The 72,089-nt window shown below is 41.7% G+C and overlaps 1 protein-coding gene across 8 annotated transcripts; it reads right to left on the bottom strand.

Moving 5' to 3' along the window:
- Positions 1–19,276: 19,276 nt before the first annotated feature.
- Positions 19,277–26,918, bottom strand: LOC145788694 (leucine-rich repeat receptor protein kinase HPCA1-like). 8 transcript variants are annotated; one of them, XM_082922125.1, is made up of 11 exons: positions 26,792–26,918; positions 25,821–25,862; positions 24,113–24,167; positions 21,448–21,519; positions 21,071–21,145; positions 20,912–20,983; positions 20,649–20,822; positions 19,975–20,046; positions 19,821–19,889; positions 19,653–19,727; positions 19,277–19,521 (listed from the first exon to the last, which is right to left on the bottom strand). In XM_082922125.1, exons 4-11 carry the CDS (start codon positions 21,504–21,506, stop codon positions 19,443–19,445), a joined length of 675 nt encoding a protein of 224 aa, XP_082778251.1. In that variant the 5' UTR covers positions 21,507–21,519; positions 24,113–24,167; positions 25,821–25,862; positions 26,792–26,918; the 3' UTR covers positions 19,277–19,442. The 8 variants fall into 8 exon arrangements, 7 of the variants coding, with proteins under 7 accessions (XP_082778251.1, XP_082778248.1, XP_082778249.1 ...); XR_014365186.1 differs by lacking the exon at positions 25,821–25,862 and having other exon boundaries at positions 19,821–19,842; positions 26,792–26,913; XM_082922122.1 differs by lacking the exon at positions 25,821–25,862 and having other exon boundaries at positions 26,792–26,913.
- Positions 26,919–72,089: the final 45,171 nt, after the last annotated feature.

The following is a 72,089-nucleotide window of genomic DNA, read 5'->3' as shown; positions in this document are numbered from 1 at the left end:
AATAAGAACGCATAATGTTTCCAAAAATAGATATCATGGTTAGTAGAGGCCGATCTTTGATCGGGCGAGCGGGGGTGCTCACAAAGTGACCTTCCCCAATCGTACCCAAGTTCCCGAGCCGAGGCAACTTTGGTGATGACGGACACGTGGCCTTAGGCAACGAGTCAGGGTTTCCTAAATTTTCCAAAAATAAAATATTTAGGTGGCAACTCTGTATCTGGCAAAGTAATCCATGTTTGGCACTTCTTTCAAAAAAATCTATTTTCTCAAAACGATTTGTCGGATTTGGACTCTTTGGTGGAGATTAAGAACCGTGACAATTTCAGAGTCCGAACTGTAGTAAGCCCAAATGAACAGAACAGGACTCATTCCTCCTCCCGGGGCGTTCGGGGACGTCTACAGTTTCTGGCGACTCTGCTGGAGAGCTTAGAGAACTTGACTCGAACTCATGATATCTGTTTTTGACTACACTTATGTGTTTCTTTGCATTGCATGTGCATTAGTGCGCCTAGGACACCGTGTTTGCCATCTGCTATTCCTGAACGGTTTGTCGGAGGCTTGTCTTGTCAAGGCATGACCATAAGGCTGACCGGTTATGGGCTCTGCCAGTATGGGAACACAAACCCCGGTTTTACCGGGGCACCCTCTTTGACCATTCGACCTAGTGCATATTCGGAATCCATAGTGACCATTCCAAACTAGGACAGGTTGCTTACCCGATCATAGGTTGTTTGAAACCGCTGCGTGCGTAGTGAAGCCCTAGCTCCTAACAAAATAGGACAGGGAAACCCTACCCCAACATAGGGGTGTTTTGGCTCTCACTTACTTGCTATGTGCTTTTAGAGTGCGTCTCTACAGGAATGCGTGTATCAGTTTGCAAGTTTGGGTATCAGGCCTGAGGGCATAAGTATTTGGGAATCACTTTTACCTGAGGGTATCAGTTTACAGGCGGACTTTTGGGCAGAATTCTGTAGGGGCACAGTCATTCAGCTCTACTCATATGGGTTATCATGAAATCGGGCTGAGATGCTGTCTGTTTTGTCTTTTGCTAGGGTAGTCTTGGAACCATAACTTCAGAAGGCTCCGATATCCCCCGGGTACATTGGACTAGTGCTGATAGACTTTGTTAGGTTAGAGATTCAATTCAAGGGCAACCAGTGTTCTTTCGCTGAGGCAAGGCAAAGAAAGGCCAGTCAGGGCTCATCGGTTCATCTGATTCGTTAGTCACCAGTCACATCACCTTTGTTCGGACTTAGCAGACCGTGATGGCACAGGGTTCGAAAGAATTTGTAGCCGTGATAGCAGCATTAAATCAGGGAACTGCCATGCAGACCGAGACCAATATTGAAACGCAGCGCCCATCTGGGGCATCTGCCTCACATCTAGCTTTGGGACCCCAGCCGAACTTTGACCCGCTTCCGCCAGCTGAAGATTTGCAGGGTCCAGATCCTCGAGAAGGGTTGGCTCAAGCCCAAGTTTTCAGACCCCTGGTGCAGCCTAATGAGAGGCTTTATCCCCTTGATGTTACTGAGCTCGATCTGACCGCAGTGAAAATTGAAAACCTTGAGAAGCAATTCAAAAAGGTGCATGGCCTTAACTCCATTCCCGACATTGAGGATGGGTACACCGAGGTTGCCGTACGGCTCCTAGACAGATTCAAAATGCCACATATTGACCGTTTCGACGGGTCTGGAGATCCTATGGTACATATCCAGCTTTTCTTGGATATCTTGAAGCCGATGGGTCTGACTAAGCCACAGAAACTCTCTCTGTATAGAAGAACCCTGTTGGGTGTAGCAGCCACTTGGTATGCCAAATTGGAGGATACAGTGAAGCAAAACTGGAAAGAACTGGCTGAGGCCTTTGTCAATCAGTATTCCTACAATACCCAAGTTGAAATGACCATCCAAGAGCTTGAAGCAACTCGCCAGAACCCAACAGAGCCTTTTGTGGAATTCGTTGCGAGGTGGAGAGCAAAGGCAGGACAAATGACAAATCGTCGCCCTTCTCAGAGGGATCAGGTGCAGATGATGGTGCGAAACCTCGAGCATGATATGTTGCAAAAGTTGATAGTCGCTCCGCTATTCACTTTCAAAAGTTTGCATGAACTGGGGGTTCAGGTCGAGAATGCATTCAACAGTGGGATCATTCCCAGAACAAGGGAACCGACAAGGAGGGTGATTTCAAGGAGTACCAATGCTGGAAGTAGCACTATTCCCGAACCCACTGAAATCAATACAGTCACCACAGCCAACCCTTTTGCCAAACCAAGCCTACAAACAACCGGCCCAGCCCGAGCTCAGGGTAGAACTTTCACCCCTCTCTATATGAGCCTGACTAGCGCACTAAAAGTCTTGATGGAAAGAGGGTATCTCAAACCCCTCGATCCTCAACCTCTACCTGACCCACTCCCAGCTAGACATAACCCCTCCAAGTACTGTGTGTACCATCAGCAGCGCGATCATGGCACCGACCGTTGCTACCGCCTTCGTCATGAGGTCCAAAATCTCATCGACAATCGGACGATAGCTCCACCTTCAGACCCCAATGACCAAACATCTCCTGCCTACCTCATTCTTATCCATATACTGCCATTCACCTATGACCCCAGCATATACATCACCCCAGCCCATCTACCCAAGCCTGAGGTGTTTATCCCAGAAAGCATGGACTTATGCATGATGGGTGCACCTGAACCTCAATCATCTCAAACCCGTGAACCCACTACTTCTGAGCTGAAGAGAATGATCGAAGATCTTCAGAGAACTGTGACAGATTTGGCCTCTGGGACATTGGCTCCGTCATCAACCACATCACATACCAGGGAGTTCGTGTCAAAAGACTCCCCAGTCTTGGAACGGGCTGTATTTGAGGAATGCCAATCCCTTGGCAAAGTGGAGGCGAGTGGAAAGAACAAGATAGGGGCGGACATGGATCCCCATGAACATCGTCTGTTGGCTGTTGAGGCTTTGAAAGTCGAGGGACTGAACAAAAAACAAGTGCTCGCAGTGGTTGCAAAAACTGTGGACGACATTTTCGCCACTCAAGTTGGGGGCAGTTTGAATCAAGGGGCAAGCCGGGAGAAGGGTCGTTGTATCAGAAATGTTCCTTTCAGCTATAATCCTGCACTCAGAAGAGATCAACAAACCAGGTCAGCACCTGCCAATCCCTTTACTCACAAAAATCCACAAACCTTGAAGTACCAACCCCGAGGTCAGAGGGTCTTCCATGCCCTCTATATACCTTTGTCCAAAGCTCTCCAAGTCCTTGTTGGACAAGGCCATCTCAAACCCCTTGAGCCTCGGCCTCTCCCAAATCCTCTTCCGGCTACGCATGATGCCGCCCAGTACTGTGCCTTCCATCAGCAAACTGGCCATACTACCAACAACTGCTTCCGTCTTCGCCATGAAGTACAGGATTTATTTGACAACGGGGTCATTGCCGTGCCAAGCTCTGCAAAGTCTATCGGTACTGGATCGGTGAACTTAGGGGATAATGTGATCATGTGATCGGGGATGAACCAGCTGCGGGTGGCACTCGATTAAACTCCAGACGTGGGAATGGCACGCACTATTCTGAGCAATACGCAAACACCAGTTTTTGTGCTTTCTAACTTGGGCATTAAGTCCGTCTTGTTGTTTTGTATAGAGGCAGTCTTTTCTTATTGAGTCAGTTGGGCCTGTCTTGTTGTACTGAGTCAGTCCTATTTTGTTGGAGTCGGGTGATTTCGGGGGTGTTACCTCGGACATCACTTACTTGTTTTGTGTTTAACTTTTCGTTTTCTTTTGAGTCTGTTTTTGCCTTGGAGCCAGTAATGCCAACAGATTTGAATGAACAACAGTGATTTTCACATTCTTGTGTTCCCTTCTGCCTTGTGCTAGTTGTGCCAGATGTTCTGAATGAAATGGCAGTGCTTTCCACCTGCTCTTCTGTGCCTCGAACTCATTGCATTGACCTAAGTTTTTCAAAACCTTTTGAACAATGTGATGAAAACAAAGAGGAAAGAATTTCTCAGGATTTGCAAAAATTTGATCAATTGAGGGAAAGAGAGGCATGCTAAGCCCTTAATGAATGAAATCATGTTTGTTAACGTGAGTACTGAGAAGGATCCTAGCTTGATCCAGATTGGTTCTACATTGTCTTCCGTGCGAGCGATTAGTCGCTTTCTTAAAAGATTTCAAAAAAAAAAAATGTTTTGCGCAGTCCTGCGAAGACCTGTGTGGAATCGCTCTTGAGATTGTGTAGCTTAGAATCGCTCTCAGCCTTGAGACTCGACCCCCCTTCGCTTTCCGACCTTGAACCTTAACTCAGAATGTTCAACGGTCAACCGCAATGTGAGGCCTGTTTGGCCAGATTTGAAGTAGCCCTCGACCTAGAGGCAGAAAAATGTCAGATGTGCTCGGAGAGCCGAAGATGGATCATCCTGCAAATCAATGAAGACTGGCAAGAATGCCAAATCCCAAAAGAGAAGAAAGAAGAAAGTATTGCTGAAGAACAACTGAGTTCCTATCCACAACACTAGGGGCAAATTTAGCCCCCATGGGATGGATTCCTGCATCGTGAGCGAACAGCAATCACTCTCCTGGATTTAGACGGATTCGAGATCTCGGAACCATTTGACATGGACCAAGCTACACTTTTACCCTTGAGAGGCTCACTGGGCCGAAAACCCGGAAGGGCGACCCAGGCAAAAGTTAGAGCGAGAAAAAGAGAAAAGAAAAGAACAAAAGAGAAAAATGCAAAAAAAAAAAAAAATGAAGAAAATGCAAAAAATGAAAAGAAAAAAAAAAGAAGAAAAAGATGGAAAAAAGAAGAAAAGAAATGAAAAAAAATTGAAGAATATAGCTCGCAAGGTTGAAAACCCGCAAAGGGCGGCCTTGGCAAAAGTTAGAGCGCAAAAGGAGAGGTTAATACCCGAGCGTACCTTAACCCCGAACTACGTGAGGCTTGATTCCCATCTTTGGGATACGTAGGCAACTTCATTCTGAAGTCCAGCCATAAAACATTGTGTCCATGTAATGGTTTTGATCATCTTTGCTTTCTTTGAATCCAAAAATTTGGTTGAGTTCGTCACTCTGAGGACTGACTACAATGCGCCGCGGTGCTATCCAAACAAGGGGCAACTTTCCGTTGCCAGGAAGCTCTCTCCAAGCATGGGTCAATTTTCCTCCAGATCTGAAGTTGTGCATCTCAAGAGCGGGTTCCGTGCTCGTTGAGCAGTGGCCGTTTGCAAAAATAGTTTTTTGAGAATTTTTAATGAGGTTGACTAATTTTCTCTAAAAAATTATTCCATTTTTCCAAAGCTGGACCATTTCTTGGACCCAAAAAAGGAAAATTTTCAGTGCTCATAACCTGACTTGCATGATTTTAAATCAGAAAATTGAACAAGCATGTTAATCGAACTCTCATTTTGGTCAAAATTGTCTTAGTAGAAAGCCAAAAACAAAAAAATGGTCGAAATGATGAACTAGGGGCACAGTTGAGTCAGGTGTTCTGTCTTTTCCCCATTGCCACAATACTTGCCAAGAAGGGCACTCTACCTGCCAGAAAAGGGCACAACTGAAGTTAACAGCAAAAGGGCTGAAAGCTCTCTCACTCTCCGACCAACGAGGTATCAAGCCAAGTGCGAAGCACGAACTGGAATGGATCAAGATATTCCACTCCCTCATTTGGATAGATCTGATCACGTCCAAACTCCCCAGCAGAGCATCGTCAACCGATGTCAATTGCAGATTTGCTACACACCCAGTTGTAGCACAGCCCCTCTGTGGGAGAAACTTACTAGCCGCGTGCAGAAGAAGAAGAATCTAGTGGAATGCTAGGGGCAAGAGCCTACAACTTTTTGTTTATCCATCAACCACCTAGGGGAGGGATTTAAAATGAGAGATTGAAGAATAGAGAGGTGTGCGTTGAGAGAAAAAGTGAGGAAAGGGCTTTTTCAGAAAAACAGAGCTTGAGGGCCGAGTGATGTGAGAATCACAAATGAGAAAGGGTGGGAAACAATACCCGGAGAAACTGGCTCCTCATGCACCGAGAGGTCTCTCACCTTTGTAACACAGCTGAGTGTTGTGTTTGTGCGTTTTGTTTGTCTCGTTTCTTGTTTTAAGTCGTTTGAGTGTCAACAAATGTGTTTAGGTCATTTTACCTTGTTTTTCCTTTGTTAAGTTGTGTTTAGGTCGTTCTACCTTTGTTTTCCATTGTTGAGTCGTTTTGGCTATGGTCAGTTGTAGGCTCAATACCCGGTTGAGAACCCTTTTTCTCATTTCAATTTCAAAAATCGTTTTGTGCTCAGAGTACCGTGTCGTTCTCCACATTTGTGGAAAAAAGGATCAGTTCTTTCATAAAGCCGCAAGGTTCAACCCAGGTCATGTCAGAATAGTAAAACAAGGACCTATCTGAAGCTACTTAGGTTCCAGACTACAAAGCAAAAGAAAAGAGGGAAAATTTGAAGCATCTTAGCATGTTTCAACTTTAGCAAAATCTGAGACTGTATTCCAGGTGCACCTTCTCAGGCCTCGCTGTTTCTCTGGAGTTTGAGTATATCTCGACCCCAAGTGTAAGCCTGCTTCAAGTTAGAATGTTAGTCCAAGCAGCACCCGAGGGTTTCACATGCAGATGTTATCTCTCGCCAATATGAACATGGTGTGCCCTTTTTGAGCTGAGTGAGTTGCGAAGCCCTCTAAGAGGCAACTCAGAGGCACCAGAGTACATATTTGATGCTCCTCTATTGCGTAGAATGTGAACTTTCATATACACTGTTGTTGTATGCGTGCTGCGCATCGTTATGATTCATGCATAGAATATGCTTGCTTTCGATTCCGCAAAGAATATGCTTTGCTTGTTTCATGCATAGAATATGCTTGCTTTCAATATTGCATAGAATGTGCTTCCATACTTGCATAGAAAATGCTCGTATCTTTTGCATGGAAAATGCCCCCATACTTGCATAGAAGATGCATTTTATCGCACTTTCTTGTGCATTTTATCTCGCTCGCACTGTCTTGTGCACTTACACTTTGTATCTCACTAGCACTGTCTTGTGCATCTTGTGGTCGTATCTCACTCGCACTATCTTGTGCATTTCAAATCACTCACGTTGTTTAGCGTATCGCGCTGTTTAGCGTATCACACTGTTTTGTGCATTTCTAATCACTCGCGCTGTTTAGCGTATCGCACTGTTTTGTGCATTTCTAATCATTCGCGCTATTTTTCGCACCTCAATTGCACTATTTTGTGCAGTTTATCATTCGCGCTATTTTGCGCACCTACGTCGCACTGTTCTGTGCAGTTTATCACTCGCGCTATTTTGCGCACCACAATCACACTGTTTTGTGCAGTTTATCATTCACGCTATTTTGCGCACCTCCATCGCACTGTCTTGTGCATTGCATTCATCGTGCTATTTTGTGTTTTGCATATCACATCGCACTATCTTGTGCATTTCAAATCAATCGCGCTGTTTAGCATATCGCACTATTTTGTGCATTGTATCATTCGCGCTATCTTGCGCACCTCACCTGCACTTGTTAGTGTATTGCATCGCGCTATCTTGCGCTGTGACCATTACTTGCATTGTGCATGCATTTTATCACGCTATCTTGCGCACCTCACCTTTAGCATCGCACTATTTTGTGCATTGACTCTACTCGCACTGTTTTGTGCACCTTTAGCTCGCACTGTCTTGTGCACTCACCTGGTCCAGGAGACCTTAAATCCTCCGGTCTAAGGAGACCTTAAATCCTACATCATCACTCGTACTGTTTTGCGCATCACACTTGCATTTATTCGCACTGTCTTGTACACTCACCTGGTCCAGGAGACCTTAAATCCTCCGGTCTAAGGAGACCTTAAATCCTGCATCATCATTCGCGCTGTTTTGCGCATCATACTTGCATTTTACTTGCATTTCATCGCATTATCTTGGGTACCTTCGCTGGTCTAGGAGACCTTAAATCCTCTAAAGGTGCAATTCCTTTGGTGTTTGTTGTGCCCGAACGACTTCCAGTGGTCTGGTATAGCCACCTGCCTGTGTTAGCAGTGAGTTCCTAGGAGATCAACTGAGACTGTAGAAACTAGAGTTCGAATGGCTCTTGCCTAGAACGCAAAGGTTCAGGATTTCCGAGACTAAAGTCTGGCTTAAATACCCAGGGGTATATCCTCGGCTTGAAATCTGTATGGCAGCCCCATAGATTGAGATAGCATATGTATGCGCCTTAATTCTGGATACCGAATCAACCTAGTCTGTCACCCTGTTGGAGAATAGGGAAAGCTGCGACCATAGTCAGGGAGAAAAGTAGTACCTGCAGTTCAACCAAGAAGAAGCGAAAGATCCCCAGCGGCATGAGGTAAGTCATTGCTAATTGCCCCTATAAAGTACCTTCACCTCTTAACTATTACATTGCATTTTAGCCACTACATTACAGTGCATTGCATAAATCCTCAATTTTTTTAAACCGGCTTCGCGTAGCGTATAAGTCCAATCATCAAAATCTTCCCGCATATCATTTTATCCTGCCCCTGAACTACGCTGGTTTGATTCCTTGCAAAGGGATACGTAAGCAACCTGCGGGCGCAACCATTTATTTGTCTGTACTTTGTCTGTTTGTCCAAGTCTTCGGCCTTGTCAAAAATGGGTCGTCTCTGGGCTTTGACATTCACTCCCGTCACTTCTTGACTTCCGAGTTCGGTCAAAGAGGGGCAACTGTAGACACCCCATTTTTGACCGCCCTTAAGACTTGGACGCGACTGATGGTTTACATGGTGGAGAAAGGTGTGCAGGGGAAAGGTTCAGTTTCTTCGGCAAGGAGAGAGTCAAAACCCAACTTCATACCCCTTTTTTGACCAAAACAATCTTGATCAAAAGATTTTAGACCTTAAAACCTTCTCTTTCAAAACGTTTTTGAAATAAAGTTTCTACGATGTTCCAACGGTCGCATTTTGTTAAATGCGCTTTTCGGTAAACCAAGCAAGGACAAAGCAAAAATGAATGAAAGAGAGATGAAATCTTTGAAAAATCTTTCAAAACACCTTACTTAGGGGTCTGAAGTTGAAGAAAAGAAGAGAAGAGGGAAGAAACCCAGTTGAGGGAGAAAATGGGCATGAACTGTTAAGAAAGAGTCGAGCAACCCTCACCGAATCGGGACTATTCATTTTCATACTTGGAATCAAGCTATGAGGCCACCACCGTTGGAAAGAAGACTTCCGGGGCTTCATTTTGCACTCAAGAATCTCCTAAACCCAATTCTGGACGAGGGAGATATGGTTGATTAAAGTAGGGCATCACTCCGGTTGGACCGAATCTGCGCGGCTTCACCAAAATAGGCATAAGTTTTTGCACATGAGGAATTTTAATGCAAGGTTTGCGCCATTGGAAAGATAACTTCCGGGGATTCAATTTGGACACCTGGCCGGCCACCATTGGACTTCCCAATCACTGGCCGGCCACCTTTCTTTCCGGCAGATCCATTTTTGTCCTGAAAAGTGGCAGGCCGACCATAAAAGGTGGTAGGACGGCCACTTATGCCCAGAAAGCCCAAAATTGACAGATGTCTTCCCTCCAGCTGTCTTCCACAACCTCCAGTTGTCCCTAGCTCAGATATTTTCGACCTTTAGTGTTGCTTTTTCTATATATGATGATATATCTCCCATTTTCCAAGAGAGACAAGTTTTGGCTCCATTTTTGAATTTGTTTTTTCCCCCCCTTTTCTTAGCCTCTCTCCCTCTATATAATACACACTCCACCACCATTGTTAAGGGTTAGACACTTTTGGCTTAGGCTCATAACCCTCCTCCTCCATTATTCTCCATTTTCAAGCTCCAAACACCCATTTTCTTGCACCACTTGTACTACAACCCCTAGCCTACCCCCTCCATCACTCATTCCAGCACCTTGGAGGACATTTGAAGAGGTTGAAAGTCCAGAATTTTGGTCCAAAAGTTGCTGATTTGCTGCTCTTCAAGGGTAAGTGTCTATTTCTCTCAAACTTGCATTTTTTTGTTTCATTTATAAGCTACACTTGCAAGCATTTCTGGACTTTTTCGTGAACTGAAAAAGGTCATATTTTCAGCTCCTCTTCATGTTTGATCAAGGACTTTTTACTGTTTGAGGTCTTCTCCTCACCCTTTGTGTTTAATCTCCCTTTTAGGCCTATTTTTGCATGGTATTTTAGTCTTATTTGTGAGCTGTTTTGGACTTGGTTATAAACTATAAAATGTCTTTTTTTGAGCCTCTATTCAACTTTGTTGAAGGGCTCTCCTCTGTTTGAGGCCAGCTGCTACCACTTGTCTCTTTATCCCTCTTTTTGGCCTTTTTCTTGCATGTTGTTTTACCCCCACTTGTGTTTATTTTCGAGACTTGATATAAACTGTAAAGTGCCTTGTTTTGAGCCCCTCTTTAACTTTGTTGAAGGACTCTTCGCTATTTGGGGCCAGCTGCTGTCCCTTGTCTCTAATCTCTCTTTTAGGGCCATTTTTCCATGATAGATTGGCCCTATTTGTGTTCACTTTTGAGATTTGTTATAAACTGAAAAAAGTCTCCTTTTGATATCATATTCATGTTTTATTAAGGGCATTTTCTTATTTGAGGTCACATGCTTCCTTGTATGCTTGATTCCCTTTTATTTTGAGACTTACACCTAAGCTCTTGTTGCATGCTATGTTTGGCCTTCTAGCCACTGAAATCCAGTGGATTTTCAGTGGCTAGCACACTATTTTGAGCCTCCAAATCAGAGGGGGGTGACCCCCCTCTCACCTTGACTTGTTTGGTGGCCTTTTAGGCCTTCCAAAGAGACCCTATCTTGCATGCTTTGAAGTCACATTTCAGTGTCAATTTGGTGAGTTTTCGGAATACCATATTTGATTTCCAGAGTTTTTTTGGTCATGCTTCATGTCTATCTTGTATGTGCCTAATAACTCCTTGCATGGCCCTCTAAAGGAGCTCCTCATTTTTGCACATGTTGGCTGCATTTCAATGATTATTTGGTCATTTTTTGGCATGTTTTATTCACTGATTTTTTTTGGTTTGGTGAGATTCCATATGCTTCATACACTTGCCATGTAAACCATGTTTGCTAGTCAAAATTGCATGCTCTTTTGCCCATCTTGCTAGCACCTTTTGGCCATGCTTTGAACTAAGAAAGTTCATGTTTTGGGACTGCCTTGACTCTGTCTTCATGCTTCATGATCAAATAATGCATGCTTTGTATAGCTATAGGTCATTGCGTATGCCTAGTTTTGAGTTTCGAGGTTCATCTCGTGCATCGGGTGCCATATTGCCATGTTTCGGGGCTGTTTAGCATCATATTTTAGTGCTGGAATTTGCATGTTTGTATGACATATTTTGTGCCTTGCCATGCTTTGTTAGAGTGGCATTTGTGCCTTAGAATCGGTCTTCGGTTTGCGTGCATGTGTGCACGCATCTCGAGTGTCTCATTTTTCATCTTATGGCCACTAATGTGAGTGTGGCTGAGGTCCATTCATGTTGGTGTAAGTCCATTATGCATTGTGTATGCCATTTCAATTCATAGCATTGCATATGCTAGGTTGTATGTTAGAGCATCGTGTATGCCATGTTATATCGTGCATTGTGTATGCCATTTCATAGTATTGTGTATGCTAGGTTGCATGTTAGAATTGTATTCATGCATGTCATGCATATTGCATTGTGTTTGGGATAGGAGTTAGCCCGAGTACGGGAAACGAGGGACGTTTCGTACTTCGAGTGATGGAACGTGTCTCAATTCCCAGTCACCGACACTCCGGATTATCCATGATGGAGTCTCGGTCTTGTTGTGTTTATGTGTGCATTCATTTCATATTAAGTCGTGCAAATCGACTCCTCGGTAATCATGCATCGATATGCGTGATTGGTGGCACGAGAATCGAGGACTACACTCCCTGAAGAGTAGTCAAGCATACATATGTGAAAATACATTGCCATGCCCCTTTCCTGCTCTCTGTTGCAGCAAATCAGAAATCAGCAGCTTTCAAAAGCCTTGCACAGCATTCCGGCATCAATTGCAAACAGAGGCGAATTGGGGCATCGCGATGGATTTCCGTGCCAAGCAACCCGAACATGCATCATTCATCATCCAGAGCAGAGTCGAGGCAGTCCCTAGCTTGCATGCTAGTTTACTATTTTCCTAGTTTAATTTGTTAATTAATTAGGATTCAGTATTATTTATTCATTTGGGACTGTATTATTTATTCGGACCCTCTGCGCGAGGGCACAACTGTAATAAGTGTGCGTGTGTGTGATGTATGTCTTCCAACCCCACGTCTTTCTCCTTTTTATTTACCCGCTTATGATGGTTAGATTAGGGCATGTTTCAATTAGCATACAGTATGATAGCATGTTTGCATTCATTCATCTGTCTTGCATGCACCGGGCTCAGCGCATCATACTAACTGCATTGTATTTCAATTCCAAGTTGAATACTTGTTAGTTGTAGCATTTCGCATGCCATCTTTAGAATAGTCGAGCCTTCTATAGTTGCATTTTTGCATGTGTTGCATTAAGCATGTCTGTATAGTTAGGATCATGCATGGATTTCTAATTAGCTTCTGTTTTGGCTTGGAGTACTCGGTAAGTGTTTATGCTTTAGCATCCTTGCATGTGTGTGAGTGACAGCCATGATAGCATGCTTACCATGAGGCTATATGCTTATGTGATATAACTACCTTAATGCCTGTGGGTGAAGGTTGGATTATTTGAATTGGAATAAATGCATTGACTGTGAGTTTTAAGCCCACTAGATAGTGGCAAAATCATGTTTTTCTAAGCCCACCCGAGGGTGGCAAATCCACGTCTTAGCCTACTTGCGGGTAGCACCATCAAACCATTTTCAAAAATAAACATGAAATGTTTTGTTCCAATTCAGACGATCCAGTCTATACTTGTATGCTGTATGCATCACATAGTAAATCTAAGCTAATAACCGGAATAAGAGCGCATAATGTTTCCAAAAATAGATATCATGGTTAGTAAAGGCCGATCTTTGATCGGGCGAGCGGGGGTGCTCACGAAGTGACCTTCCCCAATCGTACCCAACTTCCCGAGCTGAGGCAACTTTGGTGATGACGGACACGTGGCCTTAGGCAACGAGTCAGGGTTTCCTAAATTTCCCAAAAATAAAATATTTAGGTGGCGACTCTGTATCTGGCAAAGCAGTCCATGTTTGGCACTTCTTTCAAAAAAATCTATTTTCTCAAAACGATTTGCCAGATTTGGACTATTTGGTTCAAATTAAGAACCGTGACAATTTGAGAGTCCGAACTGTAGTGAGCCCAAATGAACAGAACGGGACTCATTCCTCCCGGGGTGTTCGGGGACGTCTACAACAAGTCACGTTGATAAACAAAACATATATACATATCAGACATATACATAACATCCAAGTTAGGGACCAAGTCCCTTCAACATAACCATACAGTCAAAACTTATTCATTTATTACAAAACAAAGACAAAAGGGTGGTCCTGAACACCCCAAAGCAGCCTTGGCTTGAATGAACTATGAACCTCGAGGTGAGGCACAACGGTTTGCTTGACAAAATGGGAGCTTAACCTGACGCTCTTAGCATCGGTCCTGTGCCTGGACACCTACATATAAATATAAACAGTGAGCTAAAGCCCAGTGAATAACATATGCGCAAAGGGGTTAAGAATGAATGTCCTTTCAGTAATTAAAACAGTAAATTATATCAGTTATTCAATCAGTGGCTCATATTTCATGCCATAACAGTCATTTGGGAAACATAAAGTCATATGTGGTACATCCAATAGCAAAGCAGTACAGTAGGTCTTAACAGACCAAATAGTCAGTTGATGGCCATGAAACAGTGAACAGTAGTGGTCCCAACATTGGGGCCGACAGAGATCTCTGTAACAGTAGCAGTAACAGTAACAGTAGGTTGCTATGGATGCCACAAGTACAGTTTACAAATAGGACAAACATTCATTCATTGAACACTAACATTTCAGTAAGCAGTACAGTTGATCATTCAGAAAATAATCATAATTGAACATATCTTTACAACATTGTTACTCACAGAGCACTGGGCTATAGACAAGCTAACGAGCATCCTCGGATGCCAACCCTACAGAGGAACAGAATGAACACACACTCGGGATCAGTAACTTAGCCCCTAACTATACATGGTGTGGTTCTATAACATTATCCTCATTAAGATGCCTTAAACTTGGCCTAGGAATGCCTAGGATGGAATGAGGATGCCAAAATGCACTTTAAGACACTTTTCAAATTTTTGCTGAAACAGGGGTCTCGCTCGAGCGTGGCTTTCTACGCTCGAGCGAGCGTGCCAAAACAGAGGGGTCGCTCGAGCGTGGACTTCCTTGCTCGAGCAGTCTGTAAAAATGCAAAAAGTGCTGGATGTTGAAAATCTCCGCTCGACGCTCGCTCGATGCTCGCTCGAGCGTGAGACACAATCCTCGCTCGAGCATAGGTTCCTTCGCTCGGGCGTGCGTCAGCACACGCAGAAAACCTAAGAGCTTGCAATCTACGCTCGAGCCAACATTCCTTCGCTCGAGCGGAGCTCTAAACAAAGGATGGTCGCTCGAGCGAGGAAGCCAAAATCTGGAATTTCCAGATTTGCCTCCCAAGCTCAAATCAAGCATTCAACACTTGAAAACTCATACTACAACATATTTTGTAGATCAATTTTGTAAAATCAAGCCTAAAGGTAAGCCAATTGAACATAATTCAAAGAAACTATCATGAACTAAGCAAGAACATAACATGCATGAGTTCTAATGGACTCCAATGCTCAAAATCATGATCAAATGTAAGATTGAGTTCAAAATCAAGGTGAATTCATGGACTACAACCAAAATATGAACATGCATGTTAGAATTTTCATGAAATCAACCTCAAAACTCAAGAATATGTATATGCATGCATGAATTAATTCTCAATTCAGCTCTTTAAATTAATTCTTGACTTTAACTCCAAATTTTACCATGAACCATGCAAGAAACAACTTAAATTCATAATCAAGAGGGTGAATTCTCTACCTTAGGTCTTGAACTCCAAGTATGGAAGTCTAATTTTGCAATCACTCTTCAAGTCTTCTAATTTTCCAAGCTAATTCTTGTTGAAACCAAACTTCTCCTACTCTCCCTCTCTTGCTCACGGTTTTGGGGTCAAGAAGATGAATAAAAGTGGTGCATCACCAAATGTAAGGTGTAAGGAGTGTTGGTGAATTAGGCCACTAAGTGGCAAAAGTGTAATTTACTCAAACTAATGTGATTTAGCATCATTTAATCTAATTTAATCATTCCAAATCAAATTTTAATTAAACCTACCGTAAAATCACATAAATCCTAATTAGCATATAACACTAATCGATTTCTGGTTCAGTCGCTGATAAGACCTTCAATTTGCAGTTCAAAGTTAAAACATAAACAGATTCATTTAGAAATCAAACAGATAGAAATGCATTCAAAACAATACACTCATACAATCGATTCAGAATATCGTTCTTTCAGTTACTTATCATGCTCAATCATAGATTAGCACTAATCAGATGTGAGGGTTGTCACAGTTGCCCATGTAGATTCTGTGTTCACCAACCTTCTTTTCAGTAAACTCCACGAACATGTCTTTATTTTGCACAATATGCCTAGTTACAACAGAATCATTCCACCATGAATTTGATGAAGGTTCAAGCACCATTGCTTCAGAAACTGTCATGGCAATAGGATTATGATCCTTTTTCTGCTTCTTCTGAGGACAAGTGGCTTTGATATGACTTTTTTGACCGCACTTGTAACATGGACTAATCTGATCCTTGTGGTGTTGCTGTTTTTGCCATTCTTGCTATTTCTTTCATCCTTTCTGAAACCCCTTCTTCCATTTTCTCTTAAATGAAGTCGTCTTTTTCTTGTTGAATGGTGTGTGGAAATTATTCTGTGGTTGGGACGAAGACTGTGCCATTAACAAGTTAGAAGACAAACCTTCTTTACGCCTTCGCTTCATTCTTTCTTCTTCCAACACTAAGAGTACAGGCAATGTCACCATTGAAATCTCTCATCCGTTATGAGTTAAAGATGTGACAACATGATCCCAAGATAATGGAAGACTATTAAGTATGGTAGTTATTTGCAACCTTTCCGACAAAGGGTGATCAGCGTTGGACAATTCTCTAGCAATTAATTCCATTTGATTAACATGATCACCAACATTATGATTATCACTCATAAGAGTGTTATTATATTTGTCCAAGAGCAATTGAATTTGAGTGTCCGATCGAACTCCATACTTTCTAGTGCTTCCATTAATTGTTTTACAGTTTCATGTTCTTCCAAAAGCGGAATAATGTTGTCTTTCCTATTATGTAGCATAGTAGCCTTTGCCATTACATCATCTTTTATACATTTATTTTGAAACCAATTCGAATCATCATCTGGTTTAGAAGTGGATAAAGTGTGCAATGTTTTTTCATGTGTAAGAAGATAAGAAATGTGGCGCTTCCATACTCAGAAATTATTTCTATTAAGCATCTCAATTCTTGAAGAATCCATGGCATTTTTAATAGTCATACTAAAAACAAATGAGTTTTAATAAAAATAAATAAATAAAAAAAAAACAGATGTGGGTATTACAAACAAAATAAATAAATAAACACAACAACAGGTCTTAATAAGGATAAGCCTTGTAGTTGTTGAATCGGCCCCTGTCCTAAAAATATCGTTGTGGAGAAGTAGAACGGTCTTCGTGCCTTGGGTAAAGAGAATGATGAAAACCCAATGGTCTGTTGAACCCAAGACCCTGCTTATGAGTCTTGCGAAAATAGTTACGAGCCCAAGGTATATAATGGCGCTTATTAAAATTTTTTCCTTTGGATATTTTCCTTGCTAACACCCTTAGATAGCCTCCTCCTCGAATTTTTTCTTTCGAAAATGTAGTACAAGTACCCACAAAAAAATTCTAGAAATTTTGGCTTTTGAATAATTGAAAGCGACTTTAAAATGTAAACTGGATGAACCGACTAGGACTGAACCGGCAGGACACGTGGGTCAGCACACAGGTCTGGAGGACACGGGTCGTGCGGTGCAAACGGGTCGCGCTAGGCAGAGGGGCGCAGGTCTGGGCTGACACGCGAGTCGGCGTGTTGGGCGGATTGCGTTTCTGGGCCGCTAGGCTGTTGGGCCTCGCCTGGGCTTATGGGCTCAAGAAAATTCTTTTTAATTTTTAAACCCAATGGGACAGATTTTCTTGCAGTAATTCTAATCTTTGGGCCTTTTCTTTTAATTTTTAAATGTGGCCCAATGGAATTTATATTCAAAACAGATGTTGCAATGGCTCCCATGGAATTATTTTGGTCATTTTCTCTAGTAACTGTAGTCAGAGACCAAACTAAAATTCGAATTTTGAGGATCAAATATTCGCCATTTTTCACAACAAATTTCACCGTTGTGATCAAAATTCTGAGAAGAACAAGATGGTGCTAATTCAGAGACGCAATTTGAACTGAAAAAATATTTTATAAAATTGCTTCCAATGGTATAATTCGGCCTCACTTTTGGCAAGGTACGGAACAATTGCATCACCAACGATTATTTTCTTTGGATAGTTTTCTGGGAATACAACACGTTGGTGATGATTGAATAAACAAACAGAATTAACCAATGTCGAAGATTTTAGGTTGGGACCATTCTTTTTGAAGTTTATGAGAAGTTTGTTTGTTAGGAAAGAAACAATGCGACATTTAGTTTAGGGTAAATTGAACATTAAAACCTTTGGTTTTAGGCCCCAAAACACGTAGCCTTCTTAACATTTGTTTTGTGACACTAAACCCCCTTGTGGTGACAACCAAACTATAAAAGTGAAGAGATGTAATGGAAAATGTAAAATGACAGAAATAACCCTGAAATGTTTATGAAGCTTGTCGAACTTGTACCCTTGTCCACCTTTAGTGGTTACAACCATTGGCCAGCCACCTTTCTACCTCTTTTCCTTGCTTTCTTCTTATCTTCTTCATAGCTTATATAATTGGATGGGTCACTTCTCTCAATTTTATTTTCTGATTAGTTTTGTTGGTTATTTATTATGGCTATTATTGGTCGAAATTAGAAGATCCTATGATACCATGTTCGTTAAGTCACATTCCAACATGAAATACAAAGTACATAAATTTCCGACTACATTGATTTCTCTCGTAGTATGATATGAGACACCTGATTAATTGCTTGCACAAGAAGAGGTTGCTTAGGACCAATGAGCCATGAGTTTTGGGTACTATCAATTTATTTTGTGTGTGTGTATGTGTAAGAGAGAGAGAGGGGTTCATCTTGTCAACATGTATAGGACTTTCAGCTTGTAATTAGAGAATTAAAGAGAAGTAGTGGAAAGAGAGAAATTTAGTGATTAGGGATCATAACACACTACAACAAGTTGGGTCTTGAATGACGAAATTTTTTTGTCTCCAAAGAGCTAATTTCGTCACTATAGATATTTGTGAGGAAATATTTTCGTCACCGGTTTCGTCATTGAATGTTTGTCACTAAAAACCAACGTGACGAAAAATAATTTCGTCACCAATGAAATTACTTCAGTGATGAAATTTTTTGTCACCAATAAAACAACATTTTGTCGCCAAAAATTCTCATTTTCGTCACCAAATAGTTATTCAATACCATATTTATGACTTTAGTTGACGAATAAATTTGTCACGCATGTTGATCATTGATGAGGAAATAATTTCGTCAAAATAAGATGTAAAGATGACAAAATTTTTCGTCTTCAAAAGTCATAATTTTTTGTCACCAATAAAACAAAATTTTGTCGCCAAAAGTTCTCATTTTTGTCACCAAATAGTTGTTCAGTACCATATTTATAACTTTAGTTGACGAATAAATTTGTCACGCATGTTAATCATTGATGAGGAAATAATTGTCACAATAAGATGTAAAGGTGACGAAATTTTTTGTCTTCAAAAGTCATACATGGGTGACGAAATATATTTCGTCATAAATATATATACACGTGACAAAATTTTTAGTCACCAAACAACAAAATAAATAAAAACTTTCATATATAAACTGCAGTAAATTTTGTCACAAAAATTTTTTTATTAGTGACGAATAATCAATTTGTCATAATAAGAAGTACAAATGACGAAAAAATTCGTCACTAAAGTTGTTCCATATTTTATATTCAATTTAAGTTATTATTTCACAAATATCCCTGCTCAGATCCCAATAGCCTTTTAATTGTACGAAGAAATCCACTAGCTATTATACTCCACTCCACACAAAAATTCACTAAACCATTATATTATAAATCAAAATGTATCCATCAAACAACTTTAATAATAATCCATTATGTATAACAAAAAAATCATCAAAGCAAATCCCAAAATGAACTAATGTGGAGTCCACAAAAAAAATCAACACTCAATCTTGATTTGCAACTACAACTAAGTATCAGTTCAGGAAATAAATAAATAATTCAACACTTGATCTTGATTTGCAAATATGCTTCCAAACGTCATCAAAAACCAATCTGCAAAGAAAATAAATAAGGAAGACATTAATATATTATTAATTACATCTAAAATCATATTTAATTATTCCAAGATCCCCTAAACTATTAGTGAGAACTAGATCAACAAATGATGAGGATTAAGATGGTACAATGTCGTCAAAGCCTCTAGGCTTGTATGCCATGGATGATCAGCTGATGAATTGAAACTATTGTTGTTCATGTCCCTGCATACCATCATCTTATGGTCAGAAAATGCAAATAGATTTCACATGCATTGCTAACAAAATTGAATATCGAAGGAAATTGCAAGAACTTACAGAGAGTTGAGAAAGTTCATCCCTGTGAGATTGGGCGAAGGTCCATTCAAATTATTGTTCGACAAGTACCTCAAAAGGCATAACCAAAACACTTTCTTAATGACACAACTTGAATTCTACATGAAGTTGGAAAATTTTCTGTGTGTGTACTTACAGCTCCCTGACACTTGTAAGGTTGTTGAGGTTTGAAGGAACAGGCCCATTTAATGAATTCCAATTGAAGCATCTGTTTGCAAGGCAAAAGTTTCAATCCAAAACAAGAAACCAAATTTGTTACTATAGGAACATGAAAGCCAATCACAGAATGGTTTCTGTAAGAAGCTTAGTAAGAAGTTTCTAGAGTACATGACATAGATACTCACATGGCCTCCAAAGTCTGCACATATCCTAGTGTGTCAGGGATGCTTCCAGTGAGTTTGTTGACATAAAAAATCTTGCTCAATATAAAATTATAATTATTTATTAGAGACTATAACAAGATAATGTCTAAATTGGCATTAGTTGGAACATAGGATCGCCTACTGTCACAACAACTGAATCAAATGCTCCACATGAAGTCAAAATATGCTAATTAATGACTAAGTTTTGTCGTTCATAACATCAAAGATTACAATTTGGAAACTTATGCATGTATCAGATTCATGTTCAAGTGGAAAAGTTTAGATGGAATGCTGCCGAATAGCTGATTCATTCCTAGATGACTGTGAATAATGGGCAGAAATTTGCTTAAATTTAAATAACAATAATACTAAAACATGTTATCTTCAAAAGAATTTGAAAAAAATAAAATAAAATTTAAGTTTGATATTTCAAAGAGGTGAGACATACAAGTGCCTTGCTTTAACTAGCATATCTAGACCAGTTGTGCTCCCACTAGAGACTGGAATTGTTCCATTAAGCTGGTTCTCAGTTAAATCTAGCCATGAAAGATTAGACAAATTACCAATGGAAGGCGGGATTGGTCCACTGAAGTTGTTCGCATTCAGAGCTCTGCAGACAATGCTAATAAAAGTTTAATATATTTACTGTACCATAATTAAAAAGACCAAAGACATGAGACTAGACATATACACTGGACTTGAAATTCTTACAAGAAGACCAGTTGCTGCAGAGATCCTATTGAGTCTGGAATTGGACCAAAGAAACTGCAACCAATGAGGATTCTGTATGTAACAAAGAGCAAATGATTCAATGTAAGGAGTGAAATTTCACGAGTTGTTGATACTAAGAAATAGATAGAATTTTCTTACAAGGTTGTAAGCTGATTCAAATTCCCGATCAATGATGGAAGAGTTCCAGTCAGACCCTTGTTGTTAGATAGATCCCTGTATGCAAAAGTTAATAATGAGAAATTATCTCTCTTTTTTCTATCAAGAATGAAGAATATAAAAAATAATGCAGCTAATTAAGCAAGGAACTAAAAATAGTCTTATGGAAGTAATGTTATTTAAGATATCCAAAATAATAATTCAACAATTATGTCTATGATGAATCAAGCTATTGAAAATGCCAAGGATATCCAATTCCAAGCACTATAGTCTACAAAGATGATGGTAACGAAAATTGAATATGCCATTTATATTACATCTAAATTGATTAAAAGCAAAAGAAAAATTAGAAAACCTACAGATATTGCAATTCAGATAATGATAGGATGTCACTGGAAAGGGAACCCGTCAAATCCATGCCTGCTAGTATCCTGAAATTGAAAGTTAACTGGTTCAAGATCAAAGATTGTCAAGTTTTTTAAAATAGTAGAACATGATTGCATTACATGGAGGTCACTTGGGAATTGGTGCAAGAAATTCCTTAATTAAAAAGTGACAAAAAATAAATACTATCACACTTAATTAAATTAGGTGTGATTAAAATATTAATTTGATTTTTTTAATCACATTTTCATTAAAAGTTTCATGTTTTAGTTTCTTAAGTATGATCTTTAAGCATTTTGTAGTAGTGCTGTCAAAACAAAGATTCTTATCAAATCGAAGCCACAATATGAGACTTGCAAAATGGCACTCTTAACATTTAAAGACCAAAGATTCATAGCTCGCAAAAAAGGTTTACTCGAGATGATTCGCCATAAATTATTTTCCAATTTCTTAAAAAAGAATGCCATCGTAGAAGACAAAAATCGCTAATAAAGCATTTAGTTGAACCAGACGAAAAATAAACAACATAAATTACAAAAATCTAACCAAGGAAACACTTAGTTTAACAATGTTTGCATTTGATGTGTTATGTACATTAAAAAATGATGAAACATGCATATTTTGCACCATAAAGGATCGAAATCTATGTGAAAGTCCTCCAAACAGAAAAGAAGAAATATATTTCACATAGGTAAGGTGATATATTTCATGGAGGTAAGGTGCACTATTGGTATATTAGTTGTGCTATGTAAGAAATGGCTTATCAACACTACTATAAATGTCAATAAGACATGCAATTGGCACAGATATGTATAGATTTTCAAAACAAAATAAAATTATTTTAAACATGAATTGGTAGGATGATAGCAAGAATTGTCAGTAATTAATTCCAGTTTTAAGCTACTAACCTCCCGGAAGTTCCACAACTGATTATGCAAGCAACTCCAAAATGGGGATGAACAGAAATATGAACGTGTTTAAGTGTTAAACCATCCACAAGCACATTTCAAAATCATAGAACAATCTTTCTTATTACTAGCACAAGCTAATACTCTGTTGCAACTCAATCTAGTGTTAGATCTATTATTTCCAAAGCAAGCAATGCTAATGCTGATCTCTTTGTTGAGCTTGGTGATAAAATATGTTTTGGTGATCTTTTCTTGGAGGTACTGCATTATTAGGTAGGGTAGTTTTGTATAATAATGGTGAAATGTGAACCTGATGTTGTTGAATTCAATCCTCAAGGGATGCAATTACATTTTTTATTTGAACTGAATGATATGTGGTGTGTATTCTTGGAAAGGAAAGACTGTTTTCATCATCAAAAGGAAGGGTGCCACAAAGAAGCGCATACAAGATAACCCCACAGCTCCATACATCTACCATACGAGCATACAATTTCCCAGATATAACCTATGAAAATAGATGAATTTATTAAACTTGGAAATTCAACAGTTACTTTAGATACAAATAGCATTCAATTGAAAAATCTCACTGACTTGTTTCACTGTCTTAAATTATTCCATAGATACCATAACTCTGGGAAACATAATTTGGGCTTCCATAACATGTTTTCAGAAAATGACCATCCCACATGATATTGCTCAGACCAAAATCAACAATCTTCACATTGCACTTGGAATCCAAAAGCAGGTTCTCAGGCTTAAGATCTCTGTGAACCACCATATTGTTTTGGTTTCCTTAAGAATTCGGTATGATTTCCTTAAACAATTTACTTCTTACTTCTTAGCAAAAGAGAAGATAACCACAGAGGTCTTATACAAGTTTTATGGTTAAAAATATTTGATATTTGCACCTGAAAGATCTCAAGAGTCAAATTTTATGATCTAGAGGAGGATTTGTGAAAGTGGAGACAGTTCCAAACCATGTTCTTTCTTTCTCAGGAGAGGAAGAAGGCATTATTCACCCAAAAAGGAAAAAGGCATTGTTGTTTGCTAGTGGCAGACACAATTCAGTTTCTGATTCTTTCTTCCACGTTAAATTTTTTTTTTTCTTTTCTTATTCTCTCATTACTTCATATATGTCTATGTAAGCCCCCAAAAAAGGTTGAGATAGAAATAATAATTTCCTCAATTGAAATAGTTACAAAGTGGTATTATAGTTTTGTTATGAACGTTAGAAAATTATTATGAATAATTATAATGTAGTTAAAAAAAAATGCATATGTATTTTTTAACAGAGCACAATTTTCCTATAGAAACACAGATAAATGGTGTTGGGGAAAACATTAGACAAGCTTTAAAAAAGTGAATTATGGAGTAGGTGCTGACCCATTAATTATCTAACCATATCTACATTTAGTGAAAAAGGCAAAACCTAGATCTAAGTTTTTCATAATATATAGATGATATAGCTAAATCTACACAAATGCAAATAAAAGCTTGATAATATTAAAGTTGGTGCAAGTTATGATTTCTTTTGGAATTCCACTTTCGAAACCAGTATAAAAAGTAACATATATGCAAGAGCAATATTATTTTTCCAAGAAGATCATAATTTCTAGTCCATGAAGTGCAGATAGAAGTGTAAATGTGTCGGCTTTACAAACAATAAAAAAACATCAATATTTTATTTATATTTGTTCATATAAACTTTATAACTTGGTCACTGAAATTTAACCTGAAACATGATTTCCTTGCTGGAAGCACTTTCAACTCTTCAAATGAGTCCAAATCTAATATTGAGTGGATGAAGAAAAGGATTGAATGAATTAGTCTTTCAGTTCAACACTTCCATAGAAGACAGAAAAGCGAAAGACAAGAATTTTACATACCTTGTTGTCCGGATTCGCAGCAAATCAATCACCAACATAAAAATACAAAAGTGAATGGAATTACAAATATTAGCAGAACATAGAGAAAAGGGGGTACAAAACACACACAAATGAAGAACAAACAAATAAAAAATCATGTACTAAATAAAAAAGCAAAAAATCCATAAATTTCATATAAACAATACTTAATCACTTCCTTACCAAAACTATACAAATTGCAATCCCTAATAAGTAATTAAATCAATGCACAATAAATCCAGAAATTGCAACACCCAGACTCGTAGATTCAACTAATTCCTACAAAATTAACTCAAATTCCAATGCTAATGCCTATATGTACATTCACATATATAAAAAATGAGTATGGTGGGAATCGATTGAATTACCCGTAGCTCTCTAGGGTTTGGTCGTCCTTCAAGATCTGCCATTGCCGGCACTGAGGTGATGGTTCTGCGGCAGAATGAGGTGTTGCACGACGGGCAACAACGGTGGATCGGTGATGGTAGATCTAACACTGATGGTGATTGTTGTTGTTGGGGAAGGGAGTTTCAACGCTAGGGTTTCTATAAGGGGAGAGGAAGATAATAAAACCCTAGCTATTGCTGAGTGGTGAGAGGGAGAGGGGGAGACGGCGAGAGAGATGGTTTGATTTGTTTGTGTTTCACTGTGGATACTATACATATATATATATATATATATATAAATAAATAAAATATAATCACACTTAATTAAAAATATACATATAATCAAAGTGTGATTAAAAAAATATATATAATCACACTTAATTAAAAATATATGATTAAAAATATATATATAACCACACTTACTTAAAAAGTGTGATTAAAAAAATATATATATAATCGCACTTAATTAAAAAGTGACATAAAAAATAAATATTATCACACTCAATCAAATTAAGTGTGATTAAAATATCAATCTAATTTTTTTTTATCACACTTCTAATAAAAGTGAGATATTTTCATTTATCAAAGTGTGATCTTTAATTGTTTTTGTAGTAGTGTTTCGTTCCTAGAAGCAAAATACACAATTTTGCTGAAGAAGTTTTTGGCAACATTCTAACAGATACAAGCAATGGAGGTTATAGGGTAATAAACTATCCTGGTCAATTAGATTTATAGGGTAATAAACTATCCTTGCAACATTCTATTAGAAAGAAAAAAAACATTGACCAATTAGATTTATAGGGTAATAAACTATCCTGGCCATAAAATCTAGAAATAATACATGTATATATACATATGTTTTATATAAGCACATGTTCTTTAGAAAGAATAAAATGAAGGCAACACATCTATAGAAAGAGGTCCAAAAACAAAATAGCTTCAAGCTTCCAGCTATGCAATCGAGGTTATCTTCTGGATGTAAGTAGATGTAAATAATAAATACAAATCTTTATGCCAACAGTTTAAATATAATTGTCATAGCCCTACAGTTCTCCAAACAAGTTCATCTACTTCCAAAAAGAGAAAAAATATATATATATATATATATAGAGAGAGTACAAACCAATAAACCAACTTCAATAAAACATACCAAAATACCCCACACCCTACGAGAAGCAGCAGAGTCCACACCCTGGGGATCATCAATGAATAGTTCCAGAGATTTTCAGCTACAACAAAAATGTATCTCGGAACATTGTTTGTGACAACACAAACACCATAAAACAATAAAAACTACAAAGAATGCTAACAACCAAGGCACTAACTCTCCACCAGGTACAACTGGCAAAATCAATTTCAGTATATAAACAAAAAGATAATTTCTGATCTAAAATTAATCATCTAATTGTCTCAAATCAATTAGGATGTAATAAATAATTTTAGACCCAACCACACTAAATAACTAATTCACTAAGATGTAACAATCATCCTAGGACACAACCACACTGAATAATTAACTAAGTTGTATAAAAAACACACCCACACGGGATAAAATCTGTCTTCTTCTTCAAAGAATAGAATGAAACCAAAGCAAAATTCAATTCTCTCTCTCTCTCACTCTCTCTCGGTTTTCTTCATCAAATCTTCATCATTTTCTTTCATTTTTGTTTCATTGTACTCACAAAATCAATGTCTTTCACTTTCTTAACTCAAAAATAAAGTAAACCCAAATATATTTTAGAAATTTCTGTTCAAATAAAATAGCAAATTTTTTTATTCCAGAATTTCTTTTCCCCCCAAATCTTTGTTCAATATGAGGAAACGAAGCACAAATCACCAGAATTGAATCCCTATTTTATAAATCTAATCCCTAAGCAGAGCATTGATGGCTAACAATCAACTACCAAGAAAAACCCAAAAAATACATATAAACTTGAAAACCCAAATGATAAATCAAAGCTTTTAAATCGCTCAATGAAGAAAACAATTCCAAATTTATTACCAAATCAACAATAAAGCCAGATTATAAGCTAAAAAAATGTGCAGATTGAAACCCATAAATTTTTTGAAACAACTCAATTAAATCGATGCACTACAAGGAAAAAATAGAGAAAAAAGAACCTGGGTTTGATGCAAAAAGTGGAGCCCTATTCATACAGGAAGGGCCGACGGTAGCAAGGGAAAGAGCAATGGTGGAGAGGTATTACGTGTGTGTTTTGAGAGAGAGAGAGAGAGAGAGAGAGAGAGAGAGAGAGAGTTGACAAACAGAGAGAGGGCAACAAAATTAATACCCTATTTTGAGAGAGAGAGAGAGAGAGATGGTAAACAGAAAAGGATAAAAAAAAAATTAACTTTTTGGTTCCAGTTTTTAGAGATGAGTTTTCAGAAAATTCTATTTATTTATTTTTGATCATATTTTAATATTTTTAATTAATTTTTTAATATTTTAAGTTTTTTTTTTTAATTTAGACACACCTAATATAAATATACTTAAAAAGTATAATACATGTGAAAAAAATATTTAAAAAATACACTAAATTCCAAAAAATATAAAAAAAATATATGAAAATTCATTACATTTTTCATATTTTTGTGTATTTATTAATTTTTTAAAATATTTTTTCACAAATATTTTACTATTTAGATACATCTAAATAAGGTGCATCTAAAAAAGTAAAAAATTACTTAAAATTTTAAAAATATTAACTAAAAACTAAAAAATACGAAAAATAAAACACACTATTTTTAGAAAACTGAAATCAAACACACTGATATATATATATATATATATATATATATTTATTGTTGCTCAATACATTAAAATTTTTCTACCAAAATTGGTGACAACATTATTTTCTCACCAAAAGATCTCAAAAATATTTGGTGACGAAACTTATTTTTTTTCTCACCTAAAAGTAAGTATTTAGTGACGGAAATAAATTTCGTCACCTATTATTTTTATATTTTTATTATATGTGACAAAATTATAATTCCTCATGGATTATTCCTATTTAGTGACGAAATTTGTTTTCTTCACTAATTTTCGCCACCATACCAATACAGAGAATAAGAGAAAGAGACACCAGAAAAAGAGGAAAGAGAAATCACATACCAAATCACCAAGCAAAGAAGATGTGGCGGTTACCGGCAAGGCTACTAGTGGCGGCGACTATAGGCAAGGCTAATAGAGGCGACGATGGCGATCAGCGTGGTGGAGGAGCAAGAGGTAAGACAAATTAATACCCTATTTTGAGAGAGAGAGAGAGATAGAGATGATAAACAGAAAAGGGGTAAAAAAAATTAATACCCTATATTTTTTTTAATTGCCGCTCAATATATCAAAAAATTTTCACCAAAATTGGTGACGATATTATTTCCTCACCAAAAGATATCAAAAATATTAAAACGTTTTGGTGACGAAAATATATTCCTCACAAATAATTTTATAATTAGTGACAAATTTTTTTCTCACCAAAAGTCCCAAAATTTTGGCGCCACCAAAAAAAAGTAGCGGGAAAATTTTTGGTGACGAAACTTAATTTTTCCTCACTTAAAATGAAGTATTTATTGACGAAAATAAATTTTATCACCTATCATTTTCATTTTTTTATTATATGTGACAAAATTTATAAATTCCTCACGAATTATTTTTATTTAGTGACGAATCTTATTTTCTTCACTAGTTTTCGTCACCATAGGTTACTTTTGTTGTAGTGACATTTGATTGTTTGAAGTCTTCAACTTCAAGTTTGGCATTTGATACAATCACACAATAAATTGTACTACAGAAACCAACAGAACAATTCTATGTCTAAGATTACAGATTTCCTTTCTTTTTTTTTTCTTCTTTTTTTAACATGTGGAGACAAAATTTAGAATATAAAGAATTTAAGCTAAGCTGGATTAAGACAATAGTTTGTACACTACTTCAGGATTGAAGTCCTATTCCTCCACTTGATAAATCTTATTTTGTAAGTGATTGTTGATGTAACATTGAATTGTCCTAGATCCTAGTCCAACAGCAATTGAGTTGTCCTAGATCATGAAAACTCCTAATTTTCAAACAACCCTATAAGTTCTCACTACATCATGACCCAAACCCCACCCTATGCTGATTTGGCATTGTGATCGGCTGTAGACACCCCATTTTTGACCATCCTCAAGACTTGGACATCATCGTTTAAACACTCGATGATTATCCATGCTCGTGTTCGTTTTGAGTTCCCGGAGGTCTCGGCCGCGCGCCTTGCCTCAGGATCTCTCAACTTGTCTGTTTTGTGCTTGGTTGTGGACCAAGCACTTGTGTTTTTGCTTCTGAGGGAAGAGGGTGGCTTGTTGGCCATTCCCTTAACCCATCGGCCAGGGCATGAAGCCATTCTTGCCATCGGCCAAAAGTGTTGGCCGATCGACACTCTTGTTGGTCGGTCGGCCCTTATGTTGGTCGATCGGCCATGTTTTCTAGCCGAACCCAGTTCACCTGCTTTATACAGATATTTTATGCCAGCTGTCACAGCTGGCATTCACAATTCCCCCCCTCCATATATGTGTATGGAGGGATTTGTCCCTTGCCTTAGCTTGCTTAGGAAGCTTAGAATTTGGACTCCTATAAGAAGGGAGCCCCTCCTCCCTTCTCAGAGGTTCAGCAAAATAGATATAGAGTTCATATATCCCTCTCTCTCTATATCTCTCTCTATATTTGTGTGTGTGTTGGTGCCTTAAAAGTGTATTTTGTTCATACTTTTGCACTATAGCACCTAGTAGAACACCTTCCTTTGGTTGCTGAGGCACTAGGAAGTTGGTTTCAGAGTTCTTGGGCTGGTTTTGATCTAAGGGAGTGGCTGGAGTTGTGTTCTTCAAGATGTTCTTCAAGGGTGAGCAACTAACCTTTTGTTTTTCCATTTTAGTTTAAGCTTTTAGACCTATTTTCATATTGTTTTAAGCTTAACTATAAACTAAAAAAAGTTCTGTTTTTGTGTGCTTAAGATGATTGTTTAAGGTCACTTTTTGGTTGGGGATTGTCTACCCCTCTTAGGCCTTGTTTGGCCTTGTTTTGAGCCACCTCTTTTGGCCTTTGTTCTTGCCTTTGCATGACCTTTCTACCACTGAAATCTAGAGGATTTTCAGTGGTGGAAAGGTAGTTTTAGAGTCTTGTATAGGAGAGGGACACCCCTCTCTCCTTGTGTCTCATATGCTTGTGTTATTGGCTCATAAATAGCATGTTTGCTTAGCATGTTTTGACTTCATTTCAGCAAGTATTTGGTGTCATTTGGTCATGATATACCTCTGTTCTAGGTTGGTTTAATGGCTTCTTGCATGCACCATATACTTGCCTTGTAATCCTCTCTATTGCCTTAACATGCATCTAACATTTGGACTATCATACTTGCATATTTTGGCTCAACTCAAAGGAACTTTAGGTCATATTTCAGCATGCTAAAGCTCTGTTTGGTGTTGTTTTGATCATATATGCATTGCTTTGTATAGCTACCATACATCATCGCTTACTAGCTTTGAATGTCCAAGTCATTAGCATGCACTACTTGGACCTTTTTTCATGATTTGGCATCATCTAATATGTTATTTCAGTCCATATTTCATGCTCATATACTTGCATTTGTCATCCTTTCAAAGCTTTAAAGAGTTGGTGTTTTATGCCTCATGAATGGACCATTGTGTATGTCTCCATACTTAGGTCTATGGGATGCCATCTAAGTGGGTTTTTGGGTTTATTTTGATATGCCATAACTCTGTTTTCCATTTTTTAAATCATGCCATGTTTGGTATTGTTAGGTGTAGTGTAATACCCCATTGTAGCCTTGTTTGCCTCATGCCTTTTGGAGTTGTATTCTAGCTTGTGTTGGCTAGGTTTAAGCTTGGTTTTGGTCTCATCTTGACCTACCTTGGGACTGTTTTGGGTCCCCTTGGCCCTTTGGGACTTGCCTTACATGGTCACAGTTTGAGTCTCTTGGCTAGCTTCAAGCTTTGAGCCTTCTTGCATGCTTTGTTTGTGTTATATGTGTGATTTGGCATCATTCCTAACATCATTACAGAGCTTATGGTGCTGTCATATATCCATGTTTGCTACTCTTTAAGTGTGCTTAAGAGTTGTCCTCTTTATGCCTTAATGCTTGGGCCAATTGGTATGCATGATTGTCTTGCATTTTCACGCTCTTCTTACCATCATTTTAGCACTTATGGCCACTGATTTTGGGCATGGCTGAGGTCTGTCCATCTTCGGTATAAGTCCATTGGGTATGTGGTTTGCATGTTGTTGCGTGCTTATTGCATTGTATGTTTGCATGCTTAGATTGCATTGCATTGTGCATGCTTAGCATATTACATGTTTGCATGTTTAGGGCGCATGTCTATTGCATATTAGTTGCATTGCATGACATTAATGCATACTTGTTGCATGCTTACATGTTTGCATGTTTGCTTGCATACTCATATTGCATTGAGTTTGTTTGCATGCCATTAGTCTTGTTGCATTGTATAAATGTCCCCATGTTGCATTGTATAATGGCATACTTGCATTGCATTGTGTTTGGTTTGGGGTGTCGAACCAAACACGAGGACCGAAGGACGTTCATACTTGAAGTGACGAAATGTGCCTTAATCCTCGGTCCCCGACACTCTTTATCCAACATGATAGAGTTCTAGGTATTCATGTGTTTTGGTGCATTCATTCCATATTAAATCGCACACTTGGCTCCTTTGGCCATCATGCATCAACATGCGTGATTGATGGCCTGAGGGTCGAGCACTACACTCCCTTGAGCTCATGACATGATAGGAAGGGTGTTTGTGCACACATTGCCTTGAAAATGCATTGCCAGGCTTTGTTTGTCCTCTGTTGCAGCAAAACAGCATTCTACAGGAAGATATGGCCGGCCGGCCATCTTCAGTGCCGATCAACTAAACATTGTTGGCCGAGATCCTCACAAATGGTCGATGACCAATTCCACATGGCCAATGTTCCTATCTTTTGGCCGGTGACATCTCACAGTGCTCGGGGAGTGGTTCGGAAGCATCCTTGGGACTTGTGCAGTTTTCAGAGGTGCAGAACAGTGCAAACAGAGACAACATATGGCATGGCAACGGGTTTCCGAGCGAGGCGATTGAACATGCATCATTCAATCATTCCGAGGCGGAGCTGCGGCGGCTTCTTTAGTTTCATAGCTTAGTTAATTTGTTTAAATTAGTTAAGAGTTATGTAATAATTAATTAGCTAGGGTAGTTAATTAATTAGTTGATTTGTATTATTTATTCGGACCCTCCGTCGAGAGGGCGTGTAATAAGTGTGCGTGAGTGTGTGAATGTCTTCCAACCCCACGTCTTTCTCCCTTTTACTTATCTGCTTTCAATGGTTAGTTTTAGGTCATGTTTCAATTAGCATCCTTATTCTCGCATGTTTGCATTATTCATCTGTATTGCATGCACCGGGCTCGGCTCATCATACTAACCACATAGTATTTCAATTCCAACTTGAATACGTGTATCGAGTTGTCGCATTTCACATACCATTCTTAAATAGCCGAGCCTATTTCTAGTTGCATTTTGCATGTGTTGCATTAGGCATCTTAACATAGCTAGGATCATGCATTGATTACTAACTAGCTGTTGTTTTGGCTCGGAGTACTAGGTAAGCTTTTATGCTTTAGCATCTTGCATGAATGTGAGTGTTAACATGACCGCATGCTTGCCATGAGGCTAACTGCTTATATGATATAACTGTCTGAATGCCTGTGGGTGAAGGTTAGATTACTTGAATTGGAACAATTCATTGAAATACAAATTTTAAGCCCACTTGATTGTGGCAAAATCATGTTTTCTAAGCTCACTCGAGGGTGGCAAAATTCACGTCTTAGCCTACTTGCGAGTAGCACCTTCAAACCATTTTCAAACAAACAAACATGAGATGATTTGTTCCAACTTAGGCGATCTAGTCTATACTTGTGTGTTGTGCGCATCACATAGTAATTCTAGGCCAATAACCAGAATAAGAATGCATGTGTTTTCAAAAACAAGATATCATGTTAGTAAAGCCCGATCTTCGATCGGGCGAGCGGGGGCGCTCATTGCATGACCTTCCCCTCTAGTACCCAAGTTCCCGGGCCGAGGCAACTTTGGTGATGACGGACACATGGCCTTAGGCACAAGTCAGGGTTTCCTAAATTCTCCAAAATAAAATATTTAGGTGGCGACTCTGTAACTGGCAAAGCAGTCCATGTTTGGCACTTCTTTACAAAAATCAGTTTTCCAAAACGATTTGCCAGATTTGGACTCTTTGGTGATTTATCAATCTCACATTGCACATTGTGAGATCAGATTAAGAACCGTGACATTTGAGTCCAAACTGTAGCACAACATAAAGCCCTCGGGGCGCGTCTACACCGACCAATAGCAATTATGAACTGAAATTTAACTATTTACATAATTTTTGTTGCTGGATTTGCTTGCTTTTCCATTAGGTTATAAAACACCAGAAACCAAGGAAAGTAACTCTGTACTGGATGCGTTATACAAGTGGGATTGTTGGTTTCTCGGTTTGTTCAATTTGGGTCTTGAAGCATAGAAGATTGATGGGAAGCTCTGACATTGACAACTGGATTCGTGAGGCAAAGGACTCTATTGTTAGCTTTTGGAATGACCATGTAGAGCGACCGGTATAATTTCTGTAAATTGTTCGCATTTTTCATAGTTTCAAGCTCTAAATAATTTGTATTGCTCGATTGCTTATGCATGGGATATAGTTTTAAATTTTTTGGAATATTTTACATATCAATTCACCTCTATGGGGACTTGAAAAATAAGATGGGACAATGAAGATATTGTCAATGAATTTTGAAGATAAAAAGTGACTTGTTTTGTAAATCTATTGAATTTGTTGTCTCCACGTTTTATATAGTAGCAGATTGTCAGAAACTATGTATTCCAATCTCTTAACCATGTATTCCAATCTCTTAGTAGTTCATCATACATACAACTTTGCATATAAATAATTTGCCTACTTTTATGTCCATTTGACTAGTTACCTCTTTTGGAACACAATCATTGCAGAAACGAGTTTTTTTTGATATTGGAATATGCAGCCAATGATGAACTGCACAAGGAGCTATAGAAGTGTATGTACTTTAGTGAAAGACGTGCTGCTACTGTGAATATCCATGTCATAGTTACTTCTTTATTTTTTGTCATTTGGCTTACAATTCCTAGTATATCTTGAGTCATGTTATTCTTTACTTCTAGATGTTCTTTCTAGTTGGAACCTTGATAATAAGTTACCGTTGGTTCTTTTCTATCAGGGTAGTAAATTTTGATTTTTGCCTTGTGTTGCATCATGAATGGGATCTGTATATTTTCAGATTCCATGAGCAACATTATATTGACAATTTTAGTCTTGAGCACGATGTAAGTGGTTCTTATTCAACAATAATCAAAACTGAGTATGTTATAAATGTGTCAAAGCTTACTTGCTAAAACAAAGAAGTTTCTAGGAAGTTAAATACCCCGAGTTATGTTAAAGGTTATAATCTTGGTGTGTTTCGTTGTTCTTATCCTTTTTTTTTTTTTCCCTTTCCTTATTGTCCAGATTCCTGTGAACAAGAAGAACAAGAAAAAAAAGGCTATAAAAAGGAGTTGGAAAAGCACCTTGTATGGCTAATTGCATCGTTGTTTGGCAAGGACAATTGGTTATTGACACTTTTTGTAGCTAGCTCGTTGGATTTTATGTAATTTTACAAGGAATTGCAGCTAGAATAGCATTTTTTAGAGCCTAAAATTAAATATGGTTTTGCCAAATTTGTCTCAAATAAATGGTTTGGTACTATTATTTTCAGCAGGATCTTATTTGATAGATTTATTTCAAAATATTGGTAGCTAGAAGCTATTATTATACTATTTATAAAATATCATTGAAAATTATTTGTGACAGTAACAAGATGGTCGCTAACACATTATATGCATTTTTTTTACTTTTTTGCGACGGCAAAACATCAGTTGCCATAAGTAGATTAGGAAGTCGAAAATAGTTTGCGACTGTTGTTTGGCGGTCGCAAAAAGTATTTGTCATCCCCACATTTGCGACTCTCATTTGCCGTCGCATGCACCGTCGCAAAAGGTCTTTTGCCATTGTATTTCAATTATTTACAACGGTTTATAGCGGTCGCAAAAAATATTATTTTTAGTTGTGCAAGTTTATGATAATTACATTATACTTTTTAAAATTTTGGGAGAGTTACAACCAAACAAAAAAAAAAAACCTCAAAGTTTGACCCTTTAACAAAATAAATCTTGAACTTTTAATTTTGTCAATTTAAATTATAAACTTTTGATTTATTTTCAATATAAACAATTTATTTATTTTTCTTACGTAAAAGAGACCGAAAAATGGTTTTAGTCCTTCAACTCAATAAATTTTTTTAAAAAAAGTTATTTTAGACATTTTATATATACTTTAAATACTTTTTTATTTTATCGATTTTGCTTAAAAAAATAGAAAAATATTTTAAATTGAAAACAAATCAAAAGATTAGGATTTAAATTGACAAAATAAAAAATTCAAAGTTTATTTTGTTAAATAGCTCAAACCTTGGGATTTTTTTTGGTAATTGCTCCTAAATTTTTTATTTTACATAACATATTTATAAATTATTTGTTAGTCATATTGATGAAAAATTGATATTATCTTTTCTACTAAAATATATTTCTACCATTGATTATCTCTATGCCTATACACTATTTATATTAGTTCTGATTGTTTCAATCCTATTAAAATAAAAATTGATATAATTATGCTAAATTTATGAAGTATATTGTATTTTTTTCAAATTTCAAGAGTAGTCATTGTAATTGTAATTTATCCTTAAACATATATGGAGTCTTTATTCCTTCTACACAATAGATTTAAATTCTAAACTTTTTTTGGTAATTTATTCTTAATACGTAGCATAATTTGTTCTTTGTATCATTCATTTCAATAGTAGATTTTCATAGGACACAAATTATCTATAGTTTACCTCACTGGATTAGATCATCCAGTTAAGGCCATAGAGCTCACCACTAATCTCAATATAATGATTCAATCCATTTATTTTGTAACTTGCATACATATTATATATAAAAATAATTAGATTGATAGGACTAATCATAATTAAATCATATTATTATATTTATTTGCTTTTTTATAAAAAAAAAAAAAATTGTACAATCTAAAAATGGTTCAAAAACTCGTTAAAGGTATCTTCCAAATTTTTAGGTCATTTTAGAACGCATTTACTTCGTTGATGCTTTTATTTGGGTCCTCGAGCTCCAATAATAGAAAATGAAAAGTGCACAATATTTTTGGATTGGATCTCAATTATGTATCCCTCGTGCAATTTTGGAACAAGTATACTGAGGACTCCAAATGAATTATTAAATATTTTACATAATTTTCACATGTTTACTTTGGACCAAAAATGTACAAACAATAATTTCACAAGAATTTTGACAATAAAAATTGCCTTATATACGGACATCTTTTTTCCTCCCATTAATGTAAATAATGATCATAAAGTTACAAAGAAATCCTTACATGAATATATATATATATATATATATAAAAGAAAGAAAGAATAAACTCTTCAAGAGGGTGACTTTCAACTTACTCTTTTTTTTCGTACATGTATCTGTATCTGTGCTTGTTTTTTTTTCGTAGTTGTAGTTGTATATGTATCCGTATCGATATGTTTTGGTCGAATACTATATATGCTTCGTTATTTTTTTCTTTTTGTATCTGTATCTCACATCCGTATTAGCCAATAATTAAAACTAAGTGTATGCCTTCGTTTTAGGTCAGTGATCATTGTTGCAAAAGCTTGATTCCTCGGTCTACCTATCGGGTGTAGTGCCACCAACAGATAGCTGTGAGAGGAGGAATATACATGCCGATAAAACTAATACAGCGCCGCCAAAACAGGCAAGATCCAAAGCAGTAACCAAAGGTATGCTCCGGAATTTCTCCACCACTCCTACTTGCAGTATCATAATTAGAGCATGCCCAATTTTGGACTTTGCTTGTGTCACTGACTCCATGCATGCCCATCTTGGAAGTGTCTGCAAAAATGAAATTTAAGAAAGAATTTAGAAATACTATTAACATATTTTTAATTGACAGTAATGTTATAAAATTGGGTTTCATTGTACTTGCATTGAGGTTAAAAAGGCCAAACAAGTTTGATGATGGAGTTGGGAGATGCGAGCTATTTCCATGATTTGATCCAACAAACATGACATGCAAGCCCATCCCCAAAACAAGCATTGCTGTTCCTACCATGAACATATCTGCATCAAATAATTAATTCACAATTTAGAATAATTATATATATGAAACAAATAATAAGAAAAATGAAATGTGTATTTGAGTGAGAGAATATTAACGTATTGCTTCTGACATGGGTAGGCCCATAAAGGCTACAGCCTACCATGAACAACTCAAGCCCACCAGTTAGGGTCCAATACATAACCCAACTGATAAGGCCCAACACCATCTGGAAGTCAACAAGGCATGAGGGACCAATGATATTCAGACACATGGCAGGTAAAGGGCAAGCCACATCAGTAGACAAAGATCTGCAAAGTTATTGCCACTGCACATCGCCATTAATGCAGTCCCTCACTGCATTTATTACGACAACACCTCTCCGTTGGGACAGCACGCCCTCACCCTGAACAAGGTAAGCTACAGCATAGACTTTTGGCCAAGGTGATAGATCGGAAGGGACAACGAAATGATTACCAAAGGATATAAGCAAACGTTGAAGACAAGAAGCAGGTTAAGCTTTCTATCTCTCATTCATCTCTACATTCTACTTCTCTCTGTAACTTGCTCGTCGGAGGGTTCGTTAGGGGACTCCCCGTTCCCCATTGAACTCTTGTCCAGGTTCTCTGGTGGGCTTGGTCATTCGGACATTAGGCTTGAAGAATGTGGATCAGTCCAACCCGTCCTACCATCATAACTGTATCATCAGTTGGCGCCATCTGTGGGAACGCTTTGCTCCTTGCGCCAGTTGTGTTCATTGTCGCTGGAGACCCTGTCCCAATAGCCCTTTCTTGATACCCATCAAAGTGTATGGTCACGACTAAATCCATGGCTTCTCACCAAAATGCCGCCGACCACCAAGCCGACCCCCCAATCCAAATAACCCACCACAGTATTTCATCAAGCTTATTAACAGCATCAACCGCATGGCCGAGCAAAACCAAGTCCTGATAAATGCTCTACTCCAAAGAAACCTTCCTATGCCCCCTCTACCACCTCTAGATATTCCACCTAATCAAGAACGAACCCCAAGCCATACTATCCAGCAACCCTATCCACCCAATTTGGAAGGCGTGCAACCTCCTCCTCTAAATATAAATCCACCACCTCCACCCCCGCACCCGTCGATCCTGGCACCAACCCCCGAAGGGGAGGCCAGTAGCGTCCAGCCCCCGCTGCCCTCCGGAGGTGACCGCATTCCCCTCTGGGATGCAGAGCACCGAGCCATGAAGCTCCAACTCTAAGGGGTCATGCAGAACATCCAGCATAAACCCTCCACCACTGCAAACTCACCCTTTGTTGCCTCCATCCGGGACAAACCCCTACCCTCCAAGTTCAAGATGCCCACAATCGACTCTTTTGACTGTACGACGGACCCAGTTGACCATCTAGAGACCTACAGAACCCTCATGATCCTCCATGCATTCCCTGACGAGATCATGTGTCGAGCTTTCCCCGTGACACTGAAAGGGTCAGCTCGACTGTGGTTTAGCCAGTTACCAGCAAACTTCGTCTCCACTTTTCAGCACCTCAGTGACTCCTTCCTCAGCCATTTTATTGGAGCCCAGCGCCAGCGACACCCGGCAACCCAACTCCTCAACATTCGACAGAACGAGGGGGAGTCGCTACGCAGTTTCATTACCCGCTTCAACACTGAAGCCCTACAAGTAGCAGAAAATGATGGCAAGGTCATCCTCACTGCTTTCATGGCCGGTCTACGGTCGTCCGACTTCCTGTTTTCCCTCTCTAAAAATCCCCCAACCTCCATGGCAGCCCTACTCTCCAAAGCCCAAAAATACATGAATGCTGAGGATTCCCTAGCAGCCCGGCAAGATCCAATAACCAAAAACCCGATCCCCAGAGAAAAGAGAAAAGACTCAGAACCCAGAAACACCCAGCATAATAGCCAAACACCGCACTATACCGACCGACCCCCCCGAGCTGACTAGTTGGCACCAGCTCGACCGCCCGGTCGGTTCGAGCGGTACACACCTCTAAATTTCCCCATGGAACAAGTCCTCAATCAAATTCAGCGGGACTACCCCTTCAAATGGCCCTAACCTTCACGAACCCCTTCAAATAGGAAAGACCAGCCCAAATATTGCCGTTTTCACCAGGACCATGGCCACAACACCGATGAGTGCGTTAGCCTCAAAGATCAGCTCGAGACCCTAATACGCCAGGGACGTCTTAGCCGGTTCACAGACACCCACCCTCAGCAGAGGCAAAGAACTGAGCCCCTCAGAAACAACCGCCGGCGCACCCCTCCCAGCAGCCAGCCCAACCTAACCAAGGCCATGATGGCCCTCCACAGCAACCTCGGCCGCCAGGTAACCCCCTCGCCTGTCGGAGAAATCAGAGTCATTTCAAGCGGCCTTGCTTGTGGGGGACCATCCCGCTCGGCTCAAAGGGCAGAACTCAGAAAGATAAGGCAGGGCTCAGACAAAGCAATTGCCACGATCGATCGACCCTCCAAACAGCCCAAGCAGTGGACCGAGCCTATCACCCTCACGGACGTTGACTGTACAGGCATCCGCTACCCTCATGATGACCCTCTCGTCATTTCCGCCCTCCTCTCCAACTACAAGGTAAGACGAGTTCTCATCAACAACGGTAGTTCTTCAGACAACATTTTTCTCAACTGCTTTCGCTAGCTCAAAATTGGAGAGGAAAGTTTGTCTCCTCTCCAAACCCCTTTGGTCGGTTTCACTGGCGACCGGGTCACCTCGATCGGCTCCATCAATTTTCCCATCACAATCGGCGAGTACCCACGGCAGACTACTAAGTTACTCACCTTGTTTGTTGTCGACTGCCCATCCGCCTACAACATCATCCTTAGCCGCACTGCCCTAAATGCCTTTCAAGCTATCACATCAACTTATCACCTTGCCATTAAGTTTTTCACTGATCTGGGGGTCGGGATAGTAAGGGGAGAGCAGACCGTGGCCAGGGAATGCTATGTCGCCTCACTCAAAAAAGTCAAGCTGAAGGAAGCCATGATCATTGAAGGACTTGACGTCCGGGATGAGGACGAGCTGGTCAGAGGGAAACCTATGGAGGAGCTTGTTGAGGTTCCCATCGACCCCACCAACCTGACGAAAATCGTCAAAATCGGCAGCCAACTGTCCTCCCGAGCAAAGGCCGACCTTGCTGCCCTCCTGATCGAGCACAACGATGTATTCGCCTGGACCCACTCTGATATGCCGGGTATTGACCCCTCATTCATAACCCATCGCCTCAGCATTGAACCCCATTTCTGACCTTACCGCCAAAAGCAGCGCATTTTCCATCCGAATCGCAATACTCTCATCGCCGCAGAGGTCGACAAACTCCTTAAGGCACAATTCATCAAGAACGTGGACTACCCAAGATGGTTGTCAAATGTGGTCCTGGTCCACAAGAACAATGGTAAATGGCGACTCTGTGTCGACTACTCAGACCTCAACTGAGCTTGCCCCAAAGATAGTTATCCTTTTCCCGCATAGATCTATTGGTCGACGCCACGGCCGGTCACGAAATGTTTAGCTTCATGGATGCCTTCTCTGGGTACTGTAGACGTCCCCCGAACGCCGCAGGGAGGAACGAAGTCCCCCCCATTCCGTTCGATATTGGGCTCACTACAGTTCGGACTCTCAAATTGTCACGGTTCTAAATCTGAACCAAAGAGTCCAAATCTGGCAAATCGTTTTGAGAAAACAGATTTTGAAAGAAGTGCCAAACATGGACTGCTTTGCCAGATACAGAGTCGCCACCTAAATATTTTATTTTGGAGAAATTTAGGAAACCCTAACTCGTTTGCCTAAGGCCACGTGTCCGTCATCGCCAAAGTTGCCTCGACTCGGGAACTTGGGTACGATTGGGGAAGGTCACTTCGTGAGCACCCCCGCTCGCCCGATCAAAGATCGGCCTCTACTAACCATGATATCTATTTTTGAAAACATTATGTGTTCTTATTTCGGTTATTAGCCTAGATTTACTATGTGATGCGCACAGCATACAAGTATAGACTGGATCGTCTGAATTGGAACAAAACATTTCATGTTTGTTTATTTTGAAAATGGTTTGATGGTGCTACTCGCAAGTAGGCTAAGACGTGGATTTGCCACCCTCAGGTGGGCTTAGAAAACATGATTTTGCCACTATCTAGTGGGCTTAAAACACACATTTGATGAATTATTCCAATTCAAATAACCCAACCTTAACCCACAGGCATTCAGGTAGTTTATATCACATAAGCACATAGCCTCATGGTAAGCATGCTATCGTGGCATTCACTCACACGCATGCAAGGATGCTAAAGCATAAAACTTATCGAGTACTCCAAGCTAAAACAGAAGCTAGGTTAGAAATCCATGCATGATCCTAACTATACAGAAATGCCTAATGCAACACATGCAAAAATGCAACTATAGCAGGCTCGGCTATTCTAAACATGGCATATAAAATGCTACAGCTAGCATGTATTCAACTTGGAATTGAAAATACGATGCAGTTAGTATGATGCGCCGAGCCCGGTGCATGCAAAATAGATGAATTAATGCAAACATGCTATCATACTGTATTCTAATTGAAACATGCCCTAACCAAACCATCATAAGCGGGTAAATAAAAGGGAGAAAGACGTGGGGTTAGAATACATACATCACACACACGTACACTTATTACAGTTGTGCTCTCGCTCGGAGGGTCCGAATAAATAATACAGTCCCGAATAAATAATTACAGTCCAAATAATTACAAAACCCTAATTAATTAACAAATTAAATTAGGAAAGCAATAAATTGGCATGCAAGCCAGGGACTGCCTCGACTCTGTTCCGAATGATGGATGATGCATGCTTGAGTCGCCTTGCGCGAAAATCCACTGCGATGCCCCGGTTTGCCTCTGTTTGTAATTGTTCTTGGGATGCGTGCTAAGCTCCGGAAGGCTGCTGACTCTTGATTTACTGTAACAGAGAGCAAGAAAGGGGCATGGCAAAGTATTTTCACATATGTGTGCTTGACTACTCTTCAGGGAGTGTAGTCCTCGATCCTCGTGCCACCAATCACGCATCTCGATGCATGATGGCCGAGGAGTCGAATTGCACGACTTAATATGAAATGAATGCACACATAAACACAACAAGACCGAGACTCCATCATGGATAATCCGGAGTGTCGGTGACTGGGAATTGAGACACGTTCCGTCACTCGGAGTACGAAACGTCCCTCGTTTCCCGTGCTCGGGCTAACGCCTATCCCAAACACAATGCAATATGCATGACATGCATGAATGCAATTCTAACATGCAACCTAGCATACGCAATGCTATGAAATGGCATACACAATGTGCGATGTAACATGGCATACACGATGCTCTAACATACAACCTAGCATACGCAATGCTATGAATTGAAATGGCATACACAATGCATGATGGACTTACACCAACATGAGTGGACCTTAGCCGCACTCACATTAATGGCCATGAGATGAAAATGAGACACTCGAAATGCGTGCACACATGCACGCAAACCGATAACCGATCCTAAGGCACAAATGCCACTCTAACATGACATGGCAAGGCATGGAATATGGCATACTAGCATGCAAATTTCAGCGCTAAAATATGACCCAAAACAGCCCCGAATCATGGAAACATGGCACCCGATGCCTGAAATGTGTCCCGAAACATGAAATGAGGTACATGGAATGGCCTATGGCTATGCAAAGGATGCATTATTTGAACATGAAGTGTGAAGACAAAATCAAGACAGTCCCAAAACAAGCATGTTTACAGTTTTAAGAAAGGCCAAACAATGAACACAAATAAGACTAAGCTAGCATGCAAAAATGGCCCCAAAATAGAGATAATGAAGCAAGTAGCAGCTTATGGCCCCAAATGGCCAAGATCCCTTCAACAAAGTTGAAGAGAGTCTCAAAATGAAGCATTTTACAGTTTACAACAAGCCACGGATCTAAACACAAACAGGCCTAAAACAATGTGCAAGAAATGGGCCAAAAGGGAGACAAAGAAGCAAGTGATGGTTTCTGGCCTTAAACAGAGTAGGACCCTTCAACAAAGTTTAAGAGGGACCCAAAACATGGCATTTTACAGTTAATGACAAAACCCAAAACAGTGCACATGCAAGCCTAACATACTATGCAAAATAAGGCCTAAAAAGAGGTTTAAACACAAAGTGCAAAAATGGAGCTTGAAACAGCAAATGACCCTTGATCAAACATGAAGAGGGGGTCAAAATAAGGTTATTTACAGCTCGGACCAGAGCCCAAAAATATAAGCACAAGAGGCTAACAAAACATGCAAAAATATGGCCAAAAGAGAGATAAAGAGGCAAGTGACAAATGGAAGCCTCAAAAAGTGAAGAGCCCTTCAACAATGTTGAATAAGGGCTCAAAATAAGCCACTTTACAGTTTACAACCAAGCTCAAAACAGTTTAAAAATAGGCCAAAAAAACTATGCAAGAAAGAGGCATACAAGAGAGGTAAAGAAGAAAGTGGTAGCTAGAGACCTCAAACGGGGAGAGGCCCTCAAACAAACATGAAAAATACATCAAAACATGACTATTTTCAGTTAGGGTCGGAGCCCAAATATGCAAACAAGTATGGCTAATATATTGAGCAAAATAGGGCAAAAAAGAGGGAGGAGAGGACTTACCCTTGAAGACCAAGTCTTTGACAACTCTTGGCTTGAGTTTGGTGGCTCCTTAGCTCTGGAAAACAGCTCCAAGTGGCTGAAATGGATGGTGGTGGTGTGATGCTAGGTGGTGGTGTAGAAATGGTATAGGATTTGGAGAGGTTTTGGGGGTTGGAGTGTAGGGAGAGAGAGATACAATATAGGAGGCTAAGAGCAATTTTTGTAACCCTCAAAACAGAGCTGGAGGGTCTGATATATAGGCAAAAGAGGGGGGAAAAAGGGGGGAAAATGGGGGGAAAGGAATTCAAGTTTCCCCCCAAAAGTGCAGTCCCCCGGATACAAAATCTGGGGGGGAAAGAATACATTTTTGTAAAGTACCTGGAAAGAGGATCATGGCCGGCTGGTTATTGAGGTTGCAGGTGGCCGGCCGGCTCTCCCCATGGCCGGCCGGCCAAGGATCAAAAGGTTCAATCAAGATTAGTGGCCGGCCACCCCAGATTGGTGGCCTCCCATGTGTGCACGACACAACCATGTGGTCAAAAACTAGAGAAAGTAAACCAGGAGAGAGAAAAGGCCACTTTTAGGAGGGGTTCAAAAGGGTCACACAGAATTACTGGCCGGCCATATGATATTGGTGGCCTCCCAGTTGTGTACAACACACAAATATGTGGTTTGGGGCAAGAAAAAGTGGCCTTAGGGTGGTCAACATTGGCTTTTAAGTGAGAAAAACGGGCGACAGAGGGCGACGGAGGAATAAAACTGGTTGTCAGAACAATTGCTGGCCTCCCACCCTTCTACGACCTTCTTAACAATGAAACAGAGGTCCCTGCAAAAACTGAACCCAAACCGATGCAAAATGAAGGTTCAGGGGCCGAAACGCGCAGCCCGAGGCCCCAAAAACTGACTGTTAGGCACCGGAAGTGGTGTTCGACCACGAAGTTGGTTTTTCGAGCCATAGTGTCCCTCAAAATGGAGCGAATAAGATGCATGCCAAAAATCGGAGCAAACGGAGGTGGTTAAGCGGTCCCGAACCGAGGCACACGGCCAACGGCTCCGAAAAATCGGAAGCTGGACTCCAAATGGGCAAAATGGCCTACGACCACGAAACGTAGCCTACGGCCACTGAGAGATGATCTACGAGACCTCTCCCTCCCTTCGGGAAGAGAAAACAGAGAAAACAAAGCCTGGTTCGCAAACCGAGGCAAAGCATGAAAGAGTACGGAAGTCCGGTGGCAAGGCTCGCAGCTGAGGCTCTGAAACTTCTGAATGAGCACGATATGCAGCATCACCAAGTGCTCAATCGGTGACGTTTGAGTCTTAAAGTCGGTCAAAATGGGGTGTCTACAGTTGCCCCTCTTTGACAGAACTCGAAAGTCATAAGTGACGGGAGTGAATGTCAAAGCCCAGAGACGACCCATTTTTGACAAGGCCGAAGACTTAGACAAACATACAAAATAACAAAGGTCTGCCCGTAGGCATGCCCGTAGGCAAGGGGCAAGATGCAAAATGATATGCAGGAAGATTTTGATAATTGGACTTATACGCTACGCGTAGCCGGTTTGAAAGTTGGACTTATACGCTACGCGAAGCCGGTTTGATAATTGGACTTATACGCTACGCGAAGCCGGTTTGTAATTGGACTTATACGCTATGCGAAGCTGGTTTGATAATTGGACTTATACGCTACGCGAGGCCGGTTTGAAAATTGGACTTATACGCTACACGAGGCCGGTTTGAAAATTGAGGATTCATGCAATGCACTGTAATGTAGTGGCTAAAATGCAATGTAATAGTTAAGAGGTAAAGGTACCTTACAGGGGCAATTGTCAATGACTTACCTCATGCTGCTGGGGATTTCCCGCTTCTTCTCAGTTGAACCACAGGTACTACTTTTCTCCCTGACTATGGTCGCAGCTTTCCCTATTCTCCAACAGGGTGACAGACTAGGTTGGTTCAATATCCAGAATTGAGGCGCATACACATGCTATCTCAATCTATGGGGCTGCCATACAGATTTCAAGCCGAGGATATACCTCTGGGTATTTAAACCAGACTTTAGTCTCGAAAATCCTGAACCTTTGCGTTCTAGACAAGAGCCATTTGAACTCTAGTTTCCACCGTCTCAGTTGATCTCCTAGGAACTCACTGCTAACACAGGCAGGTGGCTATACCAGACCACTGGAAGTCATTCGGGCACGACAAACACCAAAGGAATTGCACCTTTAGAGGATTTAAGGTCTCCCAGACTAGACAGTAAAATAGATACGATGTAATAGATGTGGTGCAATAGATGTGATGCAATAGATAATAGATGCGATGCAATAGAGAGTACAACAGATGCAAAATGGTGACATACTCCAACCACGTTGGGCTCGTGAGTGGAGGAAGAACAAAGAAAATCAATCAGGAGCGCGCTCCATGCAACCTAAGATAAATTCCAAACACGCTGAAATCGTGTGAGGAAGGGAAGGCTCCAATCACACTGAAATCATGAGAGGAGGTCCAAAAATAACCCGCCCAGCGCGTCTACAACGCAACCTGGGATAAAATCCAAACACGCTAAAATCGTGTGAGGAAAAGAACACTCTAACCACGCAGAAATCGTGAGAAGAGGTCCGAAAACAACCGTCCAGGTGCACGCACAACGCAACCTGAGATAAAATCCAAACACGCTGGAATCGTGTGAGGAAAAAAACCACTCTAACCACGCTGAAATCGTGAGAAGAGGTCCAAAAAAATACAACCGCCCAGGTGCGCGCACAACGCAACCTGAGATAGATTCCAAACACGCTGAAATCGCGTAAGGAATGGGACACTCAAACCACGCTGAAATCGTGAAAGGAGGTCCAAACAACAACCGCCCAGGTGCGCGCACAACGCAACCTGAGATAAAATCCAAACACGCTGAAATCGTGTGAGGAAGGGGACACTCAAACCACGCTAAAATCGTGAGAAGAGGTCCGAAAACAACTGCCCAGGTGCATACACAACGCAACCTGAGATAAATTCCAAACACGCTGAAATCGTATAAGGAACGGGAGACTCAAACCACGCTGAAATTGTGAGAGGAGGTCCAAACAACAACCGCCCAGGTGCGCGCACAACGCAACCTGAGATAAATTCCAAACACGCTGAAATCGTGTGAGGAAAGAGACACTCAAACCACGCTGAAATCGTGAGAGGAGGTCCAAACAACAACCGCCCAGGTGCGCGCACAACACAACCTGAGATAAATTCCAAACACGCTGAAATCGTGTGAGGATAGAGACACTCAAACCACGCTAAAATCGTGAGAGGAGGTCCAAACAATAACCGCCCAGGTGCGCGCACAACGTAACCTGAGATAAATTCCAAACACGCTGAAATCGTGTAAGGAACGGGACAGTCAAACCACGCTGAAATCATGAGAAGAGGTAAACAACTCGGGAGCGTGTTCCACGCAACCTAAGTTGAGTCCCGGGGGACAACGATCCTAAACGCTGCACGGCGCAAAAGGATATAAGATAACACAAGATGCAAATAAACGCAACAAGTGCAGTGATACAATACATGTTACAAGCAATGTAGAGCATGATGTTTAGGGAATGCAATGAATAGACAAAGCGGCACTCTAGAAAGCACCTCATGGAGTGAGTGGCGCTGAACCGCTTTACTCTAACGGGGAACGGTACTCAGGGAGAGCACTTTTGACCGCCATTCTGGCTTGAAACAGTGAAACAGTCAACACAGTATTCTGTTCACTTTGAACACATAGCTCGTATCGGCATACTGCTTATTCTGAACACGCAGCTCATAACACAATATTCTACTTATTTTGGAACATACGGCTCACGCAGGACACCGCTGATTCTGAACACACGGTCCGTTCTGAACACAACTCATTCTGAACTCACAGCCCATAACACAGTATTTGGTTTATTCGGCACACAACTCATTCTGAACAGACAGCCCATAACACAGTATTTTATTTATTCGGCACACAGCTCATACAAGACACTGCTCATTCTGGACATACAGGATGCAATGACGAAACTTGCAGAAGTTGAAACAATCTCGGATGCCTGACATTTTCCCTCTTTTCTTTTGCTTCGTAGCCTGGAACTTTCATAGCTTCAGATGGGTCCTGGTTTTACTGTTTTCACATGACCTGGGTTGAATCCCGCGGCTTTATGAAAGAACCAATCCCGATTTGCACAAATGTGGAGAACGACACTGCACTCTGAGCACAAAACGATTTTTGAAATTGAAATGAGAAATGGGTTCTCAACCGGGTATTGAGCCTACAACTGACCACAGCCAAAACGACTCAACAATGGAAAACAAAGGTAGAACGACCTAAACACAACTCAACAAAGGAAAAACAAGGTAAAATGACCTAAACACATTTGTTGACACTCAAACGACTTAAAACAAGAAACGAGACAAACAAAACGCACAAACACAACACTCAGCTGTGTTACAAAGGCGAGAGACCTCTTGGTGCACGAGGAGCTAGTTTCTCCGGGTATTGTTTCCCACCCTTTCTCATTTGTGATTCTCACATCACTCGGCCCTCAGGCTCTGTTTTTTTGAAAATGCCCTTTTCTCACTTTTTCTCTCAGCGCATATCTCTCTATTCTTCAATCTCTCATTTTTTATCCCTCCCCTGGGTGGTTGATGGACAAACAGAAAGTTGCGGGCTCTTGCCCCTAGCATTCCGATAGATTCTTCTTCTTGTTCACAACAGTGAGTTTCTCCCACAGAGGGGTTGTGATGCGGCTGGATGTGCAGCAGATCTGTAATTGACATTGGTTGATGATGCTCCACCGGGGAGTTTGGACGTGATCAGATCATTCCCGTTCGTGCTTTGTACTTGGCTTGATACCTCGCTGCTTGGAGGATGTTGAGAGCTTTCAGCCCTTTTCTGCTAACTTCAGTTGTGCCCTCTTTTGGCGAATACGATGCCCTTTCTGGCAAGTAGAGTGCCCTTTCTGGCAAATGCATTGACAACGAGGAAAAGACAGGAAACCTGACTCAACTGTGCCCCTAGTTCATCAATTTGACCATTTTTTGTTTTGGCTTTCTAAAACAATTTTGATCAAAATGAGAGTTAGATTAACGCGCTTGTTCGATTTTCTGATTTGAAATCATGCAAGTTAGGCTGTGAGCACTGAAAATTTTCCCTTTTTGGGGTCCAAGAAATGGTCCAGTTTTGGAAAAATGGAATAATTTTTGAGAGAAAATTAGTCAACTTCATTAAAAATTCTCAAAAACTATTTTTGCAAACGGCCTCTGCTCAACGAGCACGGAACCCGCTCTTGAGATGCACAACTTCAGATTCGAAGGAAAATTGCCCCTTGCTTGAGGGGAACTGCATGGCAACAGAAAGTTGCCCCTTGTTTGAACGGCACCACGGCGCATTGAATGGCAACGGAAAGTTGCCCCTTGTTTGGATGGCACCGCAGCGCATTGTAGGCAGTCCTCAGAGTGACGAACACAACCAAATCCTCAGATACAGAGAAGACAAAGATGACCAGAACCATCGCATGGACACAATCGAATTGTTTTACGGCTGGACTTCAGAATGAAGTTGCCTACGTATCCCAAAGATGGGAATCAAGCCTTACGTAGTTCGAGGTTAAGGTACACTCGGGTATTTAACCTCTCCTTTTTATGCTCTAACTTTTGCCAAGGCGCCTGTTGCGGGTTTTCGACCTTGCGAGCTTTGTTTTTCTTTTCTTTTCAATTCTTTTCATTTCTTTTCTTTTTTGATTTTCTTTTTTTGTTCTTTTCTTTGCATTTTTCTTCATTTTTCTTCCTTTTTTTTTCATTCTTTGCACTTTTCTTTTTTTTTTTTGTTCTTTTTCTTCTTTTTTTTTTCTTGCTCTAACTTTTGCCTGGGTCGCCCTTCCAGGTTTTCGGCCCAGCGAGCCTCTCAAGGGTAAAAGTGTAGCTTTGTCCATGTCCAATGGTTTTGAGATCCTGAAGTCGTCTGAATCCAGGAGAATGGCTGTTATTTGCTGACGAAGTAGAAGTCCATCCAATGGGGGCTGAATTTGCCCCTAGTGTTGTGGATAGGAACTCAGCTGTCCTTCAGCAATACTTTCTTCTTTCCTCCCTTCTGGGATTTGCCATTCTTGCCGATCTTCATTGACTTGCGGAATGATCCACCTTTGGCTCTTCGAGCTGTCTGACATTTTTTTTGCCCCTAGTTCGAAGGGTGCTTCTGACCTAGCTTCGCAAGCTTCTTTTGATGACATCTGGTCTTCTTGATCTGACTTCCTTGCCTCTTGTTCGAGGGCTGCTTTGAATCTGGCCACACAGGCCTCACATTGTAGTTGACCGTCGAACGTTCTGAATTCGAGTTCAAGGTTTTGAAAGCAGAGGGGTCGAGTCTCGGGGCTGAGAGCGATCCTAAGCTGCACAATCTCAAGAGCGATTCTACACAGGTCTTCGCAGGACCGCGCAAAACATTTTTTTGAAATCTTTTAAGAAAGCGACCAGTCGCTCGCGCTGAAGACAGTGTAGAACCAATCAGGATCAAGCCAGGATCCTTCCCAGTACTCACACTAACAAGCATGATTTCATTCATTAAGGGCTTAGCACGCCTTTCTTTCTCTCGAATGATCAAAGTTTTGCAAAACCCAAGGAGTTCCTTCCTCTTCGTTTTCACCGCAGTGTTCGAAAAGTTTTGAAAAACTTAGGTCGATGCAATGAATTCAAAGCACAGAAAAGACACAGCTTCTAATCAAATACTGCCATCTCATTTGGAATTTCTGGTACAACTGGCACAAGGCAGAAGCAAATGCGAGAGCGTGAAAATCACTGCTTGTTTCATTCAAAATCTGTTGGCACAACTGGCTCCCTGACAGAAACAGACTCAAAACAAAACGAAAAGACAAACACAAAACAAAATGGTGATGCTCGAGGCAACACCCCCTGGAATCACCCGACTCCTATACAACAGGACTGACTCGATACAACAAGACAGACCCAAAACAAAAAAAAAAAGACTGACTCAAAACAAAAAGACAGACTCAAAACAAAACAACAAGACTGACCCAATACCCAAGTCATAAAGCACAAAAGCTAGCATTCGCAAATGCTCAAAATAATGCATGCCATCCACCATATCTGGAGTAAACTGAGCACTGCCCGTAGGTGGTTCATCCCCCCAATCACATCACATTATCTCCCAAATTCACTGATCAAGTGCCGATAGGCTTTGCAGGACCTGGTGCGGGGATGACCCCGTTGTCAATCAAATTTTGTATCTCGTGGTGAAGACGGACGCAACTGTCGGTGTCATAACCGGTTTGTTGATGGGAAGCGCAGTACTAGGTAGCATCATGCATAGCCGAAAGAGGGTTCGGGAGAGGCCGAGGCTCAAAGGGTTTGAGATAGCCTTGTCCAACGAGGATTTGGAGAGCTTTGGACAAAGGCATATGGAGAGCATGGAAGACTCTCTGACCTCGGGGTAGATACTTCGAGGTTTGTGGATTTTTGCTAGACGCACCAGTAAAGGGATTGGCAAGTGCTGGCCTGGTTTGTTGATCTCTTCCGAGTGTAGGATTATAACTGAAAGGAACATTTCTGATACAACGACCCATCTTCCGGCTTGCCCCTTGATTCAAAATGCTCACATTTTTAGTGGCAAAAGTGTCGTCCACAGTTTTTGCAACAACTGCGAGCACTTGCTCTTTGTTCAGTCCCTCGGCTTTCAAAGCCTCAACAGCCAACAGAAGATGTTCATGGGAATCCATGTCCACCCCTATCTTGTTTTCACCACTCACCTCCACTTGGTCAAGGGATCGGCCTTCTTCAAATGCAGCCCGTCCCAAGATTGGGGAGCCTTTTGTCGTGAAACTCCTAGCATGTGTTGTGGTCGATGATGGAGCCAATGTCCCAGAGGCTAGATCTGTCACAGTTCTTTGAAGGTCTTCGATCATTCTCTTTAGCTCAGAAGTAGTGGGTTCATGGGTTTGGGATGATTGGGGTTCAGATGCACCCATCATGCATAAGTCCATGCTTTCCAGGATAAACACCTCAGGCTTGGGTAGATGGGCCGGGGTGATGTATATGCTGGGGTCATAGGTGGACGGCAGTATATGGATGAGGTTGAGATGGGGAGGTGACAAGTCAGTACTAACCTGAGGTCCTTTGGGTGGAGCTAGGGTCTCTTCGCCAATAAGATCCTGAATCTTATGACGGAGGCGGATGCAACGATTTGTATCATGACTGTGTTGTTGATGATAGGCACAGTATTTAGCTGGGTCGTATCTTGGTGGAAGAGGATTTGGAAGGGGTTGGGGTTCTAGGAGTTCTAGGTGTCCTTCTTCTTGCAGCTTTTTCAAAGCTTGGGAAAGACTCATGTAAAGAGGGTTGAACTTTCGGGCTTGGGGCCGAGTTGATGTGGTTGGTTTTCGGCCATTGAGGGAAGTGGTGATAGTGTCTACTTCTGAGCATTTCGCAGCTGTGATACCATCAGTAGTAGCATTGGAACTGCGAGCAACATTCCTCTTCAAAGGCTCATTATCTTCTGCGAAGACCCCCTGTTTGATGGCGTCCTCGATTTGAACCCCCATTTCATGAAGGGCTGGAAAGGTAAACAGAGGTAGAACGACCATCTTTTGTAGCAACTTGCCATGCAGATTCCGGATAATCATTCTGATATGATCTTTGTCGAAAGGCCTTGTAGTCATCATTGAGGCCTTTGCTCTCCATCTCGTCACGAACTCTGAGAAACCCTCCTTTGGCTCTTGGCGGGTGACTTCAAGATCACGAGTTGTGACCTCGATCTATGTGTTGTAGGAGTATTGAGCAATAAAGGCCTCAGCTAGCTCTTCCCAATTCCATTTCACAGAGTTCTCCAATTTTGCATACCAGATTGCGGCTATCCCAGATAGGGTTCGGCCGAATAGTGACAATTTCTGGGCTGTGGTCAAACCCATTGGCCTCAAGATATCAGAAAACAACTGGAGGTGCACCATTGGGTCTTCAGAGCCATCGAATCGATCGATATGTGGCATCTTGAACCGATCCGGTAATGTCACCACTGAGTCGGTATAACCGTCCTCTATATCGGGAATAGAGTGGGCCCCTTGAGACTTTTTGAACAATTTCTCAAGCTTGCTCACTTTCAATGCCATGGGATCCGTCTCGAACTCAAAGGGGGAGTCTGGTGGGTTGATTGGTGCTTTAGACAGCTGGGGTAGAACCGGGGGCGGAGCTGGCCCGCCTGGAATGTCCGTATCATCCTGGACGTGGGTTGCCTCCCCGAGTATGGGAACTCTTGGTGGGGGAGGAGCCTGGTGTGAAGTAGATACTCCGGTTTGCTGCTCTAACCTGGCAATTGTCTCTGCCTGTTGGGCTATGACCACAGCCTGTTGCTTGGCGAATTCCGCTTGACGGACAGCATCTTGCTGCATGGCTTTCATACTATCATGGAGCTGGCGCACCATCTCTTCTAAGCCTGACATACTGTCCTGATCTGATTGAACCACCAGTATATATATCTCTACAGTAGACTCAAAATCTCAACCTGGCTATTCAAAGACCACTGAGCTGGTAGCTACTGTACTGGTGGTCTGTGCCTGACTGACCTTTTCACCCTGCCTCTGGCAAAGGAACACTGATTGCCCTTGAACTGAATCTCTGACCTGACAAAGTCTATCAACACAAGTTCGGTGTACCTGGGGGATATTGGAGCCTTCTGAAGCTATGGTTCCAGGACTATCTAGCAAAAAAGAAAACATGCAGCATCTCAGCCTAACTTCACCAAAACAGATACGAGCATAGTAGGATGATTGCGCCCTCTACTGAATTCTGCCCCCAAAATTTTGCCTCAAATCTGATACCCTTGGGTAAAACTGATTCCCAAAATACTGAATTGGTGCCCGCAGGCCTGATGACCAGACTTGTAAACTGATACATGCATTCCTGTAGAGACGCACTCTAAAAGCACATAGCAGACAAGTGAGAGCCAAAACACCCATATGTTGGGGTAGGGTTTCCCTGTCCTATTTTGTCAGGAGCTAGGGTTTCACTACGCACGCAGCGGTTTCAAGCAACCTACGATCGGGTAAGCAACCTGTCCTAGCTTGGAATGGTCACTACGGATTCCGAATATGCACTAGGTCGAATGGTCAAAAGGGTGCCCCGGTAAAACCGGGGTTTGTGTTCCCATACTGGAAGAGCCCACAACCGGTCAGCCTTATGGTCATCCCTTGACAAGACAAGCCTCTGGCAAACTGTTCAGGAATAGCAGATGGCAAACACGGTGTCCTAGGCGCACCAATGCAAATGCAATGCAAAGAAACACATAAGTGTAATCAAAACAAGATATCATGAGTTCGAGTCAAGTTCTCTAAATCCCCAGCAGAGTCGCCAGAAACTGTAGACGTCCCCCGAACGCCGCGGGGAGGTACGAGGTCCCCCCCCCCCCCCGCGTTCCGTTCGATATTGGGCTCACTACAGTTCGGACTCTCAAATTGTCACGGTTCTAAATCTAAACCAAAGAGTCCAAATCCGGCAAATCGTTTTGAGAAAACAGATTTTGAAAGAAGTGCCAAACATGGACTGCTTTGCCAGATACAGAGTCGCCACCTAAATATTTTATTTTGGAGAAATTTAGGAAACCCTGACTCGTTTGCCTAAGGCCACGTGTCCGTCATCACCAAAGTTGCCTCGGCTCGGGAACTTGGGTACGATTAGGGAAGGTCACTTCGTGAGCACCCCCACTCGCCCGATCAAAGATCGGCCTCTACTAACCATGATATCTATTTTTGAAAACATTATGTGTTCTTATTCCGGTTATTAGCCTAGATTTACTATGTGATGCGCACAGCATACAAGTATAGACTGGATCGTCTGAATTGGAACAAAACATTTCATGTTTGTTTATTTTGAAAATGGTTTGATGGTGCTACTCGCAAGTAGGCTAAGACGTGGATTTGCCACCCTCAGGTGGGCTTAGAAAATATGATTTTGTCACTATCTAGTGGGCTTAAAACACACATTTGATGAATTGTTCCAATTCAAATAACCCAACCTTCAGCCACAAGCATTCAGGCAGTTTATATCACATACGCAAATAGCCTCTTTGTAAGCATGCTATCATGGCATTCACTCACACGCATGCAAGGATGCTAAAGCATAAAACTTATCGAGTATTCCAAGCCAAAACAGAAGCTAGGTTAGAAATCCATGCATGATCCTAACTATACAGAAATGCCTAATGCAACACATGCAAAAATGCAATTATAGCAGGCTCGGCTATTCTAAACATGGCATATGAAATGCTACAGCTAGCATGTATTCAACTTGGAATTGAAAATACGACGCAGTTAGTATGATGCGCCGAGCCCCGTGCATGCAAAATAGATGAATTAATGCAAACATGCTATCAAACTATATGCTAATTGAAACATGCCCTAACCTAACCATCATAAGCGGGTAAATAAAAGGGAGAAAGACGTGGGGTTGGAAGACATACATCACACACACGCACACTCATTACAGTTGTGCCCTCGCTCGGAGGGTCCGAATAAATAATACAGTCCCGAATAAATAATTACAGTCCAAATAATTACAAAATCCTAATTAATTAACAAATTAAATTAGGAAAGCAATAAATTGGCATGCAAGCCAATGACTGCCTCGAATCTGTTCCGAATGATGGATGATGCATGCTTGAGTCGCCTTGCGCGAAAATCCACTGCGATGCCCCAGTTTGCCTCTGTTTGCAATTATTCTTGGGATGCGCGCCAAGCTCCGGAAGGCTGCTGACTCTTGATTTGCTGTAACAGAGAGCAAGAAAGGGGCATGGCAAAGTATTTTCACATATATGTGCTTGACTACTCTTCAGGGAGTGTAGTCCTCGATCCTCGTGCCACCAATCACGCATCTCGATGCATGATGGCCGAGGAGTCAAAATGCACGACTTAATATGAAATGAATGCACACATAAACACAACAAGACCGAGACTCCATCATGGATAATCCGGAGTGTCGGTGACTGGGAATTGAGACACGTTCCGTCACTCGGAGTACGAAACGTCCCTCGTTTCCCGTGCTCGGGCTAACGCCTATCCCAAACACAATGCAATATGCATGACATGCATGAATGTAATTCTAACATGCAACCTAGCATACGCAATGCTATGAAATGGCATACACAATACGCGATGTAACATGGCATACACGATGCTCTAACATACAACCTAGCATACGCAATGCTATGAATTGAAATGGCATACACAATGCACGATGGAATTACACCAACATGAGTGGACCTCAGCCACACTCACATCAATGGCCATGAGATGAAAATGAGACACTCGAAATGCATGCACACATGCACGCAAACCGATAACCGATCCTAAGGCACAAATGCCACTCTAACAAGACATGGCAAGGCATGGAATATGGCATACTAGCATGCGAATTTCAGTGCTAAAATATGACCCAAAACAGCCCCGAATCATGAAAACATGGCACCCGATGCATGAAATGTGTCCCGAAACATGAAATGAGGTACATGGAATGGCCTATGGCTATGCAAAGGATGCATTATTTGAACATGAAGTGTGAAGACAGAATCAAGAAAGTCCCAAAAAAGCATTTTTACTGTTTTAAGCAAGGCCATACAATGAACACAAATAAGACTAAGCTAGCATGCAAAAATGGCCCCAAAATGGAGATAATGAAGCAAGTAGCAGCTTCTGGCCCCAAATGGCCAAGAGCCCTTCAACAAAGTTGAAGAGAGTCTCAAAATGAAGCATTTTACAGTTTACAACAAACCACGGATCTAAACACAAACAGGCCTAAAACAACGTGCAAGAAATGGGCCAAAAGGGGGACAAAGAAGCAAGTGATGGTTACTGGCCGCAAACAGAGGAGGACCCTTCAACAAAGTTGAAGAGGGGCCCAAAACATGGCATTTTACAGTTAATGACAAAACCCAAAACAGTGCACATGCAAGCCTAAAATACTATGCAAAATAAGGCCTAAAAAGAGGTTTAAACACAAAGTGTAAAAATGGAGCCTCAAACAGAAAATGACCCTTGATCAAATATGAAGAGGGGGTCAAAATAAGGCTATTTACAGCTCGGATCAGAGCCCAAAAATATAAGCACAATGGGCTAACAAAACATGCAAAAATATGGCCAAAAGAGAGATAAAGAGGCAAGTGACAGATGGAAGCCTCAAAAAGTGAAGAGACCTTCAATTATGTTGAATAAGGGCTCAAAATAAGCCACTTTACAGTTTACAATCAAGCTCAAAACAATTTACAAATAGGCCAAAAAAAACTATGCAAGAAAGAGGCATACAAGAGAGGTAAAGAAGAAAGTGGTAGCTAGAGACCTCAAACAGGGAGAGGCCCTTAAACAAACATGAAAAATACATCAAAACATGACTATTTTCAGTTAGGGTCGGAGCCCAAATATGCAAACAAGTATGGCTAATATATTGAGCAAAATAGGGCAAGAAAGAGGGAGGAGAGGACTTACCCTTGAAGACCAAGTCTTTGACAACTCTTGGCTTGAGTTTGGCGGCTCCTTAGCTCTGGAAAATAGCTCCAAGTGGCTGGAATGGATGGTGGTGGTGTGATGCTAGGTGGTGGTGTAGAAATGGTATAGGATTTGAAGAGGTTTTGGGGGTTGGAGTGTAGGGAGAGAGAGATACAATATAGGAGGCTAAGAGCAATTTTTGTAACCCTCAAAACAGAGCTGGAGGGTCTGATATATAGGCAAAAGAGGGGGGAAAATGGGGGAAAAATGGGAGGGAAAGGAATTCAAGTTTCCCCCCAAAAGTGCAGCCCCCCGGATACAAAATCTGGGGGGAAACAGAATACATTTCTGTAAAGTACCTAGAGAGAGGATCATGGCCGGCTGGTTATTGAGGTTGCAGGTGGCCGGCCGGCTCTCCCCATGGCCGGCCGGCCAAGGGTCAAAAGGTTCAATCAAGATTAGTGGCCGGCCACCCCAGATTGGTAGCCTCCCAGGTGTGCACAACACAACCATGTGGTCAAAAACTGGAGAAAGTAAACTAGGAGAGAGAAAAGGCCACTTTTAGGAGGGGTTCAAAAGGGTCACACAGAATTACTGGCTGGCCATATGATATTGGTGGCCTCCCAGGTGTGTACAACACAAATATGTGGTTTGGGGCAAGAAAAAGTGGCCTTAGGGTGGTCAACATTGGCCTTTAAGTGAGAAAAACGGGCGACAGAGGGCGGCGGAGGAATAAAACTGGTTGTCAGAACAATTGCTGGCCTCCCATCCTTCTACGACCTTCTTAACAATGAAACAGAGGTCCCTGCCAAAAATGAACCCAAACCGATGCAAAACGAAGGTTCGGGGGCCGAAACGCGCAGCCCGAGGCCCCGAAAACTGACTGTTAGGCACCGGAAGTGGTGTTCGACCACGAAGTTGGTTTTTCGAGCCACAGTGTCCCTCAAAAGGGAGCAAATAAGATGCATGCCAAAAAATCGGAGCAAACGGAGGTGGTTAAGCGGTCCTGAACCGACGCGTACGGCCAACGGCTCCGAAAAATCGGATACCGGACTCCAAACGGGAAAAATGGCCTACGACCACGAAACGTAGCCTACGGCCACTGAGAGATGATCTACGAGACCTCTCCCTCCCTTCGGGAAGAGAAAACAGAGAAAACAGAGCCTAGTTCGCAAACCGAGGCAAAGCATGAAAGAGTTCGGAAGTTCGGCGGCAAGGCTCGCAGCCAAAGCTCTGAAACCTCTGAATGAGCACGATATGCAACATCACCAAGCGCTCAATCGGTGACGTCTGAGTCTTAAAGTCGGTCAAAAATGGGGTGTCTACAGGTACAACCAGATTCTGATGCACCAATCTGATCGGGAACACACCTCCTTTATTACCGACCGAGGCACCTACCATTACCGTGTTATGCCATTTGGACTGAAAAATACTGGGGCCACCTACCAACAGTTGGTCAACGCCGTTTTCCATCATCAGATCGGTCGAAATATGGAAGTATATGTCAACGACATGCTAGTCAAGAGCAAACTCTCCGCTGACCATCTAACCGACCTGCGAGAGACCTTCGCCACCCTACGGAAGTACCAAATGAAGCTCAACCCGGAGAAATGCGCCTTCGACGTAGGATTTGGGAAGTTCTTGGGTTTCATGGTCAGTCAGCGGGGCATTGAAGCTAACCCTGAAAAGATTAAGGCCTTGATTGAAATATGGTCACCCAGAACGGTTAAGGAAGTTTAAAGACTCACTGACCGAGTTGCCGCCCTCAACCGCTTCATTTCCTGCGCAACGGATAAGTGCCTTCCCTTCTTCAAAGTTCTTCGACAAACTTTTGAATGGACGACCGAGTCCGAAGAGGCTTTTCAACATTTGAAGCAGTGCATGGCCAACCCCCCCTCTTTTCTCAGGCAATCACGGGCGAACCCCTCTTCCTCTATTTAGCTGTGTCAAGCACCGCAGTCAGTGCCGCTCTTATCAGCGAAGATGGCTCTGTCCAACAGTCGGTCTACTACATCAGTAGGGCTCTCAGGGGAGCAGAGCAGAATTACCCACTGTTAGAAAAATTGTCCCTAGCCTTGGTCACCGCCTCCAGACGACTCTGTCCTTACTTCCAAGCCCATTCCATAGTGGTCCTCACCGACCAACCCTTGAAGAAGGTAATGCAGCAACCAGAACTCTCTGGCAGACTCATGCAGTGGTCAATGGAACTCAGCCAGTTTGACATCTCCTACCGGCTTCGAACGGCGATTAAGAGGCAAGCTGTCGCCGATTTCATCCTGGAGTTCACTAAACCTATCCCAACCACAGCCCCTCCACCCCCACCAACCCCTACCGACCCAGAAGACCCTCACTCTTGGACTCTCAACGTCGACGGGGTCATCCCGCAGGGAAGGCAGTGGGGCTGGTCTCATCCTCACCGCCCCTAAGGGTGGTTATTTCAAATGTGCTCTCCGTTTCTTGTTCGAGGCCAGCAACAATGAGACCGAGTATGAGGCATTGATAGCAGGTCTCCGCCTAGCCAGGGATATTGGTGTTAGCCACATCCGAGTGTTCAGTGACTCCAAGCTCATTGCCGAACAAATTACGGAGGAATTCGATACCAAGGAGGACATAATGCGGGCTTACAGGGATATAGCCCTCCCCCTTGTTCGCCTCTTCAATACCTTCCACGTGAAACACATCCCTCGGGCGGAAAACTCCAAGGCCGATGAGATGGCTCAATTAGCCTCTGCAGATCAGTTAGATCTCAACCATGGTGTTCGCCTCGAATACCTGACCCACCCTGCCATCTCCCCCGACCAACAAGCGGTCCACTTCCTCCAAAATGAACCTATCCCCTAGGCGTCCGACATCTTTCTATTTTTGACAACGGGAGAACTACCAGAGGACAAACAGCAGGACGCCAAAGTCAGGGCCCGATCGTCCAATTACATTCTTGTCAATGGTCTTTTGTACAAGAGGGGCTTTTCACGCCCATACCTCAGATGCCTCAATCCTACTCAGGCGACTTACGTGATAAGAGAAATCCATGAAGGCATATGTGGCAATCATTCGGGTGGCAGGTCCCTAGCCCACAAAATACTTCACACTGGTTATTTCTGGCCTACTCTCAATCAAGACGCGGCAGATTTTGTGCTCAAATGTGACAAGTGCCAACGTTTTGCCAACATCCCGCATGCCCCTTCCACAAAATTGATTACCCTCTGCAGTCTCTACCCCTTCGCCAAATGGGGGATCGACCTGGTTGGCCTACTGCCCACTGGACGAGACCAAACCAAATTCGCCATTGTCACCATCGATTACTTCACCAAATGGGTTGAAGCAGAACCCCTTGCCATCATTACCGAGCGGAACACAACCAGATTCATCTGGCAGTCAATCGTCTGCAAATTTGACATCTCTCAAGCCATTGTCTCTGACAACGGCAAACAATTTGACAATGCCAAATTCAAGAAATTCTGTGCAGAGCTCCAAATCTAGCCATGTTTCTCCTCCCCAGGCCATCCCCAAGCCAATGGCCAAGTTGAGGTCACCAACAATTCTCTTCTTAAGATTATCAAAACTAAGCTGGAAGCTGCTAAGGGACTCTGGGCTGAGGAGTTGCTGAATGTACTTTGGGCTTACCGCACTACCGCTCGGACTCCCACGGGGGAGACCCCTTTTCGCTTAACATACGGCGCAGAGGAGGTCATCCCAGTGGAGATCGGTCTTCCTACCCCAAGGGTTCTACATCTGAATCCAGAACTAAATGAAGAGCTGCGTCGGGCAGACCTAGACCTGATTGAAGAGCTCCGAGAAACAACTGCAGTCAGACGGGCCTCATACCAACAGAAAATAAGAACACATTACAACTGCAGAGTCCGACCGAGGGAGTTTGCCGTAGGGGACCTTGTTTTGCGAGAAATAACTCTTGCCACCAAAAATCCGACTGAAGGCAAACTAGCAGCCAAATGGGAGGGACCTTACGTTGTGAAAGCTAGACCACGACCGGGCACTTACCGACTTCAGGACATGGAAGGTCGAGACCTCCCCTACCCTTGGAACGCTAAACATTTGAAGCGCTATTTTCAATAAAAGTTGTATCTTTGTATCGTCCAAAATGTTGTATGTTCTTTTTGACCATCTATGTTTTCATTTTCTCCTCATATAGTGTAAATTTGTGACCCCATGGGCTACACTTTGTATAACAGCAAGCTTATATCTCAATTACCTGTGGTATCCCAATAACGATTTGATTGCAGCCTCAGCCAGACTGAGCACAAAAAGCCTCAGCCAGACTGAGCATGAAGAGCTTGGCCAGATCGAGTCACTTAGACCGAGTCACCTAAAGCCTCAACCAAACTGAGCACAAAAAGCCTCAGCTAGACTGAGCATGAAGAGCTCGGCTAGACCGAGTCACTTAGACCGAGTCACCTAAAGCCTCAGCCAAACTGAGCACAAAAAGCCTCAACTAGACTGAGCATGAAGAGCTCGGCCAGACCGAGTCACCTAAAGCCTCAGCCAGACTAAGCACAAAAAGCCTCAGCTAGACTGAGCATGAAGAGCTCGGCCAGACCGAATCACCTAAAGCCTTAGCCAGACTGAGAACAAAAAGCCTCAACTAGACTGAGTATGAAAAGCTCGGTCAGACCGAGTCACTTAAAGCCTCAGCCAGACTGAGCACAAAAAACCTCAGCCAGACTGAGCATACAGAGCCCCGCCAGACTGAATTACTTCAAGCCCCAGCCAGGCCGAAGCCACCATTGCGACTTCATGATCACAAGCACAATGGCCATATTTTCTCACATTCACTCTGCATTGAATTTTTCTTACAAGTAAAAATTCACTCTACATTGAGTTTTTCTCACATTCACTCCGCATTGAATTTTTCTTACAGGTTAAAATTCACTCTGCATTGAGTTTCTCTCAAATTCACTCTACATTGAGTTTTTCTCACATTCACTCTGCATTGAATTTTTCTTACAAGTAAAAATTCCCTATGCATTGAGTTTTTCTCACACTCACTCCGCATTGAATTTTTCTTACAGGTTAAAATTCACTCTGCATTGAGTTTCTCTCAAATTCATTCTGCATTCAGTTTTTCTCACATTCACTCTTCATTGAATTTTTCTTACAAGTAAAAATTCCTTCTGCATTGAGTTTTTCTTACACTCACTCTGCATTGAATTTTTCTTACAAGTTAAACTTCACTTTACATTGAGTTTTCCTTACATTTTACACTTCACAATAATTTATACATAAGCCTTATACAAGTCGCCATTCTCATTCATTTCAGATGCGCAAACAAAAGTAATAGCATGAAAACAAGACTCAAATTTTATTTATTCACAAACTTGTACATAAGTTTCTTACAGTCATTCAAAAAAAAAAAACACAAAACAAACTTTAAGTACAGGTTCTGTTCGCACCAATCACTCTTCCTTACTTGAAAGAAGGTCTTCTTCTTCAATGCCCTCATCTAGAGGGGTCTGGGCCACTTCGTCGTCATCAATCCTTACACTGCTAAGGTCCAAGCCTGGGAACAGTTCTTCTGCCTTCTGCTTGAACATCTTCCAGCCACTGTCCCAGAACTCAACCATTTCGTGTTTGTAGAAGTCCGACCGCTGGAAGCTCTCAATAACTTCTGCTTCAGTCCTGCCCCCAGCAGTCGCTCCCGACGGGCACGCCCCCCCAGACACCTCCCTTGCCAAGTTGCTGACGACTGCGGTATCGACTGCCATCTGAAATTCAGCAGACCCCTTGAATTGCTCTACTGCTGCAACGCACAGATCGGGGTATACTGCTCTTTCAGAGGCTGCCTTGGTTTTTTCATCCTCTAGATCCTTCTGCAACCTTGCCCTCTCCTCCATCGCCCTACCACACTCATCCTCCAGCTCCTTCTGCAGCCCAGCAATCTTCACGTCCGCTTCATCCTTCTCTTTGATTTGCTGGGCACGCAATTCTTCATTGTTGATCATCGCCTCTTCAAACTGCTCGGTGGCGACCGTGCAGGCATTTTGGGCATCCCCCAGCTTCTTCTGCTCGCCAGCCAGCTGGAACTCGAGCGACACTACCTTGCGGCATTCGTCCTCTAGCTCCAACCTGACTGCCAACAGCTCAGCTTGGGCACGGTCGGCAACATTGCCCCGCACGATCGCCAATACTTCCATCTTTTTTGCCTTCTCAGCCTCCTACCAGCCCCTAGCACATGCGCTTCACATAGCCTTCTTCCAGCTTGCACTCTCCTTCTTGAAACTTGCAAGCTGGGCCTTAGCCTCCTCCGACTTGACCTTCACAGCCGCTACCTTTCTCAGCAGAGCCCCTGCTAAGGTGGTTACCTCCATTTGGGCAGAGCACAACCCCCTTAGCAGCTCAACCTCATTAAACCTGGAAACCAAGCGCACGGCTGCCTCATCCACACTCCACACAAGGCGATCTGCAGCTGCCCTGGCGGGGCCTTCTTCTCCCTCCAACCGCCCAAACACGGTGCGAGCGTGGTAGATTGCAGTCGTCAGCTTGGCCCCTTCTCCTTGGGGCGCAGGGCCCCCCTTGGGTTGCTGCTCCATCACTTTCTTAGGGTCAGCCGACCCACTTTCTAGTTGCACCTTAGGGTTCAGGGCACTCGTATGCCCTTCTTCCTCTAAGACCTCTTGGCTCTTCTCCCCCTGTGCCTCTGGGACGACGACCACTTCTGGAGTAGCCTCCACCCTTTTCTCCCCTATTTCCTCCGCCATCGGCGTGCCCTCACCGCCCACCCTCACCCTTTTCGACCCAGGCGCATCTGAGGCCCCCTCAGGGGCAACCCTTCTCTTCTTCTTCTTCTTCTTCAAGACCTCCCCTCCTTGTTTTCCCTTTCCTTCACTGGATCAACGGGGGGCGGTCGTGGCTCGAAACTGCCCAAGTCTTTTCCCCCCAGCGGCTTGGGGTGCGGTCGGATTCCTTCCCTCGCGACCGGTTTTGGTGGCGAGCCTAACTGCACTTCCTTGAACTTATTGGCTTTGGCAAAAATGGCCCGGTCCTCCGCCTCTTGCACTTTCCTCTTCGCCTCAAGCTCTGCAGGTGCCAGATCCCCACCGGTCAGTTGAGGGCCCAATCCTGCGGCAAACAAAGCTAATGGCTGAACAAGGTTGTCCCATCTGACCCCCTCCTTCTCCCTCCATGCCTTCACGTTTTTCACCCTCTCCTCCGCTGCAGCCCCCAGCTTTGGCTCCATAGACTTGGTGGGTACCCTTCACACCGTGCGTACTCCAACTCCGCCATTCGTAGATACGTAAAACCACTGCGGCCTCCATCCTTTAATTAATGACGGCAACCCTGCCACCAAACCCCTTCCTGCCGCCGCCTATAAAGTGACCTAAGTTTCTTGCTGGCCTGAGGCCTTATAACAGGCAAAAAAGTCGTCTACCGTCATGGCCGCTCCCTCGTTCGCTTTCGGCCACGCACTTGCACAGGCCAGTACAATCTTCCATGCGTTGGGCATTAGTTAGCCTGGCACGACTTCCAACCGGTTCAGGACATCCACTACCACCTGTGGAAGTGGCAACCTCAACCCTCCATTAAACGCCTCTTCGTATAGGGCAAACTCCCCCGGCCGAGCGTCGGAAGGCCTCTCTGTTGCGTCGGTAACATTAACTCTATTTCTTCAAGCACCTGATACTTTTTCCGCATACCCTCCAACTCCTCCGCCGTAACAGTTGACTTGTCGGCCTTCGTATGCCAGTGATCTGGCTTAGCCTAGTTGATTGGCTTCGGAGCCGCCATCAATGTCAATGAACGCGGTGCTCCCGCCGGCCCCCCTACTCTCTCCACTTGCCTCTCCGTCCTGTATTGCTCCGCCAACTCCACGGCATCATCGTCTCCTAGTGGATCAACCCTGGCAGTTCTAGCTTTTTCTTGGGCCATTTTTGTCGTGTGTCTGCGAATGGCTTTGGATGCGGGTGCGAGAAAGTTCAAAAAATGTCGCAAGGGTGTATCACTTGCAACGAAGGAGTCTACACTTGGAATGTTTTGATTTTTCGAAAAAAGGTAGGTAAAACGTATAATCCCAAAAGCCCAAGGCTTGCCTGTATTCCAGGGGTCACAATTAATTGCCGCCAGTTTGAAAATTTTTCAACCATCCACCAAAATTGTCTTTTCAACACCCATTATGACCTATCATTTCACCTCTGGCCCAACGCCTAACCTCCCCCACCACGAGATGATGCCACGTGTATGACCATGCTTCACTGCACCCTTCCCCTATCCTGTCTTTTCCACTTCAAGTCACCACGTGACCCGCCACCTCTCGAGCCCCGCCCTTGTCACTTCTCCCTTTACAGTCGGCCCTCCGCGTGGTCGGTCACTCCACTCGGCTACCCTTCGCAGTCGGCCCTCCTCATGGTCGGTCACTCCACTCGACTACCCTTCGCGGTCGGCCCTCCTTATGGTCGGTCCCTCCACTCGGCTACCCTTCGCCATCGGCTCTTCTCGTGGTCGGTTCCTCCACTCGGCTACCCTTCACGGTCGGCCCTCCTCGTGGTTGGTCACTCCACTCGGCTACCCTTCGCGGTCGGCCCTCCTCATGGTCGGCCCCTCCACTCGGCTACCCTTCACCGTCGGCTCTCCTCATGGTCGGTCCCTTCACTCGGCGACCCCCCGCGGTCGGCTCTCCTCCTGATCAGCCCCTACGCTCGATCACTCCTCTCGGTCAACCCCCCCTCCTGCAGATCCCTAACCACCCTCATTTTCTTCATTATTCCCTTCGTTGGACTAAAGTTGCACTCAGGAATAGGGGACTACTGACATGGGTAGGCCCATAAAGGCTACAGCCCACCATGAACAACTCAAGCCCACCACTTAGGGTCTAATACATAACTCAACTGATAAGGCCCAACACTATCTGGAAGTCAACATGACATGAGGGACCAATGATATTCAGACACATGGCAGGTAAAGGGCAAGCTACATAGCAGACAAAGATCTGCAAAGTTATTGCCACTGCACATCGCTATTAATGCAGCCCCTCACTGCATTTATTACGACAACACCTCTCTGTCGGAACAGCACGCCCTCACCCTGAACAAGGTAAGCTACAGCATAGATTTTTGGCCAAGGTGACAGGTCGAAAGGGACAACGAAATGATTACCAAAGGATATAAACAAACGTTGAAGACAAGAAGAAGGTTAAGCTTTCTATCTCTCATTCATCTCTACATTCTACTTCTCTCTCTAACTTGCTTGTCGGAGGGTTCGCTGGGGGACTCCCCGTTCCCCATTGAACTCTTGTGCAAATTCTCTGGTGGGCTTGGTCATTCGGACATTAGGCTTGAAAAACGTGGATCAGTCCAACCCGTCCTACCATCATAACTGTATCATCAGCTTCAATTAGTAGTTGCACCACATATCCTTGATCTGACCTATGGGACATGGCATAAAAATACTGGAGATTTGATTCTATAACAAGGAAACATCCCTGCAATTATATTGCGAAATATCTTAGTCATCACATCACACCCAAACATGACAAAAATAAATAGAGCAGTTTCAATAGAAATAAAACCGAAATGTTTCGGACACACGTGACTACTCCCTCCTCACAACACTATGCTGGGCACGGTGTGATGTGGGGTTCCATCCTTTACGAGGGCGAAGTAGATTGAGAAATGTTTCACATGACTGTGAGACCTACATGTAAGACATTTGATAGTAATTTTAGCAAAATTTTTAAAATTTCTAGCATTGTTCATTATCAATACCTTCAGAAAGCACAAGACTGAGCCAAGTAATGATCACACAATAGCAAACAATGTAAAGAATCGGCAGTCAACTATTGTCTGCAGAATTGAAAATCATGAATTAATTAGATGACCATCCTATATATTGTTCTTGGGTTTCATTCATTTCTCATGATATAGTGTTGAAAAATATATATATATATATATATATTATGTATATCTTGTACCAAGTTAGTAAGTAAAGGAATCTATTTTATTTGCATACATTCATAACTCTAATACAAATGTGCATGTGCTTATGTGTTTATTGAGTACTACTGTACATATCTATAATTTTGTTCATTTTAAAAATTAAATAATTAAAAAAAATTTATTAGAATAAACCTTTAGCAAGCAATGAAGACATCAGAAAAGGGGCACGGGAAACATTATGAGCGCTTTTTTTTTTTTTGGCCGTATCAAAGCTATTAGACACCTTTTTTTTTTCTATTTTAACGAAAAAAAAGATATTTTAAGGTATCATCACGGTATTTGTAAGTCTAAGTCTTAAGGTAATTGATACTAGTCTGATTTAACCCAATTCATAAGAAGAGATTCACTACCAAAACACTAGAAGAGCTCATGGACTAATCCCAATAAAACTAAATTTTGATCGAAATAGAACACGAGAGATCTATGTAAAGCATCACTAAAAATTACTCAATATTTTCACGCCATCCAAAAATGAAACTTTGACCCCTACTAAAAAAGACCACTATTTTCACCACTAGACCACCACACCGCTGATTATTAGACACCCTCATGATTTCAAGATTATATTGGCCGACCAATGTCCTTGCTTCTTGAAGCTGACCTCCGTGGATGGTGTGTACTCCACGAGAAAAACATATATAAATAAATAAACAGTAATATTAGATATTATGAAAAGTCTTTCATGAAAATAATCATGAAAGATTTGTAATTTTTAGATTATACTAATCAAAATAATTTAAGGGTCACAAATCTTTTATGATTACTTTCATGAAAAAAATTTCATAATCCCTAATATCTCTCATAAATAAATACACGACAAATATCTTGTGACGTGGAATTTGTATAAAAAAATATTTTAAAATATTGTAAAAATTTTTAAAAATAAAATCAATTAAAAATTTAAAATTGTGTCTACTGAAATCATGAACACATGTTACCAAAACAATAATGAAAAATATAATACACCTTTTTGTTTGTGTGTGCTTACACAATAATTCAAGGGTCCCATAGTAAACTTAAGTTATTCAATAATTATATATGTGATGAAATAAAATATTCAACAATTGAAGATATTGGGGTGGGATTTGGCAATTATTTTTTAACAGTTTATTTGTTTTTCGTTTTTGGTGAATTTTTAGATTCTACTAGACAGATAGATCTATTTTTTTTATTAAAAAAAAAAAAACACTTTCGACAATAAAAATAATAATAAGTTGAGCGTACGTACCCTTTCAATAAACATTTGTGCGTGCAACCTCCATGGCCTTTGTTTGGTAGCCATTTTTAACATCAAAAGAGCCATATTAGCTATCTTTATCACTAGATCTGATGCTAAACCCACTCCTCCAATATTGGTTTGCGGTTCTGAAATAATAACTCGTTCGGTAGTGGTCGCCACTGCCTTCACAGCTGCCAACGGTTTCTTCTCACCGACACCACCTCCGCCAAGTCTTTTCTCTTTGTTCTCCCCTCCTTTGCTTCGATTTGTAATTGTCGAAGACAATGTCGTGTTTTTCAAACTACAATACGAGGAAGAAGAAGAAGAAGGAAGATGAAGACCCAAAGGTCTAGAAGTACGAAGCAACCTAGTGGCTACCATTGTTTTTGTTTTGCTTTGTGGGTGTGGCTAGCATTAGTGTATTATCAGTGTGCAATATCTAACTGTCCAGCTGTCCCACTAATGATAATGATTCTGCTTTCGGTGTTAGTCAGTTAGTATCCTATGTACCATCTCCTCTCTATAAATGAGAGTGTTGTAAAACACTCAATATATCAATATAACATTCATATACACATTCTCTCTCTCTATACATCTATACATTAAATCTAACATGGTATCAGAGCAAGATTAAGAAGCTAGTAATTCTGCTTCACCGGCGGGCGGCAGCCTCGCCTTGGCCGCCCGCCGGACCTCTACACATGCCTTCACTTCGCTGCCACATTTCTTGCTGCCGTAAACCATCACTCTCACCTTTGACATTAATGAAGGCCACATTTCTTGCTGCCGTGAACCATCACTATTTCTTGCTGCAGCTTTGTTACAGCATAGATCTTACCCACGTCATCGAGCACCCCGTCGGGCCACCGACGCCGTGATCTGGCCAACGCCGACCACGCCACCTGTCACCACTGGTGCAGACGCCGTGACACAAGTTCCTGGTAGCTCACCACCGACGCAGACGCAGCCGCAACCGCAGCCGCCTCCTACATCTGCGGCCAATTTGCCGCCGCCGCCGCCGGTGACCTCTTCTACTACCTCTTCAGGTTCGCTCTCGCCTTCTTCAGTGGCCATAATGCCTGTTGTCGGGAGCATTTTGGATTCAGACCTATCACATGATATTTTGTCCTCGTTGAGGCATTAAGCAAAGGGTCGTGAAGGGGTAGGCAAATTGTCTGAAAGACTGTCTAGCTCTTAATGGTCATTCAAAGGCTGTCAACATTGTACAGTGGTCAACAACACAACCACACAACCACACCCAGCTTTTCCTTTTTTTATCACCCACAAACCCCACTCAACTTTCTTTTATTTTAATATATATATATATATATATATATATGTATATGTTTATTATAATATATTACCCAAACCTCCCACCATGTCAACTTTTGCACAAATCCACACCCACTCAACTTTTGCACACACTCATACCTCTTTTTCTTTTTCATCTGAAGCAACTGAGTCAATCTTCACCTTTTGCACCCCACCCACGTTGCTCCGCTTTCTTTTTTTTATTTTATTTTTCTTTTTCCATTACAAAAAATCAAAAAAATCAAAAAAAAAAACAAAAAACAAATCCATTCACAACCACCTCGTTTTCATTCCACAAACTTGTCCTTTGTTCATATAGGGATCCACCCCGTTCACCATTTTTTTTTTTTTTTTTGTTTAACATCTCCACTTTATTTTGAGGCGTTTTGCTCCACTTTATCAATCCCTTTGTTTCAACCTCCAATAGGTTTCTATCTTTAAACATATTTGAGTTTGAGGGGGTATTATATATATATATATATATATATATATATATCATGGTGAGCATGGTTACACACCATGCGAACCACCCAAGCTGGTGAGCATGGCTATACACCATGGGAACCACCCAAGCCACCCCATGGCGCACTCCTTAAGTCGCCACCTTGGTCCACCACCAAATTCTTCTACATCGGTTCGGCATGACCCCGTAAACTGTCCCGACATTGATTCCAGTTAGCTTCTACAATGGTCTAACATGACCACACAGTGTCTGCTACAACGGTCCGGCATGACCCCGTAAATTGTCCCGACATTGATTTCGGTTAGCTCCTACAACGGTTTGACACGCCCATACAGTGTCTTTACCAACGGTCCGACACGACCATACAACATCTTCACTAACGTTCTGACACAACCATACAGTGTCTCCTATCCTCTTTTATTTTATTTATCAGTTTATTTTCCTGTTTTATTACTCTCTCTCCAAACTTAAGTTAGTTAGTACCTATCCTCCACTACAGGAAAACATAGCAAAAAACACGGAGTTTTTAGCGACGCCGCGCCCCCCGTCGCAAAAAACGGTTTTTTGCGACGGTAACTTCACCTGTCGCAAATAATAGCCTTTAGCGACGGTACTGACCCGTCGGTAATGAAACTAAGCGGAGGGGTCGGAAATGCGGAAGTATTAGCGACGGTAAATAAAACCGTCGCAAAAAACCTTTTTTTTGAGACGGCATATATCATTTGCGACAGAAATTTGCCGTCGCAAAAAAGGATTAATTCAAACGGCGCCATTTTGCCTTCTATTTGCGACGGTCTACATCATACCGTCGCAAAAAGTCCAAAAAAAAAAACTTTTTCCTGTTGCCTGCCGCTCGATCCTCCTCCCCAAATCCCTAACTTCACCTCCAAATTTCCCAAACGGCCTACGAGAAAGACAGCGGTGGTGCGGCGGCGACGGCTCCGGCGACAAGAGTGGTGCTCCGGCGACGACTCTCTCTCTCTCTCTCTCTCTCTCTCTCTCTCTCGGTCTGTGTATATATATATAAATCTGTCTATATATATATATATATGCAATGTATATAAATCTATATATATATATAAATCTGAAATCTGTCTATATATATATAAATCTGTTTATCTGAAATCTATATATATAAATCTGTCTATATATATGTATATAAATCTGTTTATTAATAACATACTTTAATTAAGAACATACTTTAATTAATAAATCTGTCTATATATATGTATATAAATCTGAAATCTGTCTATATATAACAGATTTGTCTCATGGTTATTAATAAATCTGTCTATATATATGTATATATATATATATATATATATATATATATATAAATCTGTTTATTAATGTAATTGGGTTTGGCCCCCTTGGTGAAAACGAAACAACAAACGGTGAGGATTCATCTTTAACCTCAATACTCTTCACTATCTTTGCCATTGGCTTGCTGTACAACTATTATCAATTAGTGTTTTTAATTTTTTTAATTATTTTTATGGTTGTTTTCATTTTTTTAATTATTCTTAATTTCGCGTATACTTGTGTGTCTTATTCAATACAGGATGAGTTTAATCGTCAACTCTCTATGCTACCTGAGGATGGTCGGACTTTGGAGGCTAGGAATGCCATTTTCCATGAGTTGATAGGTCATGACAGACATGGATATTGTCGCACATACGGGAGAATCGTGCCTCGGAGAGTGGTGTATAAGGATGGTGCTGGGCCATCACAGTCAACACCCCATCCATCGACTATTGATCAGATCACGCAGCAGGTTCGTGCTGAGCTAAGGAATGAGTTGAGGGAGGAGCTACGAGCAGAGTTCTCTACATATTTGCAGCAGATGAGAGCTGAGATAATGGTCCTTGTGTCACAGGGGGCGAGTGTGGATCCCAATAGACAGGTTCCATATAAACATCACAATTGTTTGATAGTTCAATTTTCACTCAAGATTATGTATGAAATTCGAATATGATTAACACATTATGCACTGACTAACATAGGTTCCTGATGTATCAAGTGGCCACCGGGCATTTAGGGAATCTGCAGAAGAC

Source organism: Camellia sinensis, chromosome 3, assembly GCF_055761805.1.
Source record: "Camellia sinensis isolate YWXY chromosome 3, ASM5576180v1, whole genome shotgun sequence".
Taxonomy (NCBI): Eukaryota; Viridiplantae; Streptophyta; class Magnoliopsida; order Ericales; family Theaceae; genus Camellia; species Camellia sinensis.
Note: the sequence above shows the minus strand (reverse complement) of the source record. Positions and strands in the feature narration are given on the sequence as shown.

What these genes read in the sequence shown, in the direction of transcription:
- LOC145788694 (XM_082922122.1), bottom strand. Translation starts at nt 26,825, where the DNA reads ATGAATAGGGCTCCACTTTTTGCATCAAACCCAG. An exon ending in ACTTTTTGCATCAAACCCAG is followed by an intron (nt 24,168 to 26,791) that starts GTTCTTTTTTCT and finishes ACTCAATATTAG; the next exon opens with ATTTGGACTCATTTGAAGAG. An exon ending in ATGAACTTTCTCAACTCTCT is followed by an intron (nt 19,728 to 19,820) that starts GTAAGTTCTTGC and finishes GATGGTATGCAG; the next exon opens with GGACATGAACAACAATAGTT.